We start from the raw sequence: 72,089 nt of genomic DNA on the forward strand, positions 1-72,089 counted from the left end.
TGCATGATGAGGCCGGAGCCCGCCGCCCCTGCAGACCTGCCTGAGCCCTGCAGCTCGGAGCAGGCTGTGGGGAAGACCTCCTCCTCCTCCTGACGCTAGACAGCTGTGGAGGTGCTCAGGTGGAGCGCACAGACCGCTGGAGATGTTAAAGGGAGAAGAGCAGAGCATATGAAGAGCTGCCCCTCAGGCCTTCTGGACCGGGGCAGCTCTGATCTGAACCTTCTGCTGTGAAATAAAGGAACCGCTCCTGTTTAACCTGCGCCCGTCCTGTCTGCTCTCTGGGTTTGCTCTCTGGGATTTCACTTAGACATGAGCTCATCTACACAGTTTTATGTTTTCACTGAGTGTACTTCAGGGTTGGATCTGTTCTGTAGGTGTTCTGATGAGAGCAGTGAAAACCTTGGAGAGTCCTATGACCACTGTGATGGAAGCTAAAGGCGCCATGCGACCACTTAAACAGCCACCAGTCACTACAAGATCAAATACACACAAATATCAAGGTTTTTATTCACATAAAAACACTACAGAATACACCTTTAAACATTCATTATGACAGTAAAGGTTTCAATTATACCTGTGCCAATGACATTTTGAAAAATGTCATTGGCACAATGTCATTCTAAAAGTGTCAGTTTGAACTGTGACAGCAGGGGGCGCTGTATGAGGGGCATAGGGCTGATTTATTCAGGACATTCATGTTCAGTAGTTTCAGAGTGAGCTCGTTTTGAAAGACAAAAATACCCCAATACTGATGTGATATATATCAACCGGGCCCTCGTCTTCTCACACAGATTTATCAAATAGTCACTTTTTGTTACAGAAATTTGAAATGTGAACAAAAGCTTTAATGTAGCGTTTTCTGTCATCATAATGGATTTGATCATTTACATAAAAACGAACTTCGATCAATCATACTTCCACAGTGTTATTCGTTGTTTTTTTTTTTTAAATATTGTCAAGTTTTCTAAAAGTCAATGTGGGCTAAACTTGAAAAAGCCAAAAGTAGATGGAGGACAGAGGCTTAACTCAGCTTCATTACGTCTTTTTATTTTCTACTTTGTTGTTTTGCTTCTGAGAGCAGCATTTAGTTTACAGCAGCAGCAGGTTGAAAACCAACAATGTCTCCATACTCTTGCTTGCATTGACCTTTAATTGTGAGGCAACAATGCCACACACCTGTCCAAGTGGTGCTAATCAAGTCAGGGGAATCACAGTTCACTTGCTAGAGCGCCCTCTGCTGCTCAACTAAACTATGACTAAACATGTCAAAGACAATTCTGTCACACCATTAACTTTTGACAGCACAAATATTAATAACAATGCATTGGTTTTATATAGCGCTTTTCTGGACACTCAAAGACGCTTTACATTGCACTATCCGTTCACTCCATACTCGGTGGTGGTAAGCTACTATTGTAGCCACAGCTGCCCTGGGGTAGACTGACCAGTCAGCGCCATCGGCCCCTCTGACCACCACCAACCACTCACTCACTACATTCGCTAGGCTTCCTGGTGTTACTAAACGGTCTCCCATCCAAGTACCGACCAGGCCCTTCCCTGCTTAGCTTCCAAGGTCTGACGGGATCGGGCAGAGCAAAGGTGGTGTGACCATAAGACACTCATTTATTTGGGGACTCAAGACTTTAAAGACTATTTCCTCAAAAGCATTTCACATTCACAGACTTTACATTTTCCAGTCAGACTCAGAGGTGAGCAGAGTAATGTTATTTTAAAATCATCAAGTAAAAAGGAGTCACCCAAATGAATACTCAAGTAAAAGTCCAAAAGTGCTTGGAGAAAATGCTACTTGAGTACTGTGAGTAACTGAGCATAAACAAACCGTGTAATGTGAAAATGCAAGAAAGTAAAAACACAAACACAAACTACAGATATTTTAGGTTGACACAAAGCTTTTGTAACTTCCAAATTCACTCGTGACTTTTTTTTGTACTCAAGAGTAAAGATACTTCCTTACAGCATTACTCAAGTAGAAATAAAAAAGTAGAGATTGATATAACTGCTCTGATAAGGACAGTTTCTTGAGTATGTGTGTATGTGAGTAAAGTACTACTCGCCTCTGGATTTATGTTTATGTTTCAGTCGTGACATAAATGATGAGAAACCAAACCATGAAATAATGTGAAAATGTTTATATTTTTAAATTAAATAAAATAAAAACATATAAGAAATCATGATGAAGAGTTCGTTAACAATACCATCCATTTAACACATCACAATGAAGAATGGTCACTTAGAGATGAACTCACAGAGGCACAAGTTACTATTAAGTAGAAGTAAAAAGTGTACTGTATGAAAAAAAGTAGTTACTTCAAAAAGTTTCTTAAGTACATTGTACTTGATTGATGTCAGATCTGCTCAAACACAGTTACTGCAGCTTGTCAGACTAAACACACATTCAGCCACATATCAGCAAATGCCCACAGAAGCAACATTAAAGGGACTATAATGTCATTAAAGGGACTATAACTATCCAGCCATGTCCTAATGTGTAGAATGAGCTCAGACCTGTTCACCACCACTGCCTCTAAAATCCTGCACCGTCACTCAGAAAGGTGTTACTTCAGGTCGAATTGCCGTCATGCACGAGTTTAAAGGGATATTTCAGGATTTTTGACATAGGGCCTCATTTCCTAGTTATCCAGAGTGCTGCTGGTACCTGGCTAACACCAGGCTGCTGTGTGCGCTCGAATTATTTCGAACTGCACAACAGCCTGGGGACCATGGCCAAATCTCCGGTGGATTTGGGAACCAATCACAGAGCGAGGAGGGACGGCAAGACGATGACGCGCTATTCGATATATGGAAGCTTGTAGTTTATTTACGGATAATTAAAAAAAAAGTTTATTTACGGATCCAACATGACAGCAGCAGACACGATGGTATTTTTTGATCAAGCTTTAGACCTTGTTCTAAATAATTTAGCTCAAAAGTTTACAGCGGGTACGTCATACGTCATCTCATACGATGATATGATTGGCTGGGGCTACGTGCAGACGCATGAGACTTTTTTTTTTTTTTTTTCGTATCGCCCAATAAACGACTATGGACGCTCGTAAACCACACCTCTCCTACGAGAAAATGAATTGGTGGTCCCCAGACTAAATATCACTTGTGATTTTAGTCTGGTGTTAGCCAGGCTAAGTGCTGCTGGTACCTGGAGATATTTTTTTTGTAATTCATGCAGTTCTTATATTTGAAGAGTTTCGTGGCGCTAGGTTAATGCAAGGCTAGTGCATTTCTATGGTATCAGCTAGCCTGCATTAAAAACAGTCTGACACACTCCACAGCGCACATGAGGTGAATCACTTATTGATTGACTGCGGAATTCTTCCGCAGTCAATTATTGGTTTTCATGTTCTTTATTATTATTGATTGACTGCGGAATTCTTCCGCAGTCAATTATTGGTTTTCATGTTCTTTATTGATTGACTGCGGAATTCTTCCGCAGTCAATTATTGGTTTTCATGTTCTTTATTATTATTCCTCTTCCATCTTTTTCCCGATTTTCTAGAGCTTTCAGCACCTTCATGCTTTGTGCAATTTATGCAAGTTATGCATCAAAATGTTCCGCATGTTGAGGAGAAGGGTGCTATTACTTTTGGGACTTCTGCAACTTACGTTTTTTCCGCAATCGGCCGAAATGTCTGAGATTTTTCCCATTGACTTATAATGGGGCTTCCGCAAATCCATGCTTTTCTGCATTTTTTTCTGCATTTTATGCAATTTCTGCACTTTGTGCATGTTCAGCTTATGCAACTTGTGGGTTTTGAGAAAAAATTGCCCTTCTGCAGTTTTCCAGTTTTTTTATACGGGAGTTTGAAATGTTTGCATTGGTGTGTATGGGGTGAATCCAGCCAATGGGGAGACTCCAGGCCTTTCAGCCATTTGTGCAGCTTCTGCCAATCAAGCCCTGAGGCCATTTCAAAAGTTTGACCAGTTTATGGAATTTAAAAAGTTTATGCAATATTAACAATTTATGCAAATTAACGACTTTAAGGGATTTAACCAGTTAATGCATTTTAAAGCGTTTATGCAACTTAAGAGTTTATGCCATTTAGGATTTATGCATTTTAAAGCGTTTATGCAATTTACATAATTTATGCGAATTATCCCATTCATGCATTTTACCACTTTATGCAGTTTATGCAACATGACATTTTATGCATTTTACCAGTTTATGCAAATTTGAATATGCAATTTGAAGAGTTTATGCAATTTTTGTATTCGCTTCCCGCATTTCCGCAGCCATTGCATTTCTAGTTATTATTCCTCTTCCATCTTTTTCCCGATTTTCTAGAGCTTTCAGCACCTTCATGCTTTGTGCAATTTATGCAAGTTATGCATCAAAATGTTCCGCATGTTGAGGAGAAGGGTGCTATTACTTTTGGGACTTCTGCAATTTACGTTTTTTCCGCAATCGGCCAAAATGTCGGAGATTTTTCCCATTGACTTATAATGGGGCTGCCGCAAATCCATGCTTTTCTGCACTTTTTTCTGCATTTTATGCAATTTCTGCACTTTGTGCATGTTCAGCTTATGCAACTTGTGGGTTTTGAGAAAAAATTGGCCTTCTGTAGTTTTCCAGTTTTTTTATACGAGAGTTTGAAATTTTTGCATTGATGTGTATGTGGACCTGTCGCATTAGTGTGTATGGGGGAATCCAGCCAATGGGAAGACTCCAGGCCTTTCAGCCATTTGTGCAGCTTTATGCAATTTACATAATTTATGCAAATTAACCCATTCATGCATTTTACCACTTTATGCAGTTTATACAGTTTATGCAACATGACATTTTATGATTTTACTAGTTTATGCAAATTAGATTATGCAAATTAAGCAATTTATGCAATTTGAACAGTTTATGCAATTTCTGCATTCGCTTCCTGCAATTCCGCAGTCAATCGCAATGGCGCAGCCATTGCATTTCTAGTTAATATAGATATTTAATATAGAAGCTGCAGTTACACGCATGACCTGAGGTGGCATTAGTGAGTACAAAAATGACTGACTTGCATCTAGTCCCAAAGGCAACTTTCATTCAGAGCAGTGCTGTGGCTTTAAGGACAAGTCCAGCTGATTTAAAACAGAAGAAAGGGCACTGGTAAAAGATCGTTGTGTCGCGGCCGCCATCTTCACAGTTCGGTTATGGGAGGAGCACTGGTGTTTGATGGGAAATCCTAGCGGATGTGGACTTCTCCAGTCCCATGTTAACAGATAGGAGAAAAGGGGCGGGCACATTTCATGGCAGCGCCCACGCGAACTTCCGGAATACGGTGAATATCTTAACATGGAGGATCAGTCTATACACTGCGTTCCAAATTATTATGCAAATTGTATTTTTGTGTCAAAAAGGTGAAACATTTTTTTTAATGAAACTCATGGATGGTGTTGTGTCCCGGGGCTCTATGAATCACTGACATTAATCTCAGAGACCTGGGATGATTAGTTTTCAGGTTAGGCCCAGTTAAGGGAAAAACTACTGAAAAAGCGGGTCTCTCTGCTGATGAAAAGCGTGAAATAGTTGAATGCCTTGGTCTAGGTATGAAAACCTTCGATATTTCATGAAAGATTAAGCGTAATCATCGTACTGATAAGAGATTTGTGGCTGATTCAGAGCACACTCGGGTTTGTGCAGATAATGGCACAATATGGACGGTTTCTGCCAGACAAATACATCAGATTAAGAGAACAGATGCTACAAAGCAGCATACAGGTATTTGAAGCAGCTGGTTCCTCTGGAGTCTTCCGAACATCAAGGTGTAAGACCTTCCAGAGGCTGCAGTTGTGCATAAAACTTCTATCCGGGCCTCCCCTAAACTGTTAATTGAAGCTGATGAACAGAAACGGCTGCAGTGGCTCAGAAATACATGAGGACTCATTTTCAAACAGTCTTGTTCACTGATGAGGCCGTGTAACCCTGGATGGTCAAATCAATGGAGTAGTGGATAGTTGGTGAATGGCCACAATGTCCCAACAAGGCTGTGACGTCAGTAAGGAGGTGGCGGAGTCATGTTTTGGGCCAGAATCATGGGGAGAGAGCTGGTCGGCCCCTTTAGGCCCTTTTAGGCTCCCTGAAGGTGTGAAAATGACCTTTGAAAAATATGTGCAGTTTCTGACTGACCACTGTCTTCTATGCTACAAAAAGAAGAGCCAACAAAATACTCTTCATGCATGACAACGCACCATGTCCTGCTGTAAATAATACCTCTGCATCGCTGGCTGCTATGGGCATAAAAGGAGAGAAACTCATGATGTGGACCCCCTCCTCCCCTGACCTCAGCCCTATTGAGAACCTTTGGAGCCTCAACAAAAAAAAACTTCTATGAGGGTGGGAGGTAGTTTTCATCCAAACAGCAGCTCTGGGAGGCTATTCTAACATCCTGCAAAGAAATCCAAGCAGAAACTGTCCAAAAACTCACAAGTTTAATGGATTTAAGAATTTTGAAGCTGCTATCACACAAGGGCTCCTATAGTAAAATATAACTTGACCTGTTCAGATTTTTTTGATAGAAATAGCTTTTGCTTTCAGTAAATATGACCAGCTAATGCTGCAAATTCAACAAATGACCATTTTCAGTTAATTACAAGCTTTAAAATGTATTGAAACGATGAGTTGCATAATAATTTGGAACAGTAGATTTTTAGGGTTTTACTATATTATTTTTTGAAAAAAATACTGTTATCACTGGGAGATTTTTTCAACCACATTTAAATGATCTTCTTCTAGTTAAAGACTTGAAAATTATGCTGACTCTCATTTGAAATCTTAGGAAAATGTCATTTGCATAATAATTTGGAACGCAGTGTACATACGCACAGTATATATATCACACAGTATGTATATTTGTGCTCATGTTTTGACTGTGTTTTTCTTGTCAAAGTTTAAAGCACTTTGGGCTTTTTGCATCGTTAACTATGAGGGGGTGTGTCTACACCTGTTCCTCCGCCTTGTTACTGTCGGGGCGTGTCCAGGGGGTGTGTCTACACCTGTTCCTCCGCCTTGTTACTGTCGGGGCATGTCCAGGAGGTGTGTCTACACCTGTTCCTCCGTCTCATTACTGTTGGGCGTGTCCAGGGGGTGTGTCTACACCTGTTCCTCCACCTTGTTGCCATCGGGCTGGGCCATAGGGGCGACCTGTGTTGGTTTACAGCAGCCGGCGCAGATGTAGTGGAGAAAGCACAGATAGGCGCTGGCCGAAACCACCACAGTGATGATTATGATGATGGTGGCTCCAAAGACGGGAGACAGGACACTCTCCAGGACAGACTGCAGCCCACCACCCTCCTGGCCCGAGGGGTCACTTAGCTTGGTCTGGTCCGAGGCCCCAGCTGTCGCACCTGCAACACACAACAGACGAGACACTGGTCACTTCAACATCCCCATTTTAAGACATGTACATATCACACTATTCATCAGTCTGTTGATAGGACAAAATGTTCAAACAGATGTCTAAAGTCTTAGGGCCAGATCTTGTGACTGGCGCAGTCCGTGCACAACTCTAAACGCAATGTGGTGCATGCGTGATCTTACATGTGGCACAGGTTTTGTGCTCAAGGCTGCAGCACTAGGGAGAGGGCGTTATTTAAGAAAAAGAGGCCGACTGCGGCGTGGTTCATTACAAGCAGCACTTAGAGCCTCTCTTCTATGACAACCTTCACATTATGTTCCTCTTTACATCACGCTGCCTTGTCTTCTTCTTTAGAATCGAAGTCAAATTGAAAACAAAAGCGAAATTGCCTTGAAAAGTCTGTTTGAGTGTAGGTTACGCACGTGCTTACTTTGATGCAGTAGATCAACACGCACACTCCTAACACCAAAACAACAACAGTTTTCCATAAATAAACCACACACGCCCTCAAGTGCCACAACACCACGTCCAATCTGCGCTTTAAGGAGACATTTCCATCGTGTGTCGGTCTTTACCTCCTGATGATGCTTCTTGTGTAGCCACAGCTCAGTCCAAAAGAAAGAAGCGCATTTTACAGGACGCATAGCAACTTTTTTTTTCTTTTCCAATTTAGCCGCTCCAAGAATCCTGTAATGTTCCAATACGCTACAGTTTTCTTGCAACTGCTGCATAACTCTGTAACTCCTCCACCGCCATATGACAGTTTCTGATCAATTAAATCCTGTACATTTCGTAACTTTGCGCATTCAAACGGTGTCCAACGCGAGGCTGCTGCCTCACTTTCCCGCCCGCTCATCTTGGATCTGCAGCGAGTGGCTGCAGCAGCGGAGGAACAGTTTTATTTCTTTAATCTTTATTAAACATTGCGCGCTGCATCATGCATGTTACGCGTGTCAAGAAACCGCAAAAGAATGTCCAGTCCCTGTTGGACAGGGGTTCCACCGTGGACAGGGTTGAAGACTGCAATATAACATCAAGTCGGTCCGTTAGCTAGCGACAGGGCATGGGACAGGGGGACACCAAGTGAATAGCAATGAACAGATACAACAAAAATTGTATCATAATTAAGGGGAGACACTACAGCAAACATTTTTAAATGCACAGGGGTTTTGGCTCATGTGTATTTGTATGTGTAACATGTGCATTTCTGAGAGTACTGCCTTGGCTTAATTATCTCCACACGGTCAGACAGCTCCGTCTTCTTCACAGCAGTCATCACGCCTCACATGGCTACTTTTAACTGGAAGGCCATCATTATGTGCTCTATTGTGGTTCTCAAACTGTGGCACTTGGGCTCTTCAGCAGATATGGGTTCACTGCGGTTGGTGAGTTTTAATGTAAAAGTTGGTTAAGTTTACATTTTTGCTTCAGCTAATTTAAAGGGACTCGCTCACTTCTACAATCCCAGCCCCTGTCCCCAATCAGGTCCTCATTAGTGACAGACATTAAAACTCAGTGACTGAACTCTGCAGGTTTTGAGATTTCAGATGAGGAATGGCATGTTCACATATGGGTCAAAGAGGGACCTGTGATTCATGTGACGCCGATCTTAGCCTATTGACACACGAGTGAAACGGCGTAGAGGGGATGCTCCACGGCTGTCATGCTAATTTTTTTTATAGATCCTTATATTATTTCAATGTTTATAGAGTTATATTGTCGTCCAATCAGATTTTTTTGCTCTTTGTTGCGGAGAGCTCTTTGGACCACAGATTCAATCAGAAGCCTGGGTTTACATGCCGTTAACACATCTCATTGGACGAAGCCGCTGTCAATCAATCCCACAGTGAGAGCAGCTGTGTTTGAAAAGACGCTACAACAACAACTGATAAAACTTATTGCTGTTGTTCATTTGAAACTGGACTTTGTTTGGAACAGCCCGATCCTGGTGTTGCCTAGAACTGGGATTTGTCTGGACGTCACAATAGGGCCTGTGGCGTTACCCATGTTTCCCCTGGCCCACCTGACATGAGCCCCATCAGAGCAGCGTAATGCCAGCTCAAAATAACATGTCTCCTGTGGTGATGATGCCTGTTGTCATGGTGACCGTGCGAGTCCCTGTGTTTAAACTGCCAGTCATTTCCCCTGAGGGCAGGCTCATATGTCTGTTTGGTAAGGATTTCTATTTTCCAGTGATGACCCTAATGTGACAGAAGGATCAGTAAAGGTCAGAACATCACAGGGCTCGAGAATCAAATATTTCCTCATCATTTTAGTCACAGTAATATTTGTGTGACTAAAATTGGACTAAAACTAAATTGAAAGTTGTTTATGAGACTAAAACTGTGACTAAAATGTCTAGATATTTTTGTTGAGTAAAATCTGACAAAATGAAAATGAAAAGACGAGACTAAAATCATCCAAACTTTCAGCAATAGTTTGAAAGAGCCTCGTATCATTTCAGTCCTCTGTTTGTTCATGAAGCAGAGGACCTGCATCAATATGATTACAATAAAATGATGAATGCAAAGTTGTAGTCGACAAAATTTACCTGCTATTTTAGTCGACTAAAACTAGACTAACAGTGAAAAGAATTGACTAAATCCTCACTTTGGTGTCCTGTAGGAAAGACTGGTGGATAATTCAAACGTAAGAGTCGATATTTGCAGGAGCCTTCAATGTTTGTGGCTCCAACCTCCAGATTGTAATAAATCCACACAAATGTAACAACACTTGTGAAGAATGAATACAAGGTGTAACAAATATCCTGTCATTAACTGTGCCCCGGGTCAAACAGATCAGAGGAACATAAAGACATGCAGATGCAGAGATTTAAATACACAAGTGGCATGATCCAGCGTGTGTCGCTAAGCAACCCCTCAGCGTGATAACAGTCTTCAGGCCTATTGTAACCCTACCCTACATTTACACAGTCCTCTTATCAGTCCTTTATCAAACCTTTTTTGAGGCCCATCACACCAGAGTCAGGGAGGCTTCTGGAATTTCCCGCTATATTGAACCATTTCTTTTTCCAGGGCTCTTGATGGAGGGACAGAAGCTGAAACATCTCGGGCTCCTCCAGGTTTTCATCGGTTTGGACTTAAACTTAAACCCGCCACAGAAGTGAAGCTTGAAATGAAAAGTAACATCTCATCATTCTCTGTTCACCGTTGGATTTTGGATTTGAAATAACACATTTCTTTCAGAAGTGCATGTTATTTGGATTTCATATGTGTTTGATATTCTTTATTCTCCTGGACACTACTCGGGTGTACAGGTTTGCATTTGTTTTCTTTCCAAAATGTTGTTTGTTAAAAGACTTCTTTTGGATTCATAATAATACTCAGCGAGTGTTGAGGTCCTGCTGTCTTTCGGCTTTACTGAGTATATTCATCTGTCTCCTGCACTGGCTCTCAGCGGGCCTGTCCTACAGTCACTTCAGAGCAGACTAACTCTCCAAATGTGCGTGTATGAAGGAAGTATGTGTTCCTCTGTCTCTCTGCTCAGTCCCTCTGCTGTGGGGCCTCAGCCTCTCTGCTGTGGGGCCTCAGTCCCTCTGCTGTGAGGCTTTAGTCTTAGTCCCTCTGCTGTGAGACCTCAGTCCCTCTGCTGTGAGGCCATAGTCTCTCAGTCCCTCTGCTGTGAGGCCTCAGTAAAAACGGTGGCCTATTCCTTTAAATGTCTCATATTTAGAGCAAATTAGTCCAAATCTCCTAAAAATCTGCATTAATTGTCTCCATTCAAGCACACTGATCTGAGATGACCTTCTCCCACTGTTGTCAGACTCTTGACTTTGTGTTTCTGTAGTTGTTATTACGCTCTGATACAGAGGAGATCCTGTGGTGAGACTAACGTCGTGTCTTCATGCGTGTGATGTGTGATGTGATGCTGTTTTCCTTCTCACTTCACACACGGCTGGTTGAATCTGGATAATTGACGTGACTATGAGGCGATGGAGCCTGTTGCTTCAGTCACTGCGTGCTGTGCACGGGCAGGTCCCGCAGCAAGAGCCTCTCCGCAAATCAATGAAAACTTTGAGCTGCCTTCATATTCACCTTATTCCGCCCCGCCCACTTTTGCCACTTTTTGCGTTGTCTCGGCACTTCCGTTGTCCAGACACTTCCGGTCGAGCGTGAAGTCCGTTCATTTTAACGGAGAACGAGGGAAAATATTCTCCGCTCAGATGTTTAGTCGATTGATTTGTGTAAAATGTCCAATGTTCATTTGCACCAACATGTCAACACTGCACCGTTTCTCTGCGCGGCCGAAAAACGGCTTTGTTTTCGTGTAGTGACTGATTTTCTGTGGACTTCTCCAGTCCCATGTTAACAGAGAGGAGAAAAGGGGCGGGCACAATTCATGGCGGCGCCCACGCGAGCCTCCAGAATAAGGTGAATACCGAGCTTGGTTTAGTCTTGTAGTCTACATTTTTTATGGAAAATGAAATGTGTAGCGCAGACACAGCGCCTCCTTCGTGTCGGCAGGAGAAGTGCAGTAGAGGCAGGTCTTTCAAAATTCAGTTTGAAGTCAAATAAACGGGTGTCGCTCCTGTGCCAGATTCTTTATCCAGACGAGCGAAAACCAACGCGCCAACACAAACGCATAAAAAATTTGACTTTTGGGGGATGAAGATCGGGGCATAGACAGAGCATTTCGCCCAAATTATGGGGATGGTTTAGCCCCCTTTGTCTGGTTAATACTAACTCTCTTAACTTTTCCCATTCATTCTCAATGGTAAGCCATTACAGTACCACCAGCGTCAAATTGGGGTTTCACTCCTCCCGCAACACTGTTTTTGCTTATGTTTATCAATCACAGAGCGTCAAAGTCATCTAATGTGGCATTTTCTTTGAGTTAACAAATGAATGAGGTAAAGTCACTGTAGGTGCTGTAGGTACAGGTGTCGCCATGACACTGATAAGCACTTGTTTTGCTGTAGTGGAAAGTAACAAAGTAAAACAAACTACAGTAAAAGTACAAAGTTTGGTAGCACTTACATCTGTGAGCAGACTTTTGGTGTCATGACCCTCAACAAGTCCAGACTCAGAGGTCACTGACTCACAATGACGTGTGAGCTGCAACCGGCACATTAATAATCTAATAATGTGTCTCTCTTGTGCTGTTAAAGATGTTTACATGTTGCACTTTTAGTCAGAGTTACTATTATCTAAAGCCAGCCACAGTGTTATCAATACACAAGACCAGGCTCCTCTCGTCTGATGACAAGTTTCAAACTAACTGCCGGAAAGTGCTGGCTCCCTGCATCAGAGACAAGATCCCTTTTTACACCTAGACACAATATGCCCAAAAAGCCTGGCCCTAAAACAAAAAGCCTTTCCTGATTGCATTGACGTCCCAGGTGCACCCAGTTGTCTGTCTCCCATATATTTGCATTTGGCGCCTGTATTCACTGTTTGTCCTGCTGTGTTGTCTTTCATGTCTTGTCTCTGCGTAATAAATCTCACACTTGACCAGACACTACTTCTGCAGCTTTTCCTTTGATTGAGTCAGAAAATCCACAAGACTCTATCTTGCTGCAATTTTGTGGCTGCAATTGTTGATTTTGTTCGTCTACACTGCCTACACACATGACCGCACGGACCACGCTTTTGCTTCTATCTGGACACTTGAAAGGCTTATAATCAGACGCTCGTATGTGTTCACTTCAGGCGGAGCCACTGCTGCGTGATTCTGTAGAAGAAGAAAAACTGCGCTGTTGCTGCTAAGCACTAAGATACGAATGAAAAGGGTTTCCTCTTTGTTTGTACTTTGGTGACAGTGGAATAGTGTAATCTTGCCTCTTTCCTATTTCAGATATTTTCAATATGTGTGGGTTTGAGTGTGTAGTACCTGTCTGTCCAGCGATCATGTTACGCTAAAATCCCCTTTTAAACATATTTGTAATCCAGTGCCTTGTTTAATACGCCGCACTTTTGTTTTCATATGTTTATTGAAGCATTTGATTCCTCTGATCTGAATGCCTGGGCTCAGGGAAGGCATTCCAAACCACAGCTGCTGATCGTCATGAATACTTTCTCTCTTCAGACAGTGAAGAGGTGGTTATGTTGCTCCAAAGACAATCAATAAATAATTCCTGAATGTGTTTTTCCTCCTCCTGCCTCCTGCGTGTTCACGCCGCTCTGAACAGCTGGCGTGTTGCCGCTTATTGATACCGCTCTGACACACTCGTCACCCGCACACACTCGTCACCCGCACACACCCGCACACACTCGTCACCCGCACACACTCGTCACCCGCACACACCCGCACACACTCGTCACCCGCACACACTCGTCACCCGCACACACCCGCACACACTCGTCACCCGCACACACTCGTCACCCGCACACACTCGTCACCCGCACACACTCGTCACCCGCACACACTCGTCACCCGCACACACTCATCACCCGCACACACTCGTCACCCGCACACACCCGCACACACTCATCACCCGCACACACTCGTCACCCGCACACACTCGTCACCCGCACACACTCGTCACCTGCACACACTCATCACCCGCACACACTCATCATGTACCTTTAATCTAGGCTTTATAGCACTCCAATCTTTGTTTGTTTGTCTCATTTGTAAAGCGTCTTTGAGTCCCTTGAAAAGCGCTATACAAGACTTATGTATTATTATTATTATTATTATTATTATTATTATTATTATAGTTAACACTTGTTTTAATGTAGCATGTTATTAGCACAGATAGAATAACATGTATACTGAAAAATAAAACAAAGTAACTATTATTTGCAGTTATATGTGTTTCACGCTTGAAATCACTGTGTTCATGAGCACATTTTCAGTTTGGCCCTTGGAGACAAAAAGTTTGGGCACCCCTGGTTTAGTCAAAAATGTAGACTGAAGTATTAAGAATAAGTTTGGACTAGTTTAATGTTATGTGCACGCTGTAGTATTTGCCAGCGTAGCGCATGTGCGGGATCACCCACAGTAAACAACATTCATTGTGAGTATAAAGAATCTTTAGGAGCGGGTGTGTTCCTCACTCTCTGTATACCACAGCCTGGGGAGAGTCCGAGACAAGTTTAGATGGGTCTTCTTGACACCGACCACATTTTAGTTTGAAAAAAAAAAAAAAAAAGATTGAAATAGTTTTAAAATCTGTCAAAGTGACATACAAACGAGTGAACTGTCACCTCCTGCTCACATCCACCTTCAACAAACCTCTGGGGAGTATACAAATTCTGTCACGGCTGACCTTTTAGCGGCACACAGGCACACCTCGGTCGCCATGGAAACTGTCCCCGCCACAGGGAGGGCTTGGAAATGAGAACGTGATGGTGCTTTCTAAATGTCTTCAGCAGTGGATCGGTCACACACGGCGCTGATGGAGGGCGGCGGGCTGGGAGTTCTACCTGGAAAAACTAATATCGACCAATTACAAAATCACTTTTTGCCCCAAACATTTTTCTTGAAAGGCCAAAACTCTTCCATGTGATAAGATCATTCGTTACAAGCCGCTGTCATACCTTTGAGTAATCTTTGCGTCTTCAAATGTTCAATGTTCCAAAAGCATGACAGACCAGGTCATGCTGTGAGATGGGCTGACGATACTGCTGTTCTGTCTTTAGACCAGGACTTTGTGAACTGGTGCAGACACTGGAGCATCATCTCAATAGACCCATTTCATGTGACGTATGCAAACTCAATTACATGCATGTGCGCACAAGCTCGGAGCAAAACAACTGGAAAAAAAACATATTGTAGTAGCACCGGCACGCGATTAACACTTTTGTTTCCGTATGAAAACAACAGAATGAAGAAGAACTTGTATTTCTATAGCGTCTTTCAAAGATATAGTCATAAAGCACTTTATGCGAGACCATTATATTCACTCGGTGGTGTTCAGTTTCTCCTGGGGGAGACTGACAGAAACGCTGTTGCGTCTGCACACATCTGCACACATCTGCACACATCTGCACACATCTGCACACATCTGCACACATCTGCACACATCTGCACACATCTGCACACATCTGCGTCAATGGTCCCTCTGAACATAGGCGTAATTTGTGAGGTGATAGGGGGGATCTTCATAGGATGGGAAAAGCTACATTTGAGAACAACCCTCGTTTACACTGATCCAAACTACCCGTGGACTCAAACCTATCCCTAACCTGAAAAACACTCAAATCAATGGAAAAAGCCCTTTCCAATCCTAGGAAAAAAAAATCTTTTCACGGCAAACTGCTGCTGTTTAATGACAGACGCACAAAGAGCGCCCGGGCAGACGCACAAGGAGTGCCCGGGCAGACGCACAAAGAGTGCCCGGGCAGACGCACAAAGAGCGCCCGGGCAGACGCACAAGGAGCGCCCGGGCAAGTGTTTTTTGGCTTCATTCACGCAGTTCTCTTGCCTGGCTAACGCCAGGCTGCTGTGTGCGCTCGAATCATTTGGAACTGCACAGCAGCCTGGGGACCATGGCTGAAATTTTCGCATGGATTTGGGAACCAATCACAGAACGAGGAGGGACGGCAAGATGGTGACGAGCTATTCGATAAACGTATATAATAATATTTACGGATCCAACATGACAGCAGCAGACGCGATGGTATTTTTCGATCAAGCTTTAGGCCGTTTTCTAAATAGTTTAGCTCAAAAGTTTACAGCGGGTACGTCATATGTCATCGGATACGATGATACTATTGGCTGTGGCTACGTGCAGTAGCGCCCAATAAACGACTCTGGACGATCGTAAACCACACCTCTCCTACGAGAAAATGAATTGGTGGACATTTTTATAACACACCGGCAGGAGGCTGATGGTTTGTGTGTCAAATGAGGGACAAATGGTCCAAAGTTGACATGAGGAATGAACCCCACGAGGAAAACACATGTTCTTTTGCACTTCTGCAGTGACACAGTCGGGTCTGACGCCTGATGCACAAAGAGACCAAAGTAAACTTTGTTTAAGGGACGAGACGAGCAGCTGATAAAGAGAAACTATCGCCAGGATCCTGCTTCAGACTGAGCAGGGAAACTCTGCTCAGACTCTGCGAGCAGCTGCCCACACGGTTCTTCTTTTGAACAGAAAGGAGGCCATGCAAATTCCACAGTAATTCCAATATTTAAGGAGTACATTTACATAGCTAACGTTCGCCTGATTACCTCCAGACTGACCCCACAGACCCTTCATCATCACCTCCAGACTGACCCCACAGACCCTTCATCATCACCTCCAGACTGACCCCACAGACCCCTCATCATCACCTCCAGACTGACCCCACAGACCCCTCATCATCACCTCCAGACTGACCCCACAGACCCCTCATCATCACCTCCAGACTGACCCCACAGACCCTTCATCATCACCTCCAGACTGACCCCACAGACCCTTCATCATCACCTCCAGACTGACCCCACAGACCCCTCATCATCACCTCCAGACTGACCCCACAGACCCCTCATCATCACCTCCAGACTGACCCCACAGACCCCTCATCACCTGCAGACTGACCCCACAGACCCTTCATCATCACCTCCAGACTGACCCCACAGACCCCTTATCACCTGCAGACTGACCCCACAGACCCTTCATCATGACCTCCAGACTGACCCCACAGACCCTTCATCATCACCTCCAGACTGACCCCACAGACCCCTCATCACCTGCAGACTGACCCCACAGACCCCTCATCACCTGCAGACTGACCCCACAGACCCCTCATCACCTCCAGACTGACCCCACAGACCCCTCATCACCTCCAGACTGACCCCACAGACCTCTCATCACCTGCAGACTGACCCCACAGACCCCTCATCACCTGCAGACTGACCCCACAGACCTCTCATCACCTGCAGACTGACCCCACAGACCTCTCATCACCTGCAGACTGACCCCACAGACCCTTCATCATCACCTCCAGACTGACCCCACAGACCCTTCATCACCTGCAGACTGACCCCACAGACCCCTCATCACCTGCAGACTGGCCCCACAGACCCTTCATCATCACCTCCAGACTGACCCCACTGACCCCTCATCACCTCCAGACCGACCCCACTGACCCCTCATCACCTCCAGACCGACCCCACTGACCCCTCATCACCTCCAGACTGACCCCCGACACTCACCACAGATGAGCCCCACTTGCAGCAGGGGCAGAGCCAGCAGAGTCAGCATGGTTCTCCTGAAACACAGCAGAAGCGTTCGTTACTATCACTGGAGGGAAACGCGTTCTACAATCAGCACCTGCTTTACTTCATTACAGTTTTTTTAGTCAGGGAGCACGGACAGGACACATCATCTCAAAGGAAAGACGCCGTCAGAAAGTTACGAGCCAAAATAAGCCCTTTCTATTCATGATGAAGTTAAGAAAAGCTAAAGTCATAATATGTGATAATAGCGTTTTATGCTGCTGTGTGTCTGTTTTATTATTGTACGAGAGAACAGAGACTGAGCTTCTTTAGTGGCAGAAAACAACCTTGCACACAACAGAAATACAACAAGCAGCTTGGGGACACGCTATTGTTGTTAATGACAATGAGTTTTATGTTTTTTTTTATTGTCTCCTGAGTCCTGCCAAAGCACTATTCACAAACAAAGCTTTGTTTGTACAGACAGAATTGGACCATGTTGAGCTGTAGTAAAGGGATAAAAAAAACATTCCAGGCTTAAAGGTCCTATATCATGCAAAATCGACTTTTTAGAGCTTTTAGCCATGTTGTTTTGCTATTTCCTTATCAAAAACACCCCCAGAGTTTTTTGCGGCTTCATTCATGCAGCTCTCAGTAATCCTCCTGAATCCTGCTCTCTGAGCAGCTGCTCCTCCCTCTGCTGGTGACTGAGTGTTCAGTTGTGTCCTAACAGCGGAACGGAAGTGCTCGCAACTTTTTTCAAGAAGAGGCCAATCGAAGTTGTTTTTTTCTCCGGGATTCAGTGACTATCACCAAAATATTGTTTTTCTGTGACTGTCACTGATGGATGTTTGGTGAACCTTCGCCAGAATCAAAGTGGATTAACTTTTATAACCAACGCAAGTCCCACTATGTAAACAGCGATGGACCAGAGCGGTGAGTCAATCCAAACGCGGGTTAGCTTGTGTGTTAGCATATTAGCATGTGTGTTAGCCATTTATGAAGCTGTGTTGCAGATGTCAACTCCGTATAACTGCATCATGAAGTAACTTCACTTATTGTTGTTTATTTATATTACGGTAAAGTTGTATGTGCGGAGAGAGGGGGCGGAGTTAACTGAATCAAAGCGTTTTGTCTTCCGGGTTTGAAAAATACCTCCAGAAAACACTTATATTTATCACAAAAATGAGTGCTCCATAATGATAGAGGTACAATATATCATATACATGCCTATACTTAACTTTGGAATGGCTAAAATAGCATGATATAGATCCTTTAAAGGGGGGGGGTTTTGTGCAAAATCGACTTTTTCAAGCTTTGCATCATGTTATTATGTCATTCCCTCATTAAAAACATGCCTGAAGTGTTGCATTCATGTATTTTTGAGTAATCTGTAATCTGTCTGATATTGCAGATTTTAGGTTCTCCTGTGTTGCCTTTTCACACTCCTTTTCATGTTCCTGTTTGCATGTGTTGAAAGTCCGCTCTGTTTTGCACGATAACCACCACTCGGCGGTAGGCGTGGCCACACTGACAGGTTTATTGCTTATATCAGTGTGGCCATGCCTGGGCAGAACCTCCCACATCCCACACAGACGCCTCTGAGGAAGACGGAAGTAAACATTTGATCTTCTTTAGAGAGTTGTGTTTATTTAAACCCCTCCTGGAACCGTCACCTTAACGTGGTGGAGGGGTTTGAGCACCTGAATGATCCTGGAGCTCTGTTGTCGGGGCTTCGTGCCCCTGGTAGGGTCTCCCATGGCAAACAGGTCCTATAGGTGACGGGTCAGACAAAGGCTCCTTCCGAAACCATCAAATTGCTAAGAGCTCTTACGCCAAACCGGATGTGCGTCAGCGTCCGCCATGGCAAGTTGCTTCCGAATTGGTCTGTCAGTTAGGAAGGAGTTAGGAAAAGGAGCCTTGATGCTAACTATCACAGCCACTTTAGCATAGGGACCTCTGGTGCTAACTAACCGGTGATTAGGAGCTATGTGCCATCCCACAAGCCACTGCGCCAAACCCCCCCCACCCCCGTTGCCCCCACCCTCGAGTGATTCATGCGCAACCACTGTTGATTGACAGGAGCACATTTAATAATAAAAATAATAATAATTAAAAATCAAGATTCTGCACAAGCCAAACTTTGTAAAAGTGACAAAATCCATGTTGTCGTCCCCACAACTCAGTCACATGTCAGTGTTAAAGAGGAAACTCAGGAAACGGATTAAATGCTTTTGTTTTCATTTAGTAGAAACTTAAGCCACATGGATCATTTGCTGCTGTAGCTTTATGAAACAGCTGTTGAAATAAAATAACCCACCACCTGCAGGAGGAGCCATAAGGGGCTGGTGCAATGTGATTTGGGCAGCTCCAACAGCTGCCCCCAGAAAGCGGATCAGCGACCCACTTTTGGGTCCCCGACCCACAAGTTGAGAACCCCTGCTCTAATGTGTCCCATGTTAAAGTGTGACATTTCCCAAATGCGGGGGAGGGTGGGGTAAGTTATGTAACATCTGATGTAAGATTATAGATTTGATCTTTACATGATTTGCCAGACCAATAAATGAATAAAAACAAAATTGCCAGTTAATAACGCCATTTTGAGTGAAAAAAGCTTGTTAAAGATCGTTACTATAAACACATGCATGTACAGGTAGGTCCTCTTTTTCTGATGTCGGTCATTTTGTTTGCTGTAAAAGCAGATTAATAGTTGAGGCAGATTCTTCTTAAATAAACACAACTATCCAACTATCCAACTATCTGTTTTCAAAGACGAAAACTGTGGTAAAATGAAACAATGCATCACAAACGACAAACAATTGAATGCACAACTCTATAGTTTTGCATTGTTTGTTCTGGGTTACACCACTGTTTTTTGGAAAGCCAACATCTTTCAAACCATATGTTCAAGACGCTCTTTGTGTGTAATCGTAACATTTTGTCAAAAGCAAAAAACGGTCTCATCTCCCCCACTCTGGCTCAGCTCTCCCCCCCCCCCTTCAGGAGACCAGTCTGTGGTATTAAGAGTGTGTTCCCGCCCGGTGCGCTCGGACCGTCAGTGCGCACTCACCTCACGTTGACGCGCTCCTCCCGCGGCGCATGTTGATCCTCATCAGGTCCGGTCACGTGCTCTCAGCCAATCAGCGCAGGGCCGATTACACCGCCACTTCTTGGGGAGATCCATGACTTTCATCGATACACGGAGTCCGATCTTTCCTTCTTCTACTCGAGGCTGATATTTGGAACTTGGAAGTAACTGTACTTAGGGCTTACTGAAGAAACACATGTGGTTACTCTTCTTGGTCCGTGTACTTTTGCGTTCATTGTATTTTCGATTTCAAAAGCAATATTTTTTTTAAAAGTTTTCTCACAACCAAAAGATGTTAAGATGTAATACATTTTATTTGTATTTGAGCTGATGCAGAAAACTCAAAAAGCATCATTATTGTATTTTCTTTTTTTGCATTCTTGATTATGAAATACTTGTCTGATACAGGTAAATGTAAAAAACATTGGGTTTTTTCTATATCGCAACAGTGCAGTATATGTAAAAAACAAACAAACCCATTTCTTGATTTAGCATTTCCCTTTACAAATTACAAAAATACTCAGACCCTCCCTCCACCATGAGCACATCTGTGAGACTGACAAAAACGAAACTTTCAACTTATTGGATAAATGAACATTATTGTTCTATTTTATGGTTCTATTTTAGCATAGGTACGGGGAAAAGTAATTGTTCAGGTATCAGTATTGTAAAGTACTGATATTTTACCATACCAAACTCTACTGCTCATGGTGATGGGTCATTAACATGCACTGTAACGACCAAACAAACACAAAAACTAAAGACCAGAAGAAGAGAGTTTTATAAATATTCAAAAAGAAAAAAAATCAGCTTTATTAATGAAACGTATTGAAATATGTTTATCCAACACGAAAAACAACATAAAATGGCCAAACATAAAACTGCCAGATCAGAAGAAGTCGGCAGCAGTGGGCCGCGCTCCCGTCTTCTTCTTCTTCTGTGTCCGGGCTGGAGCGGGCGCCTTCTTCTTCTTCTGTTTGGGGAAAGGAGTGGGTGGGGACTTGAGCACGCCGCACTTTGGCTTCTGCTCGGGGTCAAAGGGCACGCGGGACGTCCCCTCCGGGCTCAGAAGCAGACTGCGATCGGACTTGCGGAACTCTGAGCACAGGTGAGAGGGAGGGAGAGAGGGCACACTCGTCAGTCTGTGAGCACAAGCGAGGGCACACTCGTCAGTCTGTGAGCACAAGCGAGGGCACGCTCGTCAGTCTGTGAGGGCACGCTCGTCAGTCTGTGAGCACAAGCGAGGGCACGCTCGTCAGTCTGTGAGCACAAGCGAGGGCACGCTCGTCAGTCTGTGAGCACAAGCGAGGGCACGCTCGTCAGTCTGTGAGCACAAGCGAGGGCACGCTCGTCAGTCTGTGAGCACAAGCGAGGGCACGCTCGTCAGTCTGTGAGCACAAGCGAGGGCACACTCGTCAGTCTGTGGCAGAGAAAAGACCATTTTCAACCTCACTTTAGGCAATTTTAGGTCTTTTTACTTGTAGTAAAATTAGTTCAAACAATTAAGTTAAAGTAAAAAAGTACAAGGAGAAAATGCTACTCGAGTTCTGTGAGTAACCGTTTAAGGGTAAAAGTCTGATTTATTTTCAATGACGTCATCAATTGTGTTAAAAAATGTTTCTGTTCCCCAGTGAAGGAACATTAGCCAGAACAATAGTAGTAATAAACAGCGTTGTGTAACAGGGGCTGTGTTATATTGCTTTTAATTGCTTTATTTTCAGAAGTTTGAAACCAACCCTTGGTTGACATACTCCAATGTTGAGTGTAGCAGGTAAAGTACAACAGGGCCCCCCCGCAGGAAATTTTAAATTAATCAGATACGATTTAGGACAATCTCATGTATTTTAGGCAAAAATATACGGTTTAAATCAGCCTTATTATAGTGAGAAAAATCAGAATGATCTACATTATGATTGCTTTCCTAAAGAAAGAGACTATTTTCTGTGGGTTTTTAGCCGGTCTGACACTGTCTGAACGCACGTCTCAGAGTGAGCCATTCTCTCGCTGCTGTGAGGATCTCGGTCAGGCTCAACGAAATACAAGCACATGCTACATCGCCAAAATCACAACACAACAGGACTAACCCAGCACTTTTCTGTGGAAGTAAACACTGACAGTGTGCAGCACTCCTGGGCAGGAGTTATTTCACTTCTACGCTGTTTAACCTGAAGCTAGCTAGCTACCTGAAGCTCAACTGTTTATGAAAACAGCTTCAGTGGAGTCGCTTATACCTTGGTCCCATGAATTGAAACTTTTATGTTTGACTTTACTTATGCAGCCAAATATGCTTTAGTGCAGGGATCATTTAATGTAGGTCTGAAAATAAATCTTTTAAAATCCTTTTAAGAGAAATGGAAAGCTCATTTTATTAACGGTAGGGTACACAAAACTGTGAACATTTAAATAAATGTGCAAAAAAAACTATTCAATGTATCAGAGCAAATAGGGCAGACGTCATTATCAGCCTATTTGATTTAATTAAGCCCATTAAAACACAGTCTGCTTTATCGCCTTTTCTTCCCATTCATCAAAAGGTTTGCGTTGGCCAAAAAAGTTTGAAATTAAAACAATCCATCTCATTCATTACTGTCAGTCACTCATGGAGTCAGAGCCGACTTGTCACCAAACGTAGGCATCCCAGTGATTGAACTACCGGACTACGTGTGCGGTTATATGACAATAATGCACGCCTGTTAGCCTTGGAAATCTCACTGACCGTGGTATAAACTGTCACAGGGCTTACAGTGAAATACCCTGAGCCTGAACTTACTGTGGCGCAACCATGACTTTTATTGACACTCCTCCCCTTATTGATCTGGTACTTTAATGGTACTGTCATCTTTACTTTAACAGGAAAATAAAAATGTTAGAGAGAGGCTACTGTATGTGGGCAATGCAGCCTAGGCTTATATAGTTTTCTCACTTTTATTACACATTTACTCTACGTTTGGACCTAATTTATTTCCAATTTGCGCAAACACTTACTATGTGGGAAGTAAAATACAAGTACAGACCAAAATGTAAAGTAAATATTTTTCTAAATTATCTAGTAAATAAAGGATTAAGAGGCATACATGTTTTGTTAATCAGACTGTTGGTTCGATTTGGCTGTAGCTCGTGGGACTGAGCCCAAATGAAAAAGTAGTGCTGTAAAACAATGAACTCGAGCCAGTGTTTTCTGACACTTTCAGCTTGTGCCCAGTGGGTCGACACCGGCTCGCACTGACGTGCACATGGGAGCATGCACACGTCTGTGCGATCACGCTACTGTGTGAATAGACTCCACTGGAAACTCTTAAGTTTGGGTATTTGTGAATAAAGAACAGTGCGAGGTTCAATATGAAGGCGTTATGTTTCGCTTTGTGCGTGTCTTTCCTGTGCACACCCGTCTCACCACGTGCACGGCTGCAGAAGGTTGGCAGGTAGCGGAGCAGCAAAGGTCTGACACTGTGCGCTCATGCGGGGTCCCAGGGTGACAGATCCGATGCAGCGAATTCATTCATGCGACAGAGCCTTTTAGTGCTTCTTTTAGCGCGGGTGATGTGACCCCGTTAGCCCGACTGTTCTCCACAAATAAGTAAACTCTACACTCACTGTGGATCAGTCCAAGAACTTGCTGCTCTTTGCCTCTTTATCCAATGATTCTCACTCGTCTGGTCGGTCATAGCGTCCATTTGGCAAAACTTCCTTTGCATAATCCACAACAACAGGCCTGTCTTCACCTGCCCTGTGCCCATCACTGATATTTACATGTCCAATGTTGTAAATAAGCCATTAACACAGAGGAATCACGCAAGAGCAAGGCTGCGTGTGAGATGCATTCAAGGACCTCAAGAAGTACAAGAAAGGCGATTTTTTTTCCCCACAAATGCGCGGGAAATCTGGACAAATATATAAGAGTGGAGTTCACCAGCAGGTGGCAATAGTGGTGACAGGTAAGACCAGTGTGTTATTCAACCAAGCCGGATGACTTTAAGCCCTGCTGTCATGAAGGAGAGACACAGACTCCAGGAGACACTAAAGACTAAACTTTAGCCAGGATTCCTGACTTTTGTGTTGCACAGAGGATCAGATCAGAGGAAATATTGTGTGAAAAAGGCCAACACGTTATTCTTTAACAATTCTTCTTCTTAAATTGTTGTAAAACAAAAAGTGGGCCAAGCTGGGGAAGAGTAGATTCCGTCTATGGATGAGTTTAAGTCCACAGAATTCATTCATTCATTTCCATCTGACTATTTCCTCTAGTCTCTCTCTGAAGAGTGGACTTCTGTCCAGTGCAGCTTCAGCACATTAATCATTTCTTCATCATCTTCTCCGTTTATTTCGTGTTGGTGATTGTCAGACGCAATTTTTCATTTAGTTTTTGTCACTTTAACCCCTGCCTTTACAGCAGCACACTTTGCTCACCTGCCATCTGGTTGTTCTTCAGGCCAAACCTCACTTTCTTGGAGTCGGACTTGGGAGTGGCAACCTTCTGTAAACACAAAGCATTAGAAACTAATGAATGGAGGTCTAGAACAATCAATCTGAAGCTGCTAAAAAGGGCTGCAACACTGACCACATTCAAACAGTGATTATTGTGTGAATGGAACCTCAAAGGCTGCAATTATTCACACAATAGAATGTCCTCTGCACAAAAGTGCATGTGATTCATGGGTGTGATTAGCAGTTCATATTTCAGGCTTCAATTTGTGCATTGAGAGCAGCAATCAGATGGACTAAAGTAAAAGGTTTCAACTTCCTCAATAACTTGTCACTACTTTAAAAACAGATAGAAAGTCCTCAATGACAAAGAGCTCACACAGATAAATCAGATGCATTATTTGTAGAGGTGTAAACTACAAGGTTAATAGACAAAGACAAAACACTGTTCATCCACATGAATTCACTTGTATAAACTTGTGTAAACCAACCATAACTACTTAACGACCACAAGTCACCAACACCACCAATCCACATGATTCGGGCAGAGGCTTCACGCGCCGCCACAAACTGTTGTGAACTGTTACGATGAATGGCACAAATGATTACACACGGCCACGAATATTGTCCCACACTGCTATGCACTGCTACGGCATTTGGGAATAGTCGCGTCCTGTCAGGACTCTGCTAAGAATGTCAAGAATTGGCCGAATGTGGCACCTATAAGTATAAATAAATCTTAATAAAATGGCTCCCATTCTCGTCTGCCCTCTGCAACAGCGCATCGTGGGTTTCTATCCATTTTGAGCACAAGCGTGAGAGAAAACAGTGATTCTGACACTGCGAACGCTCTCACGCTGAATTACAAATCACCACTGATCATCACGAAAGGAAGGGCTCTGCTGAGACCTACACAAATGAGGTCGAATTGTGACATTTGTGAAATATTTTTGGCAAAAAAACATCCCTCACAAACATCACAAATGTCACGAGCCGAGCTCTGTTAAGAACCCTGCTTTAAGTAATGTTACGTATGTCATGAATGACAGTAAAGCGCTGTTGCTAATGCATCGTGCCAGTGTGTAAACCCAGCACAAGACTGTAGACCACATGTGTCAAGGTCAAGGCCCGCAAGATGATTTAATGTGCATGAATTTCTGAGTATGGCAAAAAAAAAAGGAAGTCTCTAGCCCATTACGTTATGGATTTTTAGCGTAATAACCAGTCTGCTCACTCCAGCCACTAGGGGGCAGCTTATATTTAAAACAAAGGAAAGAATTCCACACCTGTCCAGTTGAGGACCTGACATAATAAGAGATCGGGATATAAACAGCATATTATAGCTACGTGGTAAATGGTAAGTCTGCCACAGGGCGGCTGTGGCTACAACAGTAACTTACTGCCGAGTGTGGAGTGAATGAATAGTGACTTTATGTAGCACTTTGAGAAACATGTCACACAGGCTGATAAAGCACAATAAGTTTAAGCCGTTATTTATGAGGTCACAGTGCTTCACAATGTACCCCCTGAATTTTGGCCCTCGACCCAAACGAGTTCGACGCCCCTGATAGACTGCACTGTGTAACACCACAGGGAATATCAACCAGCTCCATGGTTTCATGAGTAGGCTGTGGACAGCACGGTGGCGCAGCAGTTAGCACTCGTGCCTGTCTGTGTGGAGTTTACATGTTCTCCCGTGTCCCTGTAGGTTTCCTCCGGGTGCTCCGGTTTCCCCTTACACTAAAAAAATGGTAATTAGCCCATTTCTACAATCCGGCGTGTTTACATGTGCGAGATCCATGAGTGTTCATTAACATGCGCTGTCCCGACCAAATATGGATGGGTCCTTGAGAGAGAGTACCGTTTTGCGGGACAGTAGCGTGTGCGGGCCCCGGGCCCTACAGAACAGAGGAGCAGGAGGGGAGCTGCTCTGGAAGCTCACGAAGTCTGACTGAGCCGACTGCTGCTTCTCAATCTTCGGAGGATCTGCAGGCTGCACACACAACATGAGCCGAGTCAACTTACAGCCGTCCTCTGCAATTTATCAAGTCTTTCCCCCAATGATAAAAGCTGATCAAGAATACACTAATACCACTTAAGAATCTTTAGAACAAGAATGATCTGCCACGGTCTCTGCACTTCATGAGTCGAACAAGAGTTCACTTTACAAATCCTCAACTGTTGGGACGTTCCACCTCTTCAACAAAGGCCTTTTCTGCCTCAATCTAATTGTCTCTAATTGGAGCCGCTTCCGTTTACCCTCAAAATGTTTCTATTTTAAGGAGACATATCATGCAAAATCCACATTTTGGAACATTAAACACTATTCTGATGCTGTTCCCTTGTCAAAAAACAGACTTGGAAGAGCATTTCATTTCATTCATGCACTTTTGAGTGGATAGTCATTGTTTCTTCTTCTAAGTTTTCAAATCAAGCATTGATTTCAATGATAGCTTTTATGTTGATTAAAACATTTTACCTTTGTCAGAATACTCCCACTGTCAGGGCACAGCGACTCGGCTTGGACCTCATCGGCCTCATACTCGAACTCCACTGTGATCTTTCGCTTCCTTTTCTTCTTCTCAGTCCCCGCTTCCTGCTCTGGTTCAGGCTGGGATAACTTCTTCTTCTTTTGTCCAGTTGCTTTCCTCTTTTTCTGTGTTTTCACTGTCGGCTCTGACGTTTCCTCCTGTTCTGAAGTCAGACCTTTCTTCTTGTTCTGCTCCAGCGGCCCAGTATCCTCATGCTGCGTATCATTGGATGCCTCCTGGTTCTCACTTCCTGGTTCAGCGTGAAGAGACTCTGGTGAGGACTTCTTTTTCTTTGGCTTTTTCTGCGGTGCAGTGTTCCCGACCTCTTCAGGCCCGGCTGCATTACTCTTCAGATCGGCTGGACCTTCAGACGGTTCTTGTGTCTGGGCGGGTGTTTCAGAGGTGGAACTGGTGAGTTTAGGTGTTGTTGGTGCCGACTGGCCTTCAGTCTGGTTGTTGTGCTGCTGCTTGTTCCCCTCAGTCTTCTTTGTCCGTTTCCTCTTCTTCTTGGTTCCTTTCGGGGTCGTTTCTGTGTGACCATTCTCCAGACTTGGCTCCGATGGTTCTGGCTGGACTTGGGGCTGGACGTCCGGCTGTAGCTGCGGCGCTGACTCGTTGTTTGCCGCCTCCACTGCCTCTGCAGTCTGACTTTGAGGTTTCTTCTTTTTCTTCTTCCTTTTCTTTTTCTTCACCTCACTGCTGGCGTCACTGTTTTGTTCTGAACTTGGTGATAAAGGCTCCTCCTTTTTGAGCTTCTTCCTCCCTGAAAGGAAGGCCAACAAAATGATCAAGACAGTGCTTAAAACCAACCGAGCTGTGAATAGAAAACGGTAACTATTAACGTCACAATTTCAAATTGTTGAGAAAATATTGCGATTTTACGATTATTCACGATTATCGACCTAATGAAAGGAAAGAACTGAGACTTTTAGGTTTTGTCTTTAAAATACTTTTTTAAAACTTGAACTAAATATTCACTGTTCGTTCATGTTTCAAGATTCTTTTGTTTCTTTTGTAAAATATACATTGAATAAAACAAAACAAAACAGTATTTGGACTGTTCACTGGTCTCACCTTTGGCTTTCTTCACCTCGGGCTCCTGCTCCTGCTCCTCCTCCTCTGTGTGCCTCCTCTTCATCCTCTTCCTGCTGCCGAAGTCATCGTCATCCTCGTCTGTGGACACCTCATCTGGGTACTCGTCCTGAGGGAAGCTCCCTGTGGTCACAACAAGCCCACACGTCACATAACCTGACCCCCACATGACCCTGCATCTCACTCAGACAGAAGGCAGACTTACCCTGGCTGAGGTCCCGCAGCCTGTGGACAGAGCAGAGGGCAGTGTGAGACTGGGTTCACCAGACTTTAACATCATTTGTAATACATAATACACAATATTTCCTTTCACTAAACAGTTTAACAAAATGAAAAGCTATTTAAAACTGCAAACCAATATGTTATGTAAACACTCGTGGGTTACAATTAACTAAATATAACTATAAGTACCTTAAAAAAAATTAAAAGGGCACATTGATGTATGGGATACTAGGTTTGGTTATTCTCCACCTCACCCAATCATTTATCCAGTGCCATTTAAGTCCCGTGGGATCTGTGCACCATCCGGGGAAATACATGAGCCCCCTGCTTGAGCCCTGCACGGGCCTGATTTCAGGGCCCGGCCCGACAGATTTTCAGAATTAGCAGTGACAAGAGGGAAGGAGCTCCAAGTTTATTTTTATTTTTATTTTTATTTTTATTTTTATTTTTATTTTTATTTTTATTTTTATTTTTATTTTTTATTCAAACTAAGAATGTTTTTTCTGAAAACTCCATAAAATGCGTCTCTGCTTCTTGCAGATTTGTGCCTTTGTTGCTGCATGAAGCTGAAATAAAACAAATGAGTACCGTGATGTTTGACAGATGTTTTAGAAGTTTAGATGCAGCTCAAGTGCAAGAAAAATAAAACAGTCTGTATATAAAATATTCAAATTGCTATCAGGTTCTTGATAAAATGGCAGCACTCACACTTTGATGATCTTGTAAAGCCTCTGTCTGTTGCGGCTGGGAGTGTTGTGTCGACTCGACAGCTCCAGCAGTTTGTCGGCCACAGCTTCGTAATCGAACTGAGGACACAAGGACACACAGGAGTGAACCAGGTCACCTTTACTACAGTCGTGTTCCCTTTAAGGCAAAACAATCCTGTAGAGCTTCAGACTCACTGTTCCCTATTGTGCATTAGAGTGTGCTCATGCGTGTCTGAGTGTCCCGAAAGAAAAACACACTGCACTCATATTTGACCACAATTCAGTTTGTAAAACTAGTGAACATCGACGGTCACTAGTGGACTGGACAAAATAGACCATAATGCACTGGGAGCAGACAGCGACAGGTCTTTGAACCTGAAGGTCAGACACTGCAGGTGAATAGAAAAAAAATACATTTGTGATATCAATTTGAAACGTCTGCTGTAGATTACTGACATAAATATGTCAGGATTCCTGCAATGTTTGCAGAAAATGAGAAAGGATCCGATGGAGTGAAAAGTGACGCGGCGATGCTAACATGGCTAACAGTACGCCAGTGAAACACCGCACACGCCTTCCAGAGCCGAGCGCCCTGAGCGCAGTGTGCATACATGTTCAGGCGAGCGCTGACACTCATGCCGACTCCTCTGTACCTTCATGTACAAGTCTACTGTGTAAAATAGTGGAGCTATTACTTCCTCACAGGCAAAATGGCATTCATGTTACCTCCATGTTAAATCAAACTGTTTTGACTACAATGTATCCAGCAGAGTCAGTGTGGTGCACTGGTTCTGTTGGTGATTTGGAGAGTGGACGCCTTTCTCCTCACCGCGGGTCACACGTCAGAATCATGTGAAGCAAAGGAGCTTTGGGCGACAGTGAGGATGTTCGGACACAGCCTTAGTCTCTTTTCTTGGACTTTTATTTGGCAATTATTTCATTGTTCATGTGCCTTCACTGTGATGCTTCTTCAGCTAATATTAAATCAGATTTTAGCAGAAGCTAAACAGAAATCAGAGGCAAAGATAATTTGACCATTTCTATTAGAAGCAATCGTAGGAAGAACTGATTTTCGGGCTTCACCTGCAAAACTGGTCCCACATCTTCATCCAATGGCTTCTCAGAGTCTGACAGGCCATCATCCTCTTCATCATCATCATCATCGCCTTCATCCTCCTCCTCAGAGTGAGCCTTTAAGCCTGAGGAGCAACAGGAGAGAGCATGGGCACAGCTGTGACTTCAGGTGATTTTATTTATTTAAGCTAAATTATAGTTTACTATATTATATACAGTGGTGAGAAAAAGTAAGTACACCGTTTGGAATTTCAGACATTTCTGCCTAAACAGGTCACTAAATGTGGTCTGATCTTTCTTAAAATCACGAGAATGATTAAACAGTTTGAACAAATACCACCCAAACATTTACATTTGATCATATTTGTTTTGGACATAACATGTAAACATTCACAGGTGAGCGTGGAATAAGTAAGTACACCCCCTGAATCTCACTGAACTGCAGCAGTTTTGTAAAGAGGAATGATCCAAGATTCATCCTGATCATTGTGAGCGTCTGATCTGTAACTACAGAAAAGCAGTTACTGCTGCAAAAGAAGGATCAGCAGATATTTAATACAGGGGTTCACTTACTTACAGTGGGGAAAAAAAGTATTTGGTCAGTTTCACATAGACATTGTATTGGATTTTGGCAAATACTTTTTTTCCCCACTGTATTTGTCATTTGAAAGCGAAGACCTGCAAAACACATCTAAGCTTCTTCGTTGTGGGTTTAGTTTTTTTTTTAAAATCACGTTTGCCATATTTTTGTCACTTTTTCATTGCTTTTTTTGTAGCGTTTTGGCTACATTTAGTTTTTTTTTTAGTGTAATAGAACTGATCAAGCCACAAAAATGTGACCAAAACATGCAAAAAAAAAAAAAAGAAAGAAAGAAAAGAAAAACGTGACAATTGTAACGAGACAAAAGCTTAATTTGTTTGTAGGTCTTAGCTTTCAAATGAGGAATAAGTAAGTGAAGCCCTGTATTAAATATAAACACTGGCCTCCAGGCTGTAAGCTCCAGTCGAGGAACTTTTAGATTTGGAACTGGAGAACATGTGTTCAATGAAGGCAGGGGTCAAGAGGTTAAATCTAAAAGACTAGACTTTTAGGGACCATTTCCACAGTTCATGAAAACACCTACATGGGTCCCGGAGTGTGGCTAGCTAACTGTCCCCATTGGGAATGAAACCTGACTGGTGCAGTAGGTCAGTATGCTGAGTGCTGCTTCTGACCGTTGACGCGTTTGGAGTCTTTGGTCTTGACGTTCCGCGTCCCTTTGCTCTCCCTCTCTGGTTCCTCTGTGCCCGAGTCGTCTGAGGCCTGCCCGGAGTCCGAGTCCTGCTGGAGCTCGTCCATCAGCTCCTGGATGGCGAAGGGCGCCTGGTCGATGATGGTGCTGAAGATGCCGCTGCAGATGGCTCTAAACAAGGAGCGGCTGAAACGGAAGGAGCTCGGTGAGAAGGTTCTGAGAGGAGTCTGACTGAGGTAAACCGCAGGGACCTACTCTTTGGTCTTTGCAGCCGCTTTACAAAAGGGTTCGATGAAGACGAGGTTCTGATCCGCGCTCAGCTGAAAGAGAAAACACAACCTTAAAGGGACTATAAGGAGTTTAAAAAATATATTCCTCCCCCTACATGTTCCAGCCATGTCCTAATGTGTAGAATGAGCTCAGACCTGTTCACCACAACTGCCTCTAAAATCCTGCACTGTCACTCAGAAAGGTGTTAATTTGGGTCCAAAGTGCCGTCATGCACGAGCTCAATATAGAAGCTGCAGTAACGCTTAAGTCCTGAGGTGGCAGTAGTGAGCATAAAATGACCAACTTGCATTTGGGCCCTGTCCCAATACCCACACTGCGCCCTACGCTCCTCTACAAAGTGTGCACTTGTTTGAAGTGCACGCAAGGGTTCGAGTGCGCAGGTCACAAGTTAAGTGACCTAAGTTTTGTTTAAGTTAAAATTTGAAATCGAATTTTATATGAATGATTGCACAAAAAAAGTAATGAAATTGTTAGCATAATGTCCGTAAATACTGGTGCGCAAATCATCACAATGCTTCATCAGATAATTTTATGCTTCTTTCCAAGTAACACAACAAACCTTGAGTGTATTTACAGATATACAGCATAAGAAAAGTGAAAATATTTCATTAAAAGTGTATATTTTAAACACAAGATCCGCGGATGCAGACATTATTCTGTGTCTTTGGTCTGTACCGCAAAGAATTATGGGCAATATGCTTCGCCAAAGTCCGCTTGGATGCAGGCTTGGACTAAGTGTGGATCACAAAAGGGGGCGGGGCAAAAAGACCCCTCTGGAGGATTGGGACACCCTACGCACTCTAAGTGTGAGTATCGGGACAGGGCCTTAGTCTCCTTAAAGCTGCCTTAAAGAGACTAGATGCAAATTATAGTCCTTTTAAGTGATGTTTTTTTTTTTTTTTTTTTTTAAGTAGGTGGAGTAGTTAATCCTTCTCCCGGAGTTAGGGGATCCTCGGAGTGTAAATGAATGCTTCAAGAGGCATGTGAGACAAGACTGTTGGCTGGTGTGAAGTGGTGTAGGGCATCCTACTTTACTGAAGTAAGACTAAGGTTAAGTTGTACGTTATTGATCCATGTAGGGAGATTTGTTCTCTGCATTTGACCCATCAGCCAGGCTAATGGTCAGAAACATCTGGCTGGAGGATTAACCTATTGTACATGTTTTTAGTGGTAGGAGAAACCGGAGTGCCCGGACAAAACCGACGCAGACACGGGGAGAATATGCAAACTCCGCAGAAAGACCCCTTCAAGGTGGGAATTGAACCCGAGACCTTCTTGTTGTGAAGCTATGCCTCAAAGCAAGAAGGATCCTGGGTGTTTGTCCTCCCCATGTCTGCATACTTTCCTCCGGGTACTCCCCTGTCCCCTACCACTAAAAAAAACATGTACAATAGTTTCTGGGGCCACAATTGAGAACGAAAATTTTGGGTCCATCCTCCTTAAACTGGATGAAATCTAATGATTCCTTCAATAGAGTCTATGTGTAGAGCTGAAATGTCTTAAAATGTGGGATTCTGCGAGCTGAGCAGTAGGGTGAGCACCTCCTGAGCCCCGACCACAGCCAACTCCTTCAGGTACAGGTCTAACACGTGCAGCTGCAGGCCAACAGGGGGCGCTCCAGTCTGCAGCAGCGCAGAGGACAGCAGCTCCAGGAACAGCCGGACACAGCTGAGTGAGAGGACAGACAGTCCATCATTCATCTGTAGGATGTGACATGATGAGAAGGTGAGAGTGTTACCTGGGCTCCCACTCGCTCCTCTGAAGCACCTCGAACATCTGCCTGAACATGAAGCGCACCAGCTGAAACACAGAGCACACACAAGTCCAGTGACGGGAGTAACACTCAGATCAGCACCTTTGTCCCTGCTCACAGCGGGCTCATGGTGGCGGCAGCACTTTCAGAGAGCACATACACGCGCTGAACAAACACAGGCGCCGTCTGAGGTGGTCGTTTGGTCATTTAGCAAACGATTAGATCTTTCCTTGTAGTTTCAAGTTTTTGAACTTTTCACACCGGTTTACAAAATAATAAGAGCCACAGCGCTTCACCTCAAGGGACTACAGATGGAGACTCTAGAAGGAGAGCAGGAGACACAGACTTAGATTTAGTATCCATTCAAAACAGTCTGACCCAAGCACAGTGCACCTGAGGCAGATCACTTAGAACACCTGACTCCCCGTATAAACGTCTGTGTGGACTCTTTCAGCATCAGCTACACAGCGGTGGAGTGATCTGCTCGGTCACCGGATGAGTCTCTCTGCTGCCCGTGTCAGCTGCCCCCCTGCTCCTCCGTCCCAGATTCATGACTTTTTTGTTGCTTTTAAACCGCAGGCAGATTCAGAGGATCAGATCAGAGGAAACACTTTTTATTATGCATTATGCATCCTAAATTAAACTCTAAAACCAAAAATATGAGGCCGACTGATGTGAAATAAAAACTGGGCTGAAGCTTGGGAAGAGTAAACTTCATTTATAGATTAGTTTATATCCATAAAGTTCATGATAAATGCTGTTGGATTGAGGCGCATAAACCCGCGTGCATGAGGAGCGGACTGACATGCTGTTGACTGTACAGGATTATTTCTCCAGTTTCTCTCTGAAGAGTGGACTTCTGTCCAGCTTCAGAAAACAACAATCCTCATACACTGTTCTAGGGCTGGGCGATATATCGATATATTTTTTAATGAGCCATCGAAATAGACCATATCGCATTTATCGATATAGTTTAAATTTGCTGTAATACTTATTTTATAGGCTATTTCTATAGAAGATATTTTTTTATTTAAATGTGCACCTTACAGAGCGTTGATATACAGCATTTATGTAGGGCTGCTCGATTATAGAAAATAAAAAATAAAAAATAATAATCACGATTATTTTAGTAATAATTGAAATCACGATTTTTCAAACGATTATTTGTTGCCTTAAAAAAAATCTTTTATTTTATTTATTTATTTTTTTATTATTTTAAAAAACAACTATGGACTACATTTTCTTTGGACAATAAAAGCATTTTTTTTTATATGCTCACTTCTAAACTAATTCTATAGGGATATCTGCCCCCTGCTGGCCAGCCCTCACACCTGTCCAACAGAACGGCCTGATGACATCATCACACAGCGCTAATGTTTTTATGTCAAACCAAAGCCTGAGCCTGTAGCTCGTGAAATGCGAAGGGAACAGAAACAATCATCTCAGCAGCATGAAATAATAAGAGTTTGTTTGAGCTCCGTTGAGATCTGCTCCTGAAGAAGAGTTTTAGACTTTTCTACTAAACAAAACCAGTGCCTGAGCAAAGGATGTCGAGGCTTCTAAAAGAGCTGTTCTCCTTTCAGCACAAGGTTAGCACTTAACAGAGGCGTTATCTCAAGAGTAACATTCCGTGTATCATGTTTGAACATTCCGTTCCTACATGATAAAAGCATTAAATATTAGGCTTATTGCTGTGATGTTACTAAAGTAAAATATGTTGGTAAAAATATTCTGTTCTCTGTAGTAGGCCTAAAGCTGCTCCTGTTGTAGTGATATCCTTCAGTCTCCTTCACAATAAAGCTCTCCCACCTGCAGGAACAATGACAACTTTTATTGTGTAGGGACAACAGGAAGCGTTTCGCTGCGATCTTTTAGTGTGATTTGTTTCTTAAATCAGATGTGGCCTTCCTTTTGTAGTGTGTACGGTGTTGAAATGGTAAAGTGTAATATCATTAATGTGTGCCATGAAAGAAGTCAGTCACACCAGTGCAGAAACTATATCCATCTAACGGCCTTTGCCGTTTGATCGTTGCAATCGTTCTAACTGTGACCCGTGTTGCCGTGGTACCTGGAAGTACTTGTCCATGCGCAGGCGGTCGATGCCGGTCCACTCTCTCTTCACTGTGGTCAGGAAGGTCTGCAGATACAGCAGCTCTGGAGAGCACACAACAGGAGCATGAGCACGAGGTGTTTCAGCAAGTCAAACACAATACTTTTAATGCCATTTTAATCCAAACGGTGACCCGCACGAGCCGGATCAGAGGTGCCCCCGGGTACTTAGCAGAGCACTGGACATTTTCATCCCCAAAGGGCAGAGGTCAGCGACAATCCGTCAGTTTAGAAACATCTCACTGACGAACGTGAAGGGTAATATGTGATGCTGACTGACCTAGTTCGTGCTCGAAAACAACGACATCGACACAAACTGTCATGGCTTTGCTGTTGTGTGGAACATGCATGCATCATCTGATAGATACAGACATATATATAAAAGGGGGAAAACAACTTATTCTAAACTTTCTCTAATCATTCAAAAACTACTTAAACAAATGCTGAATTATGAATTATCTAGTTTTCCACTCAATAAAGATACAAAGACATGGAGAGGAGCAAAGAGGTTCAACAGCCCGTAAATACAGAAATAACAGGGAATTCTAGCATGATGCTTCATGTTAGCATCTTGCTAATGCTAGTTACGACTTTTTCTAATGCTAGTCCGCTTTTACTGAACAATCTGCTGTGAATAAACATCCATATGGACCCAATTTAGACTTGACTTTATTTTTATGTGATTAATAAGTTCATATTTTGCCAGAAAAGGGCTAAAAAGAGTGAAAAATTAAAAATAGGCCACACTGGTCTAAGTCGCAGGTGTCCACAGCATCAGCGCAATGGAAATACTGGACTTTTCTCTCCATGTGTCGCCATGTTTTTCAAGAGACCGGCGTCCTACAGGTACTTTTACAAGTTAGAAGTTTATAAAATCGATTGTATTATTGTTTAAACCGCCATGTGTTCAATCAAACTTGGAGCCGCCCTACTCGGTCGGTCTGCGCACACTGACCCGGGAGCTTCCCCGTGTCCGAAGCCGCTCCGAGTGTGGCAGAGCTGGGTCTGTGGTGAACCCTCAAGGCTGACTTCAGGTGAATTAAACCTGTGCTCTGCTTTGTCCCGACATAATATTTCAGCGGTGACAGAATAAACCTCACTTATTATTCCTGCTGACCCCCGCCCCGGTGCCCCAGTTATTGTGCTACCATTTACTTTTTTGGCAGCAGTTTAATGACTTTCAGTACATTTGAATGACCCGAGGAAACACAAAGCACTTTAAGTACCTCTTCATATATTGAGAAATGGAAGCGTCCAATAGAGATAATAGTAAAGGGAACAACAACAAAAAGAAGCTGAGAATTGGATTCCTCCGGACAGCAGCACAGCAGTGGTTCTCAAACAGAGGTGAGTGGGCTGCTCCTGTTGGACTCATAAGTAATGTTTAGAAGTAATGGAGGGGTTGGGAAAGGCCCTGTGAGCCCCGGGTGTGCAGCTGTACTCACGGGCGCTGAAGCTGTGGAAGTGGTGGACCAGACCAGATATCTGCGTGGACAGCTCCTCCTGAGAACACCACACAGGCACCAGAGTCAGAGGAACCAGAGTAAAAACAGTTTATAAAGTGCGAGAGTGTGCAGCAGAAAAGAGTACAGCCAAGGCACAAAAACATCCACACACATTTAAACGAAAAATGTTTTATTAATGGAAGTAGTAATTATTAGGGCAGGGATAAAATATTGTTTTGCAATATATCGCAATACTTTCTGCATTTGAAGGTAAATATATATTATAGTAATTATTCTGAAGCGTACCTGGAGCAGCGGCTTGTCCTGCATCCACAGACAGTAGAACAGACCTTTCCACAGCTTCAGCAGCTCCTCCTCTGAGAACCCTGAGACACACACACACACACACACACACACACGGTCAGGCACACTGAAGAGTCGGATGCCCTCCCAGACCCCGCTCCGGCAGCGTCAGTAGCGCTGACAGTAGAGCGGCTCGTCTTGTGACCGGAGGCTCCACGGTTTGGGTGGGATATCACATATTGTATATATATATATTTTTTAATATGGTTATGGACATGATAGAAACTGCATGTGCACTCCAGCTGCTTTGGACTGAGGTCAGGACCAGGCACACATGGAGACCAATGTTCCGCTCAGCTCCGTCAGAGCAGCATAAACACTGACTGTAGGACACAGGGGCGGCTGCTTCAAAAGTGAAATGAAAAGAAGGCTGGAAATTGCTTGATAAGATCATTATTTGCTTTGAATAAATCTTCCCAACAGGCGTCAATTATCTTGTCCAAATTATTGCTTTTGTGATGTTTCTTTTTTTATTTTAGGATATACATTTTGTGCCATATCTCCCTGCCCTAGTCTGCAGTTTGAGTCCCGCGGGTGCACACTGTTGTTGTTGTGTCCTTGGGCAAGACACTTCACCCACCACCTCCAGTGTCTGAGTGAGGGGCTCCTTGATGTAAAAAGCGCTCTGAGCCGAATAGGAAGAGAAACGGTGTAGAAATGTAAACACTTACCGTTTCCTGAATAAGATGTATGCAAAAAAAAAAACATGAATGACGTATGAAGTAAACCCAGGAGCAGAGCGCACGTGGCTCCACCGGGAATGTGGAAAATGTGGCTATTTGAGCCAAACTAGAGACAGGGGGGGGGCAGTGTTGTAGAGGAGGGGACACGGTAGGACGGGGGAGAGGGCAGAAAGACAGGGGGCAGTGTTGGGCAGCATCAGGGCAGGAGATGAAACAAAAACACGTTCAACAGGAGCCAGGACTCTACATTCTGAAATCAAGGCATCACGTGAAAATAATAGTGTACGGGGACAGCAGGCAGTGGGACAGAGAGAGGACAGAGGACACAGAGAGGAGAGTGGACAGGGGACAGAGAGTGGACAGAGAGTAGACAGGGGTCAGAGAGTGGACAGGGGACAGAGAGGGGACAGTGGGTCCTCGCGGGCTCTCACCTGTCTGGGACCGGGACCTCGCTCCGATGTAGCTGCGCAGCTTCTTGAGCGCTTTCCTCCGCAGAGGTTTCTCGTTGGAGGCGAGTCTCTGGGCGAACTGCACCTCCGGCTCCTCCACAGACGCCATCATCGTGTCTCCGCTCACCAGGTTCAGCCGTTCAGACGTGCAGCGCCGGGGCTTCCACACGTGCGCCGCCGTTTCCTCTGTTTTCCACCGTCGCGCTCTGATGACGTCACGAGGAGCAATAGCCGATGCGTTACCGCCCTCTAGCGGACATATGAGAAGATAAACAAAGAAACATTTTAGCTGGACTTTAAGCCTTGTGTTGTCCAGGTGCGCATCTCTGTCATAGTTTTATCAAATGCTCTGAGTTTTCGGATATGCGTTAATATGACTTTTACCAGGAAACATGTTTGATTACACAGACAACACATCACAGTGAACATGTTCCTGGACCTTTAGAACAAATAAAAACACAATTCAAACACAGACACAACGTCCAACACAGACGTTCCTCCACAGCTCAGTTTGAAAAACAAACGTCAGTCCCGACCCACAGTCCACATCTGCACCAGCTGCTCTATGAAACATTTATTTATATTACATTTTTTATGTTCTGTTATTTTTGTGAATATTCATAATGCTTTCATTATGTTTTTTGCTGAATTTGACCATATTTCCACATTCTGAGGCTGTATTTGACACAGTAAGTCCGAGAGTCCACACAGGTTTACATGAACATAACACTCAACTGCAGAGACAAAAGCTGTGAGCACTCAAAACTTTGATCACAGATCATAAAATCAGATGCATATCAGTGTCTGAGTAGAATATCAGTTGTTTGTATAACTTTTACTGCTTTGTTTTTCCAAACACATTCTGCTCTACTGTACTTTACTTTCACTGTCAAACTGCACTGAACATTTAATATTTTGATAAAAGTTCATGAATTAAGATGTAAACTCTGCTTTGAGCAGATTTTTTGATGAGAATAAAGAGACTTTCCTGAAAAAAGAGAGTGAGAATCACAGTTTGGCTATATTTCGAAACTGGGTTATAGCACTGGTTTTTGGGTCCTAAAACTATGAAAAAATGAGTGAATTCAAAATGTGGCACATGTGCATGTAGAGGAGGCCCTGTGGAGTGTATACTTAAAAAAGTTATGGATTTGGAGTTGAAATGAAGTTGGTATGAAAGGCAAAAGTCAAAAATATAGCTGGAATCACAGACATGGAGGACACTGCCATTGAAATGAATGGAGAGCTGCTGCTGTTTTCAGGCTTTAGGCCCTATAACTATTGTAAAAATATGTGAATACAAAATCTGATGAATGTGCATGTGAAGGAGGTCCTCTGGGATGGAAACATAATAATGGTTTCATATTTGAAGCACAAATGAAGTCGGTACAAAAGGTCAAAGACAGAAAAACCTGAGGATCGGCTCATGTCCATTGAAATGAATGGGGGTTTGCCGGGGTCAGAGACCACGAGTGTAACTATTTGCTCTCATTCAAAAATAAAACATTTTTCAAAAACAGAACCTGCTCTACCTTTGAGCGTCTCCCAGTGCCCAACTCACCAAATACTTAGAGTTATATAACAAAAACTGGTAAATTTACTATCAGTGCATTTTTATGAAGTCAAACTAAAGATAGAACCCACATTTATTTCAAAATGTTATTTTATGAGTGAAATATTAGAGAAACAAAATGGGGTCAAAAATGACCCCAGGTGACCACGAGTGTAACTATTTGTTCTCATTCAAATGTATGAGAAAATTCAAAACTTGCATTAATACAAAATTTTGACTATTTCCACTTGGAAATTGACCAGGTAGTCCGAGTTATCCTCAGAATTAGATTTTATATTTTATGACTGTTTTTTTTTTTTTTACACAAACAAGGCCTACAAACGAAAAAAAAAAAAAAAAAAAAAAACACAAAAATGTGGTATCAAGCCCTTAGTCTGAAGTTACACTAAAGATAGAACCCAAACTTATTGAAAAATGATATTTTATGGCTGAGATATTAGAGAAACTAAATGGTTGCTGAGAGCGGACATCTCTGCTTTGGCCGGAGCCCACGATAAAGATGGAATTTGTTTTTCCCTGCTCACGAGAGCCCGAGGCTACACCACCTCCACACCAGGCAGACAGACCAAAGAACAAGGGGTCAGAGGTCGAACGCAGGTAGGCTGCCCCCAGCTGACGAGTGGAGTAATACTACGACGGCCCCTACTGTTACAGTCCTTCATTTTACATATGGTGCGATATGTTTATATAGTGTCAAAACCAGACTTAGAGAGACTTATCCATGTGTTTGTCTCCAGCAGGTTAGACGACTGTAACGGCTGCTCACTGTCAGAGCTGCAGAACATCCAGAACCAGGAAACACGACCATATTAGTCCAGTGCTCCGGTCTCTGCACTGGCTTCCTGTCACTCAGAGAATAGAATTTAAAACAGCTCTGCTTGTTACAAGTCTTTTCATGGTTTAGCACCAAAGTCCATCTCTGACATGTTAGAGCCGCATGAACCATCTCGGGCCCTGAGAACTTCAGGGAGGGGCCTCCTGGTGGTTCCCAGAGTCAATAATAAACACGGTGAGGCTGCCTTTCAGTTTCATGCAGCTAAAATCTGTAACTGTCTTCACGAGGATGTGAGACAGGCCTCAACTCTGACAATGTTCAAATCCAGGCTGAAGACAGTTCTTTTTGCCCGAGTATATGACTGAAAGTATTTTATCTACACTCTTGCCTTTTACTGTAATTGATTAATTTTATGTTGATGTTTTTATTGATTCTATTTGCTTTCTTGTGTTTATGCAACTGTGAAGCCCTTTGAATTGCCTTGTGTATGAATTGTGCTCTACAAATAAACTTGCCTTGCCTCGTACGGCCTATATCAACAATTAAAACATTGTGAAAAAGTGCCACCCCTAAACGTGCAGTGAATGACTACATTTTTGATACTGATCCTTAGAATACCAATTGGAACAAGACAAAAAGCAATCTGGCAAAATTTGACCAAAGTACTTAATACTTATTCAGTGATACTATACTCTTGTGGGGCCGCTTTGTACATTGATGTTTTTATCATTGAAGCCGCACCAGATGAGAACCGCTGCTTTAAACCTTATCCACTGGATCTATGGGAGGTGGGTGGTCGATGGAACATGTTGTGTTTCCTGTGTTATTGTGTCAGTATTGTGTAATTGTGTTGTTGTTGCTTGTTTGTATTCTGTTGTCTGTATAAAGTGTTTGCGCCTGCACTGATAATATGTTCTATGGACCCCCTCGGTGATGACCGGCTGTTCTCAATGAAACCATGATTTGATTTGAACTCGTCTACCTCAGATACAGAGGGATCGTTGTTGTTGTGAACACAGTGTGGGAGCTGTTGGAGTCAGGGCCAACACTTGCATCAGTCAGAGGTGAGAGCAGCTCCGGGGGCAATTATCACTCTGTCTGGTTTACGAAGCTCTGCAGGGACGAGGCCCAGGCTGATCAACCAGCGCAAACATCACAGGCCTTTAGAGGCTGTAGGAAAATGGCGCTTTTTCATGTTCTAATGAAGCTCCTAATGAAAGACAGAGTGGAAATATTGTTCCATGGTGTTTGGGGGACAGCGGTGGAAGAAATGTTGGTACTTTTGCAAAAGTACAGATACAGGAGCCACATATTGACAGAAGCGGGCAGAGTAGACAAACGTCAACATTAACAACTTAAAGGAACAGGCCACCGTTTTTCCATAATGAGATGTGTTCTTGCCTGAGCTTAGACGAGCTGATGTGTACCTGTCTGGTCGTTACGCGTGCGCTCAGTCACGCAAAAAGATCTTGTTAGCGTTTAGCCTCTCCCAAACTGGTGTAAAGTTAGAAAACGACCAAGCTCTTCCACGTTTTCCCTATTTAAACACGCTCACGCAAGCTTTTACACGATCCAAGTATAGTTACACAAAAGCAAACAATGTGGATTTTGTAAGCGGATACAAAGGGGAACTATATTGTCAGGCATAATACAGTCGAAGTGCTCCTAAGGTACAGTGCCTCTCGTAGGTATTCATACACCTTGAGCTTTTGCACATTTTGTCATGTTTACAACCCTAAACATAAAGATTTTATTTTATTTACTGAACGTTCACACACAAGTAACAGACAACTGTGAAGTGAAAGCAAAATGATACATGATTCTGTTATTTTTCAAAAAATAGAAAAGTGAAAAGTGGAGCGTGCATGAGTATTCATACAGCATTTTCTGAGTGCATTAAATTGCCTTTATAACATTCCTAATGACTCCAGAATGTTCACTCCTTGGCCTAACCATTAAATAGAGGCCACCTGTGTGTAATCTACTCTCAGTATAATTTCAGCTGTTCTTTTAGGCCCTCAGAGCTGTGGTCGGAGTGTATTGGTCACTAAACAACATCATAAAGGTCAAGGAGCACCAGAGAGGTCAGGGATAAAGCTGTGGAGAAGTTTAAAGCAGCGTTAAGTTATACAAAGATTTCCCAAGATTTAAACATCTCCCAGAGCACTGTTCAATCCATCATTCAGAAATGGAAAGAGTATAGCACCACTGCAGACTTACCAAGACACGGCTGTTCACGTAAACTAACAAACTGAACAAGGAGAGCACTGGTCAGAAATACAACCAAGTGCCCCATGATAACTCTGGAGGAGCTGTGAAGTCCTGCCGCTGAGCTGGGGGAATCTGGACATGGGACAACTATAAGTCGTATCTACACAAATCTGGCCTTCATGGACGAGTGGAAGAAGAAAGCCAAAATTGAAAGGAGGCCATAAGAAATCCCGTTTGAAGTTTGCTAGAAGTCATATGGAGGACACAGCTCCATGTGGAAGGAGGAGCTTTGGTCAGATGAGACAAAAATTGAACTTTTTGGCCCAAATGCAAAACGTTATGTATGGAGCAACACTGCTCATCGTCCTGAGTGCACCATCCCCAGTGTCAAATATACGGGGGGGAGCATCATGCTGTGGGGCTGCTTTTCCTCAGCGGGGACTGGGGAGATTGTAAGAATAGTTGTGATGATGGATGGAGCCAAATACAGGGACATTTTGGAGGAAAACCTGCTGGAGTCAGCAAGAGAACTGAGGCTGGGGCGGAGATTCACAAAAAGCACAAAGCTAAATCTTCAATGGAATGGTTCAATAAAAACACATTAATGAGTTAGAATGGCCCAGTCAAAGTCCTGACCTAAATCCTATTGAAAATCTGTGGAATAATCTGAAAACTGCTGTTCACAAACGCTCTCCTTCTAATATGACAGAGCTGGAGTTGTTTTGTAAAGAGGAATGGGCTAAAATGTCGGTCTCTACATGTGCAAATCTTGTAGAGTCAGACCCCAAAAGACTTGTGCTGTTATTAGAGCAAAAGGGGGTTCCACAAAGTATTCATTCATGCTGTATGAATACTTATGCAAGCCCCACTTTTCACTTTTCTATTTAAAAAAAATAACAGAATCATGTATCATTTCGCTTTCACTTCACAGTTGTCTGTTACTTGTGCGTGAACGTTCAGTAAAAAAATCAAAATAAAATCTTTATGTTTAGGGTTGTAAACATGACAAAATGTGCAAAAGTTCAAGGTGTATGAATACTTTCGAGAGGCACTGTATGTCTTAGACCCGTCTGAGCAATTTATTTAATTATTTATTTATTTGACCGGGACATTGCACAAATGTGTTGCACAGACCAGAGACATCTACATGCTCATTTTCATCTGTCGTCCCTGGGAAGAGGCAAAGTGACAGCAGGTTTATACAGTCCATTCACAATATAAAATACATATAAGGCACCGGCAAAAGGATCACCTCAACAAACATTCAGATCCAATATTTACAGTATTTACAATAGCAATTACAATTATATACAGTTTTTTTCTCATATTTTTAACACTATCCTCGTGCTAATGCTCACAAATCTGACCGTCTTTCAACCACTTCTTCAGATTAAGTTGGAACTGTTAAAGTGCTGCTCTCTCCAACAGTCAATGGCAACGAGTTCCACATCCTGCAGCTTTTACAGAGAAACAATTCTGTCCAAACGTGGAGGATCTAAAGTTCACAGAACAGTCTCGCGTTGTTCTACGTCCTGCCTCTTTACAAGATTTCACAAACATTCTCAGGGGCTGCGTGGCCAAATCATGAAGAATTTAAAACACTAAACTGACATTTGAAACGTTAAAAATGTGTATTTCTTCACAATGTTCCAGTTGTGGTATGAAACAGGTTTTTTATCAAACATTTTCAGCGGCTGCTTGTACAGGCTTTGGAGCGGCTGTAACGCAGTGATAGTTGACACTGTCCTGTCCAACACTAAATACTAAACACTTGACTCTAGAACTAATAATACCAGGAGTATTTTTGTTGGGCTATGAACTGTAAGTTGCTGTAGCCTAATGGGTTGGGTATGATGGTTGCTCGTTGCTAAAACTAGCTCAAGCTGGTGTATATCCCTAACCGTGCGAGTTTGTATAGTTGAGCGGTCGCACATAATATGCAGCCATTTTTGATACCAACTGTGGACACACAGCATAGCACTTGAAGCCATTTTTACCAACTGTACGGACTGTACGCAAGCACTTTTTGGCATTTTAGCTCTAGTTCTTTAAACAAAGGATATATTTTTATTATAAAACTTCAATAAAATTGTAGTTCTATTTTTCCACTTTCTGCCTTGCCTCATTTTTGTTTAAGCCAGACTTACCTGTTGCACATACTCATCAGAGCTGGAATTGAACTTTCTGCTTTTACTACAAGTCAGGTCAAACACAGCCCTTACTCCTAAACTATCAGTTCGATCATATTGGTTAGAATATTGGATATTATATTGGAAATATAAATGTTTAGATGCCTAAAATAATGTTGATAAGCCAGAGTAATGTGTACTTTAAGCTCCACTTGTCATTTTTTTCCTCCTTTGCGATCAAGACCGCACTTTGTCCTGGTGGTCTCTAAGAGGCTGTGTTTGCACAATGACTTGGCTCGGGCGCCTTGTTTGGACACAAAAAGGAGAAACACGTTCACACATTGTACCGCAGAGATGTTAATCAGAACTGGATCCTTTGCCTTGGATTATACACTGCTCACAAAAACTTAGGGCACACTCAAAAAACACATCCTAGATGTCAGTCACTACGATTTTTCGGATGAAAATCTTTATTCATAGTGTAAGGCAATGTGTTGAGAACAAAATAACATAAACCCAAATTCTCAGCCCCTGGAGGTCTGGATCCAAAATTATAGTCAAAATCAAAGTGACAAATCAGGTCACTGGTTGATCCAAATTCTGTAGAAATTCCTCCAAACGAGTCTGTATCATCCTCAGTCGTGTGTGTGGCCTCCACGTGCCTGAATGCACTCCCTACAACGCCTGGGCATGCTCCTGATGAGACCACGGATGTCCTCCTGAGGGATCTCCTCCCAGACCTGGATTAGAGCATCAGTCAGCTCCTGGACAGTCTGTGGTGCCACGTGGCGTTGATGGATGGACCGAGACATGATGTCCCAGATGTATCTATTGGATTTAAGTCTGGGGAACGGGCAGGCCAGTCCAGAACATCAATACCTTCATCATGCAGGACCTGCTGACACACTCTTGCCACATGTGGCCTGGCATTATCAGGCATCAGAAGGAACCCAGGGCCCACAGCACCAGCATATGGTCTTACAATAGGTCTGAGGATCTCATCCCGGTCCCCAATGTCAGTCAGGGAACCTCTGGCTAGTACATGGAGGGCTGTGCGGCCCTCCAATGAAATGCCTCCCCAGACCATCACTGACCCACCACCAAACCGGTCATGCTGGATGATGTTGCAGCAGCAGAACGTTCTCCAGGGCGTCTCCAGACTCTGTCACGTCTGTCACATGTGCTCAGGGTGAACCTGCTCTCATCCGTGAAGAGCACAGGGCACCATTGGCCAATCTGCCAATCGCTGTGTTCTCGGGCAAATGCCAATCGGGCTGCACGGTGTTGGGCAGTAAGCACCGGCCCAACGCCCTCATACCCCCCTCATACCCCCCTTATACCACCCTCATGGAGTCGGTTTGTGACCGTTTGAGGACCAACATGCACATTTGTGGCCCTCTGGAGGTCATTTTGTAGGGCTCGGGCAGTGCTTCTCCTGTTTCTCCGTGCACAAATGAGCAGATAGCGGTCCTGCTGCTCGGTTGTTGACCTCGGTCGCCCCCCCCAGGTCTCCTGGTGTACTGGCCTGTCTCCTGGTATCTCCTCCATGCTCTGGACACTGCGCTGGGAGACACAGCAAACCTTCTTGCCACAGCACGAATGGACGTGCCATTTTGGATGAGCATCAGTCCCTGAGCAGCTTCTGTGGGTTGTAGATGCTCCTCATGATGCCTCTAGTGGTGAGAACACTGGACAAATGCAAAAGTGTTCCAAAAAATACGGTCCAAAGGATGAAGACAGGGAAATGGTCTGTGGTCACCACCTGCAAAACCATTCCTCTTTTGGACTGATCTTGCTAATTGCCTCTCATTTCCACCTGTTGTCTGTTTAATTTCCACAACACCAAGGGAAATTGATTCACAATAAGCGTGGCTTCCTAACTGGACAGTCTGATATCCCAGAAATTTGACTGACTTGGAGTTACATTGTGTTTTTTGAGTGTGCCCTAAGTTTTTGTGAGCAGTGTATATTCTTTAGTGTGTCATGTCTATTCCTGGGATTCACTCAAGAATTTCATTCAAACAAATAGATGGGTTAAATGCAGAGGACAAATTTCCCTACGGGCACAATAAAGTATACAAACAAACAAACAAACAAACAGTGTGAACAGTCCGGTCCTCATCATTTAACACTTCGACAACAACTTTAAAGGACTTGATATTTTGCCTGGTAGTGGAATTAAATGTTTTTGTCCTTCAGTAAATTGTAAAAGTTGGACATGAGAAAGAACAGACTGATGCAAAGGGATTGCAAAGTAACCATGGGGCAGATTTGACTGCACAGGAAAAATAATCATTTTAAGGAAGAAATGACATATATCTACTTGAATTGAGAGACTTTATTTATTTATTTGATCGTACATTTTGCTCACAAGGAGTGGGCCGAAGCAAGAAGCTTTTGTTCGCCAACCCCCAACTCAATATGATAAGACATTTCATTTCACACAGTGCAATCAATGTAAACAAAACAACAAGGAACAATAGCATAAAAAGATGAAGAACTTGTTACCTTTCAGAACAGCTTATTAACGCAAACCAAACACACAACCACTGTTTGAACTGTTCACATATTAACAGAACGAAACACTATTACAAGAACGGTCTTGTTTCCTGCAAGATCCCTACAAAGCAAGTAAAAAAGCCACCATTAATATATTTCTTTCACATGTTTACCAATGCCAAATATCACCCGTACATAAGGGCACATTTATATACATATATATTATACTCCATGTTCTTGTTGCTCCAATTGTCACTACCATGCTCAACACAATATTAATCTATTTTATTATTATATTTTATTATGTACAGTGTATGATGTAACCCCTACATCGAGTGGTGCGTTAAAAAGCCGGGTGTAGAGCGGGCCAGTTGAGAGGGAAGTTGCTCCCCATCAACAAACCTGCACCCAGCTGCCCTAACAGCTGATTTTGCAGATGATGTTCCAATGCTGTAAAGTGCATTAAAAGATGACTATAGATTAAACCTATAGTATGAGTAAATCAGATAAAACCTCTTATTGCCAATGGAACAAGTCATTTTTTTCTCTATTCAGATTAGCATCATCTCAACGGAAAAAAAATGCAAAAAAAAATGCTCGTACTATCGGCGTTCGCGCTTGGGAGGGATGTGCCATGTATTATTATTTTATTTTATTTCATTCAAAATGGTATTCTGGATGTTTTTTGTGTTTTGTTTGTAATATTTTGTTTATCTTTTTTTTTTTGTATCAGAGTCAATAATTTTGTTTAGGCTTACTTTATTTCATTTTATTTTGAGTGTTGAGTTTTTTTTTATTGTGTCATCAATATCATAGAATATGTTGCTTTTTTTTCTCTTTTGTCATTGTCTATTGTTTTGTCCTTGTATGTATGTTTTCATTGTAATAAATGAATGGTGGGGTGTTGGAAGGAAGAGGTGAGTAAGGGGAGGCGGGGTAGGGGAGAGGTGAGGAGGAGGAGGGGTGGGGGAGGCAGAGAAGAGGAGCAGAGGTGGGAGTGAGGAGGAAGAGGGGGTGAGGGAAAGGAGAGGGAGGAGTGTGAGGGAGGGGAGGTGAGGAGGAGGGGGGGTGAGGAGGAGATGTGGGAGGGGTAAGGAAAGGGAGAGGTGAGGAGGAGAGGGAGGGGTAAGGAAAGGGAGAGGTGAGGAGGAGAAGGGGTGTGAGGGAGAGGTGAGGAGGAGAGGAGAGGGGGGGTGTGAGGAGGAGATGTGGGAGGAGTAAGGAAAGGGAGAGGTGAGGAGGAGAGGAGGGGGGGAGGTGAGGAGGAGAGGGAGGAGTAAGGAAAGGGAGAGGTGAGGAGGAGAGGGAGGGGTAAGGAAAGGGAGAGGTGAGGAGGAGAGGGAGGAGTAAGGAAAGGGAGAGGTGAGGAGGAGAGGGAGGGGTAAGGAAAGGGAGAGGTGAGGAGGAGAGGGAGGGGTAAGGAAAGGGAGAGGTGAGGAGGAGAGGGAGGGGGAGATGGTGGGAGTGAGGAGAAAGAAGGGGTGAGGCAAGGGAGAGGGAGGGGAGAGGTGCGGAGGAGAGGGAGGGGTGTGAGGGAGGGGAGGTGAGGAGGAGAGGGAGGGGTGTGAGGGAGGGGAGGTGAGGAGGAGAGGGAGGGGTAAGGAAAGGGAGAGGTGAGGAGGAGAGGAAGGGGGGAGATGGTGGGAGTGAGGAGAAAGAAGGGGTGAGGCAAGGGAGAGGGAGGGGAGGTGAGGAGGAGAGGGAGGGGTGTGAGGGAGGGGCTGTCACTCAGGCGGGGGCTTATCTCTCGCCTCGCTCCGGGCCGCCGCCTGTCAGAGCCATTGACAGTATATTTAGAAGTCCACTGTCAATGGTCAGGACGCAGGCTGTCGGCAGGCGCTCATGGACCCCGCCGGCCCCCGCCCGCTGCCGCTGTGCTTCCCGGAGCTGAACCAGTCGTGCCCGCGGCCCCTGCTCTCCCCCAGCCAGGCCCTGCTGCGGCTGGCCGTCCTCTGCACCGTGCCCCCCCTCACCGTGGTGCTCAACCTGCTGGTGGTCCTGGCAGTGGCTCACTTCAGGCAGGGCGCCCTCTCCTCATACGTTCAGCGCGGTTCAGAGCTCTTACAGCCCTGACTTACAGCCTATAGGCCAAAATAAGACCTACAAAACTGATCGTGATCTTGTTGCATTTTTACCTTTTCTTTTCTCGTATACATGGCCTCTTCTTCTCACTTCAGTCTTGTTTTTGTCTCATTATTTGTCATATACTCATGGCCTTTTCTCTTCTCACTTCTGTCTTGTTTTTGTCTCATTACTTGTCGTATACTCATGGCCTTTTCTTCTCACTTCTGTCTTGTTTTTGTCTCATTACTTGTCGTATACTCATGGCCTTTTCTTCTCACTTCAGTCTTGTTTTTGTCTCATTACTTGTCGTATACTCATGGCCTTTTCTCTTCTCACTTCAGTCTTGTTTTTGTCTCATTACTTGTCGTTTACTCATGGCCTTTTCTTCTCATCTCCGTCTTGTTTTTGTCTCATTATTTGTCATATACTCACGGCCTTTTCTTCTCACTTCTGTCTTGTTTTTGTCTCATAACTTGTCGTATACTCATGGCCTTTTCTCTTCTCACATCTGTCTTGTTTTTGTCTCATTACTTGTCGTTTACTCATGGCCTTTTTTCTTCTCACATCTGTCTTGTTTTTGTCTCATTACTTGTTGTATACTCATGGCCTTTTCTTCTCACTTCTGTCTTGTTTTTGTCTCATTACTTGTCATATACTCATGGCCTTTTCTTCTCACTTCTGTCTTGTTTTTGTCTCATTACTTGTCGTATACTCATGGCCTTTTCTCTTCTCACTTCAGTCTTGTTTTTGTCTCATTACTTGTCATATACTCATGGCCTCTTCTTCTCACTTCTGTCTTGTTTTTGTCTCATTACTTGTCATATACTCATGGCCTTTTCTCTTCTCACTTCAGTCTTGTTTTTGTCTCATTACTTGTCGTATACTCACGGCCTTTTCTTCTCACTTCTGTCTTGTTTTTGTCTCATTACTTGTCGTTTACTCACGGCCTTTTCTTCTCACTTCTGTCTTGTTTTTGTCTCATTATTTGTCGTATACTCATGGCCTTTTCTCTTCTCACTTCTGTCTTGTTTTTGTCTCATTATTTGTCGTTTACTCACGGCCTTTTCTTCTCACTTCTGTCTTGTTTTTGTCTCATTACTTGTCATATACTCATGGCCTTTTTTCTTCTCACTTCTGTCTTGTTTTTGTCTCATTATTTGTCGTATACTCATGACCTTTTCTTCTCATCTCGGTCTTGTTTTTGTCTCATTACTTGTCATATACTCATGGCCTTTTCTTCTCACTTCGGTCTTGTTTTTGTCTCATTACTTGTCTTATACTCACGGCCTTTTCTTCTCACTTCTGTCTTGTTTTTGTCTCATTACTTGTCGTATACTCACGGCCTTTTCTTCTCACTTCTGTCTTGTTTTTGTCTCATTACTCGTCATATACTCACGGCCTTTTCTTCTCACTTCAGTCTTGTTTTTGTCTCATTACTTGTCATATACTCATGGCCTTTTCTTCTCACTTCAGTCTTGTTTTTGTCTCATTACTTGTCGTATACTCACGGCCTTTTCTTCTCACTTCTGTCTTGTTTTTGTCTCATTACTTGTCGTATACTCACAGCCTTTTCTTCTCACTTCTGTCTTGTTTTTGTCTCATTACTCGTCATATACTCACGGCCTTTTCTTCTCACTTCTGTCTTGTTTTTGTCTCATTACTCGTCATATACTCACGGCCTTTTCTTCTCACTTCAGTCTTGTTTTTGTCTCATTACTTGTCATATACTCATGGCTTTTCTCTTCTCATCTCTGTCTTGTTTTTGTCTCATTACTTGTCATATACTCATGGCCTTTTCTTCTCACTTCTGTCTTGTTTTTGTCTCATTACTTGTCATATACTCATGGCTTTTCTCTTCTCACTTCTGTCTTGTTTTTGTCTCATTACTCGTCATATACTCACGGCCTTTTCTTCTCACTTCTGTCTTGTTTTTGTCTCATTACTTGTCATATACTCATGGCCTTTTCTCTTCTCACTTCTGTCTTGTTTTTGTCTCATAACTTGTCATATACTCATGGCCTTTTCTTCTCACTTCTGTCTTGTTTTTGTCTCATTACTTGTCATATACTCATGGCCTTTTCTTCTCACTTCTGTCTTGTTTTTGTCTCATAACTTGTCATATACTCATGGCCTTTTCTCTTCTCACTTCTGTCTTGTTTTTGTCTCATAACTTGTCATATACTCATGGCCTTTTCTTCTCACTTCTGTCTTGTTTTTGTCTCATTACTTGTCATATACTCATGGCCTTTTCTTCTCACTTCTGTCTTGTTTTTGTCTCATTACTTGTCGTATACTCACGGCCTTTTCTTCTCACTTCTGTCTTGTTTTTGTCTCATTACTTGTCGTATACTCATGGCCTTTTCTCTTCTCACTTCTGTCTTGTTTTTGTCTCATAACTTGTCATATACTCATGGCCTTTTCTTCTCACTTCTGTCTTGTTTTTGTCTCATTACTTGTCATATACTCATGGCCTTTTCTTCTCACTTCTGTCTTGTTTTTGTCTCATTATTTGTCGTATACTCATGGCCTTTTCTTCTCACTTCTGTCTTGTTTTTGTCTCATTACTTGTCATATACTCATGGCCTTTTCTTCTCACTTCTGTCTTGTTTTTGTCTCATTACTTGTCGTATACTCATGGCCTTTTCTCTTCTCACTTCTGTCTTGTTTTTGTCTCATAACTTGTCATATACTCATGGCCTTTTCTTCTCACTTCTGTCTTGTTTTTGTCTCATTATTTGTCGTATACTCATGGCCTTTTCTTCTCACTTCTGTCTTGTTTTTGTCTCATTACTTGTCATATACTCATGGCCTTTTCTTCTCACTTCTGTCTTGTTTTTGTCTCATTACTTGTCATATACTCATGGCCTTTTCTTCTCACTTCTGTCTTGTTTTTGTCTCATTACTTGTCGTATGCTCACGGCCTTTTCTTCTCACTTCAGTCTTGTTTTTGTCTCATTACTTGTCGTATACTCATGGCCTTTTCTCTTCTCATCTCTGTCTTGTTGTGGGTAATGCCAAACTGGAGGAAATGTGCTCGTACATGTCTAGGGGAAATATCATGAAGACAAAAAAAAAAAAAAAAGGTCTCACAACAGGCCAGGCTGCTCCGGCTCCTGCTGTATACCTAACCCTTACCAACAGATCTTTCCAGTCCTTTGGCTACAGTGTGTATGACAACATGATGTTTGTTCTGGTCGGGATATGGTAAAAAAAAGAAACATTTGTGACGTGTGCGTCTGATTCTGAAGCCTGTTTCTCAATGGGAACTAGCAGTATACAATGACAGTATTGCTCCATAAAAGTTGTGAAATGTGATAAAAAATCAAGATATATAGATAGATTGATTTGTCTATCTATCTAAGGAAGAATGGGGACGTTAGAAATGAGGCTTTAGGGAGCTCTGGGGAAAGGGATTAGAGCTCAGACACAAAAGGTTTACGTCACGTCGTGTCTCGCTCTTCAGGCCGGTTCACATTCATCTGGGCTGCATCGGAAAAGTGTAAATAGTCTTTGGAAGCTCCTTCTCCTCATTGACCAGGACGTGTGTCTTCGTGGCCCTCAGACCAATTTTTGGCGGCCCTCGGGCTTCTTGCTGAATCGGTTCACATTATCAGAGATGGTCCTTTTTATTTAATATGTAATAATTCTACACAATTCTAACCTAACAACTAGCATTTTATTGTGAGACAGAGCTGGCATTAAGGTTTTAAGCATAAATAAAGGCATGAGGCACAATTTAAACCTCTGCTAGTCGAAGGTTTTGCAGAACTAACCACCGACATGTGGCCCTTTACCCCGTGTACACACCAATATGTGGCCCCCCATGCAAAAAGTTTGGACACCCCTGAGTTAGGAGGAAAGAGAAGGAACCTCCGAATGTTCCTCATCAGCCAATAAGGAGCTCAGAACAATCCCACAAGCCACTGCTGCCGACGTTTCTTTTAATGAAAACATGAGCTTTGTCCTAAATATATGAAAGAATATATATATGAAAGTATAAATATCTGTAAATATATATGAAAGTATAAAGCGGGTCATGCAGCGATAGAGCCACAGCAGCATCTGGAAGTTTTATAGCAAATCTATGAACTTATGGCAACGTTATGCACTTTTGTTTCCATTTTACAAGAAGGAAGCCTAAGCCACCGGTAGGGCTGGGTAATGAATAAAAAATGTGGGGAAAATGGGCCCAAAATGCAGAAAAAACGAGGGGGGGATAGAGAATTTTTCAGTAGTAAAAAGCTGGCAAAAATGAGGGGGGAAAACAAAATAATAAATAAATCATTTATTTGAGCTGAATCAACCAAGTCACTTCTTTTAACGCGGTCACTGGTTCAACAGCATCCAAACTGTAAAAGAAATTTCAGAACCTGTTTTTGATATTTTTGTTTTTTTCCATACCAGACCGGCATTGTTTAAAGGCGCATTATGCAACTTTCTATGTGGAAAGATAAAGTTGATATTTGAGCGTATTTGACCTTGTAGTGACCCAGCGGCTGTATGAGTGGTCAGCCTGGCACCTTCACTTTCCATCACAGTGGTCTGTAGGACGCTCCAGCATCATTTTGTAAACACTGCAGACCCAGTGCTGCGGTACAAAGAAGACAACACTTAGCTCTGGTTCAGTCCAGCACAGACTCTGATTTAGGGAGTGTAGTCTGTAATAAAGTCAGTTCTATGTGGAATATTGGATTGGACTTTGCTCTGCACTGGCTCACTCACACTATATTCACACAGGCGATGGCTGTGATCGGACACAATGACAGTCTGCGTCTAGAGGAGCTGGGAATCAAACTACTGACCTCTCAGTTATTGGACAACTCGCTCTGCCGTCTGTCGCCACAAACAAGTACTGAAGGCTGAATAGATGGAAAAAAAAAACAGTCTTAAGAACTCTTCAGCACAACTGCTACTCCTGCTTCTCTTTCCTTACTGCGTTTGCTTTTCTTGTTTGATAGAATAAGAGTGATGAGTGATTTCATAGAGTCCAGATGGCCTATTGGTGTCCTGCCACAGCCTCACTCTGGTGGTCACTGCACTGGCCACTGTCCTCTGCCCCCGCCGCCCCAGTGTTCCGTGTTAAAAACATGATAATGTCAGTGCGGTGATGAAACTGCCTGCTTCCTCTGGGAGTTCTGTGTGTTTAGGACAGTTTTCTTTGCTTCTGAAACGATGAATCCGCTGTAGGAGTTATTCATTTGCCCCCCTGCTCTTCAGGAACACCCGACACGCCCATGTATGTTCAATATATACAAGGCATTTCCATGTATTTCCACAGTGAATCTGATGTTAATGCAAGAGTAATGAGGAGGAGAGCAATTGTGAAGAAATGTGGCGAGCTCACACTTTTCACGCGCTGCACGTCATCATTCAGAGCAGAGGAGGTGAAGAGAATACTCTTTGACCCTTGTTCCTAAAAGGAGGGGAAGGGAGAGATCAGTAAGAAAAAGTCTGTAAAATGTCCCTATGTGTGAAGCTTCTCCTCTGTGTGTCATTGTAACACTGGCTGTCGAAAGTTGAATTTGTCGAATGCGCCTTTTAGAGAAATGAGTCTATGGCGTCTCCTCCTCTGACACACTACACTGTGTTCCAAATTATTAAGCAAATTGTATTTCAGTGCCATAAAGGTAAAAAAAAAATGAATCACTGACTTCAGTCTCAGAGACCTGGGATGATTAGTTTTCAGGTTAAGCCCAGTTAAGGGAAAAACTACTTAAAAAGGGCGTTCCACGTTATAAGCAGATCATTATTTTCAAGAAATATGGGAAAGAAAAAGGATCTCTCTGCTGATGAAAAGCATGAAATTGTCGAATGCCTTGGTATAAGTATGAAAACCTTCAATATTTCATAATAGATTAAGCGCAGTCATGCTGATTCAGAGCACACACGGGTTTGTGCAGATAAAGGCACTATATGGACGGTTTCTGCCAGACAAACACATCAGATTAAGGCCCTGTCCATACGAAGTCAAGCTGAGGAACAAACGCAAAGATATTTTATCAATCCAGTGTATCGTCCATACAAATATGTTTTGGGGGTCTGTAAACGAACATTTTCCAAACTAGGTCCCAGAGTGGAAAGATCTCAAAACGCCATTTATGTGGTGCCGTTGTTACGACGTCTCCGCAACTTAGAATGAATTTTCCTCACGGATCTATGATGGTTTTACTCCGCTCCTCTTTGCTCCACTGCAGTCCACGAGCCACAGGTGACAAGTAGAAACATGGCCGAGTCAGTCTGGGTGTTTGGACTGACAGTAAAAGTCACTGACAGGTTTTTCTGCTTTAGCCCCGTTACGTCTGAAGAATAACCTCTCCTCCTCGTCTCTTCTGTAGATCCTAAATCCTTGAATCAGTTTAATTTTCACTGTTTACATTCCACAGACGTTTACTGCACATGCGCCCTCTACATCTTATTACCTGTGTTAGCGTCACAGCGCCTCACACAGGCCTGGTAGATGAATTGCGCCGTTTTCACAGACCTGAGTCGACCCATGTGGACGCACACATTTACTGAGCTGCTTCATGCTTACAAAGAAAGTTGCTGAAAGCAAAAGCGTTTTGTGTTCATGTGGATATAGCCCAAGAGAACAGCTGCTACAAAGCAGCAGACAGGTATTTGAACATCAAGGTTCAGGACCCTCCAGAGGCTGCAGTTGTGCATAAACCTTCTATCCGGCCTCCCCTAAACTGTCCATTGAAGCTGATGAACAGAAACGGCTGCAGTGGCTCAGAAATACATGAGGACTCATTTTCAAACAGTCTTGTTCACAAAATATAGCGTGACCTGTTAAGATGTTTTTGATTGAAATAGCTTTTGATTTCAGTAAATGTGACCTCCTAGAGGTACAAATTCAACAAATGACCATTTTCAGTTAATTACAAGCTTTAAAATGTATTGAAACGATGAGTTGCATAATAATTTGGAACAGTAGATTTGAGTTTTTCACTATATATATATATATATATATATATATATTTTAAATCTGTTATCAGGTTTCTTCAACCACATTCAAATGATCCTCTACCAGTTAAAGACTTGAAAATGATGCTGACTCTCATTTGAGTTGACAGTTTAGAAAATCAGCGAAAAATGTCATTGCATACTAATTTGGAACGCGGTGTAGATGACTGATGTCTGTGTGTTTTTAGGCAGCTGCACACACCCACCAACCTGCTGCTCCTGTCTCTGGCTGTGTCGGACCTGCTGGTGGGGCTGGTGCTCATGCCCGGTGAGGTGCTTCGGGAGTCCACTTGCTGGCTGCTGGGGGAGCATCTGTGCGCCGTCTACATGTATGTGGCCTATGTGTCTGTGTCCGCCTCCGTCATCGACATGGTGCTCATCTCTGTAGACCGCTACGTGGCCATATGTGACCCGCTGCACTACTCTCGCCGCGTCACCTTGAGGCGCGTGTCCTTAGCGGTGGCGTGTGTTTGGCTGTTCTCGCTGGTCTACACTGCACTCATTCTCAAGGACAACCTGCTGTACCCGCAGCGCATGCGCACATGTGTGGGTGAATGCATGTTTGTGTTTGATTTTCTGTCCGCAGCTGTGGACGTGTTTGTAATGTTTATTCTGCCCGTGGGGTCCATCCTCATCATTAACTTGGTGGTTCTGGTGGTTGCCATGTCCCAGGCACGGGCCATGCGCTCGCAGGTGCGGGCACATGGGCCACAGGGCGCAGTGAGGCGTCCACAGCGGAAGGCGGCACGCAGCCTGGGGGCGCTGGTGGGCATCTTCCTGGTGTGCTTCACACCATACCAGTGCATCAGCCTGGTGGGGGGAAATGTGCTTCAAAGCCCTTTTGCCACCTTCCTGGTCTTCCTTGTGTACGTGAATTCATGCCTGAACCCACTGGTGTACGCCTTCTTCTACCCATGGTTCCGCAGAGCTATACGCCTCATCGTAACCCTGCGCATTTTAAAAGCTGACTCCTGCCAGGCCAACATGAACTAAACACATGCGCTTATTCTGGGTACAGCACCCAGCACCTCCACTGCACCTCCACTGCACCTCCACTGCACCTCCACTGCACCTCCACTGCACCTCCACTGCACCAGACAAGCTACAAACACCACTTCCGCTGCCCCAGACCATCTACAACCACCACCTCCACTGCCCCAGACCATCTACAACCACCACCTCCACTGCCCCAGACCATCTACAACCACCACCTCCACTGCCCCAGACCATCTACAACCACCACCTCCACTGCCCCAGACCATCTACAACCACCACCTCCACTGCCCCAGACCATCTACAACCACCACCTCCACTGCACCTCCACTGCACCTCCACTGCCCCAGACCAGCTACAAACACCACTGCAACTGCCCCAGACCATCTACAACCATCACCTCCACTGCCCAGACCATCTACAAACACCACCTCCACTGACCCAGACCATCGACAACCACCACCTCCACTGCACCAAACCATCTACAACCACCACCTCCACTGCCCCAGACCATCTACAAACACCACCTCCACTGACCCAGACCATCGACAACCACCACCTCCACTGCACCAAACCATCTACAACCACCACCTCCACTGCCCCAGACCATCGACAACCACCACTGCCCAGACCATCTACAACCACCACCTCCACTGCCCCAGACCATCTACAACCACCACCGCCCAGACCATTGACAACCACCACCGCCCAGACCATCTACAACCACCACCTCCACTGCCCCAGACCATCTACAACCACCACCGCCCAGACCATCTACAACCACCACTTCCACTGCCCAGATGCGGTTGCGGCTCTCCTGGATGATCGAAAGTAGCCGGCGCAATGGGGGTGGAGGAAAAAAGTCTGAAGACCATCTGACCGCTCCACATGCAGAGAACGAGACTGGCCTTAGATCACGTCTTGCTCAGATATTGTGTTCATTTCAAGTTTATCCTAAATAAAAGTAATTTGCCTCCTGCTCTGTTTCCTTTACTCCAGAGAAGTCCTTCTTGTTTGTTTGTTCAAGCCTGTGAGATAAAAATCTTTCCTTTTAAGTCATGAGTCAAGAGTTCGTTCTGAGAAGCATCAAACATGAGCTCTATTTCAGGGGGCGATACATAATAGTTTCAGTCATCGTTTATTTGTTCAGATCTAAAGTGTTGCCCAGAGGAGAGAGGAGGGGTCAGAGCGTGCCCCACAGGCCCATGACATCAGAGCCTCTGGAGCCAGTCGGACAGAAATCTAACCGGCATGCACGTGCGTCTGCAGTTGGCTGTCAAAACTGCATCCGTCTGGCTCATCTCGAACAAGCCTATTAAAATGATTGACAGCATCCATTGTCCAACTACATATACCTAGACCAAGGCATTCCCACATTGCTTGAAAATGATGATCTGCTTAATAAAGTGGAACACTCTTTTTCAGTAGTTTTTCTCTTAACTGGGCTTAACCTGACAACTAATCATCCCAGGTCTCTGAGATTAATGTCAGTGATTCATAGAGCCCCACGACACGATACCATCCATGAGTTTCATTATTTTTTTAACCTTTTTGACACAAAAATACAATTTGCATAATAATTTGGAACGCAGTGTATAATATACACAAAAAATATTATTTTCATGTCACCTTTGAATGAAATACAAGAAAACAGTAATTTAAGCCTCCTCTTGGGGGGAAATAAACAGGATTAAATGATGGAAAGAGAGTCAATGGCCAGAGGATAAGGCTACAGTGTGCTATTGTAATATAGTGTAGCTCTCGGTCCAAAGTAGTAGCAGCAGAGCAGCTGGAGCTGCTTCAGGGTCATCATAGGCGTCTTGGTCACAGCTGTGGTCAGTGCTGTCCTTGTTCGGTCAGTAAGTTTAGGAGGACGGCCGGGTCTTGGTAGGTTTGCAGTGATGCCACACTCTGTCCATTCCTGGACAAAAAATCTGCATTTTCCCAGTTACAATTGTTACTGCCATGGAATTTCCAGCTGCTCGACCTCAATTTTAAACTATACCTTTTTACCATTTGTTACTATGTTTTTTTTTGTTACTGTTTCAGGGCCTTAAGTTTGATATGTGAATGGGAGAACTTGGTCAAATAATGATTTTAGAAATAGTTTGGTTGCTTTAAGATCCAGAAGGTCACTTGATGCATCCCCTTTAACGCTGTGAGGGTGAAGTCCACATTCATATTACATGAAGTCAGTACAGAATGTTTAGAATGAAAAGAACTCCTCTGCATACCCTCGGGGGAGCTCAACAGTTCACCCCGTCCTTTTCATTTTTGTCTATTTATTTTATTGACCTTTATTTAACCAGGAAAGTCTTTTTCAGGGGAGTCCTGGCTCCAGAGGTTAAATGTTGGTTGTGTCCAATACTAACCTATGTACACACGGTATTTAAACTAAAGCATTCAAATTCTTTACAGGGACGACCTTATTCAGGCATGTTTCACGGTCACTGTCACAGAAATGCTGGAAAACTAACCTGAAAGTTTGTGAAATTGATACAAATGTTTTATAATAAGATGCACACAGGTTCTGCCCCATAAATACTTGAGTTTACAATATACAAAATGACCAGCAGGTGGCGATAGAAGACTTTAAATTAAACATGAGACAAGCCGAGGTGACTTTTTATTATAAATTAAATAGATTATACACGTATGAAAAAAGTATAATATGAAATAATACTATGAATGTCTAAACACTGTTTTTGATTTAGTTCTATTTGGAGGACAATCCAGTTAATCTTCTGTTTATGTTTTGAATAGTGTTGATGATTTCTACTATTTAAATCACAACCATGTGGGAGTCCAGGAGCTCCACCTGAACCTTGAGCGACTACTACTACTACTACTACTACTACTACTACTACTACTACTACTACTACTACTAGTATTACTACTACTACTACCACTACTACTACTACTACTACTACTACTACTACTGCTACTACTACTACTACTACCACTACTACTACTACTACTACTACTACTACTACTACTACTACTAAGACGTTCCGTCTCTTCATCCGAAAGGCTCTGTCAGCAACACTGAGGTTTCCAGCTCGGGAGTGACTAAGACCATGCACTGAGAGGGGTTAGAACCTTCATTAATTTTATTATAGATCCTAATATTATCTAAAATTTCTCAAAATAATATTTTCTCGATGTTTTGCAACGTTATATTGTTGTCCAATCCAATTTTTTGCCCTTTGTTGCTGAGAGCGGACATCTCTGCTTTGGCCGGAGGATTCCCTTCTGCAGGCTGTGCAGCCAATCAGAAGCCTGGGTGAACGTGTCGACATCATTGCTTTCAGGACTACTAACTAAGGACTACTGATTGAGTCTCCCAATAAACTCCCAGCCAACGTTAAAGTAGCAGACACAGTCTTTACATGTAAGACTAGGCTCTAAGACGTACCTCTTCACATTAGCTCATGATCATGTCAGTGAGGTAAAGCTCTGACCCACAGCCTGAAGTAAAACTGCCTGAGGAGGAACACTGCTGTGGGAAGTACGGGACACTGATGGTATCCTCTAGCTCTTCTTACTGCAGACTTTGTCTGATCATGATACAATATTTCTTTTTATCTGAAGTCTGTTCATTACTATGCACATGGTGTCTCCTGTCCCACCCCCTTGGGGGAGTGCCTGTTTAGATCAAACAGAGGAACCCCGCCTACATGGATCAGTCAACTCTGCTCCAACATGGACTTGATGTTCTGTGATCTTGGCCCGTCTGCTCAGGGACCCCCATCAGCCCTGGGTCTATAACCTTATCTTACCCCTCAAGTGGCTGCAAATTTTAGTGATTTTTAGAGAAATGTCCTCCTCTTGTTTTACCTGCTCCCCCTGATTTTATTGTTGAAACGTCAAACAAAAAACATTAACATAAAACACATTCCTCCATGGAGAAACTTAAAAAACTTAAACGAAAATGCAGGGTGGCGGAGAGGAGATGGAGGAAGGAGAAAATAACTGTAAATGATCAAATATTCTCTATGCAATAAGAAACGCACGCAATAACTACTTTTCAAACCTAATCAGTATCCATAAAAATAGCCCCAAAATTTTATTTTCCACCATCAACCATTTATTCAACCCGGAATTTAACAAAACCCATTTTAAAGTGTCTGACTCCCTTTGCGACGCGTTTGCAGACCACTTCGTGGGGAAGGTGGACACTATCAGATGTAATATTTTATCCTCCCAAAATAACGGTTTTAAATGCATGTGGGTGTCTGCCTTCAGAGGAAACACTGGACAGTTTTGTCCTGGTTAATGCTGAGATGCTTGATAAAGTTTTCTCCTCAGTGAGGCTTTTAGACCCGGTCCCAACGCCGTTTTTTAAAACATTTTATGGATCTTTTAGAGATGAGCTTTTAAAGGAACAGGCCACCGTTTTTACATACTGAGATATGTTCTTACCTTAGGACCTGTCTGGTCTTCCCCGTGCCTTCAGTCACGTAAACACAGCGCAGACGGCGTTAGCATTTAGCCTCTCCTCCTCTCCTCTAAGGAAACTCATTTGCACACCGGGGGCCAACTGGGTGGAATTCGAAGGCAGTCATTGGCTGTTGGTACATGGAACGCCACACAGTCACATCTGTTAGCACTCATACGTGCACATTAGGCAAATTCATTTTTTGACAATATGGTTATTTTTTTTTTCACATTTACAAACTCCAAACTGTGTAAAAACTGAAAGGCTGTTGGATTGAAGTGTCCCAGGTTATGGAACTGTTGAGAGGTAATGGGAGGTAGGAGCACGCTCTGCATCAGGTGTGCAGATTATTATGCAAACAATTTCCTTCACCCTCTTTAAAAGTAAAACAAATATTGGGATGGGACACAGAACCATCAAACATTTTGTTGCCAATAGCCAACAGGTTTGTAAGAGGTGAGAAAAATATGCAAAGTAACAAAGACTAAAGAAAAATCAGGAATCAGCCATCAGGAATCCATTATCTACCAGTGCTGTCATTTTCAGCTGCTGTAACTGACCTGAAGTGTCCAGAAGTACAAGGTGTTCAGTGTCACCTTGTTCTTCTGGACACATTACAAACTCTCTGACAGCGGCGGAATCTCCTCCTCTGTCCTGTGTCTTTGCTGAGGTTGGCTGCTCTCTGTTTGACAATATCTTTGATGTCCGGAGCCTTTGAATGCATTACTTGTTCCACACTAGACGGAAAATACCGCTGTTTACAAAGAATGGGCTCTCGATGATGTTTTTAGTTTTCGTATTTAAAAGCTTTTAAAAACTTGAACTTGTAAACATTTACTGTTTCTAAAAATAATAGGCTTTAAGACTCCTTTGCATTAAAATAAATCCATTGAATAATACAAAACAATATCAACTTTACTACTTTATAATTACCATAATTATTGTATTATATATTATCATTAGGCCACATAGGTTTTACGTAACATCCTGAGCCAGTTGTGGCGTCTATTTCTGAACATTTGGACAAACTTTTTTGGGAATTATGCAGTTCCTCACTTTGACTTGGACATTTACAGTTAAAGAGGGGGTATTATGCTTTTTTCAATCACATAGCACCAGTCTATAGCACACTACAATGATGACCAAACCTTCTGTTGGTCTGTAAATGCAGTAAATTAGAATAACTGCCTTTTATAAAATTGCTCTCTCAAAATGGCTGTAGCGAATGTCTTGAAATAGGCCTCTGTCTCTTTAAGAACCTCTGACCCTTTCAGACACGCCCCCTCCACACGCTGTCTGTGGCATCAGTGGGGAGGGGGCTCTGCTGAGGAGCAGTGGTTGGTTACTCGGCTGGTGACGAAAGCTCGGAGGCGTCTCCAGGAGGTGGGGGCGTTCCTAGGAGGACTCAGGCAAACCTATCCCTAAAATGGCCGCCATCAGAGTTTTTACAGATCACTCAAAAATACGTGAATGTGCCAAGGCAACACTTCAGGCATGTTTTTAATGAGGGAATGACAGAATAACATGATGTAAAGCTTGAAAAAGTCGATTTTGCATAATACCCCCCCTTTAAGGATTATATGTACCGCCTTTTCCTGCAACTTTCTGATGACAGGATTTACATAACGAATAACTTCCAAAGCAATGCTGAGGAGGTGTTCACAAAATGCTCTCAGCCTTAGTACCTTCTGAGGAAACTCCGCAGTATCGGGGTCAGTCCACAAATTCTAGAATCTGTGTACAAATCAATAGTGTTCTAACGTTCCGCCTCACTGCATGGTACAATCACATGACCTGCAGAACAAAAAACAAACTAAGCAGGATGGTGTCGATGGGCTCCGAGACTGTGGGGAGACCTCAGAGACCTTTGAGTGAGCTGTGCAAGGCAAGGACACTGACAAAGGCTCGAGCGGTTGCCTCTGACTCTGCTCACCCTCTCAACCCTCACTTTGAGCTTCTGAACTCTAGGAGGCGATGCAGAGTCCCACTGGCTAAAAAGGCTGTGTTTAAGAAACCCTTTGTCCCCTGTGCTGTGGGAATTCTGAATGAAGCAGCGACCTGAATACAATTGCCGCAGAAATGAACTGTTCTTATGTATGTGTTTTTTTATATATGTGTATTTTTTTCCTATTGGGCATGTTTGTATTGTCCATAGTCTTGTATTTCTGTGTGTCGGTGAGCAAAAGATGAATTTCTGCCTCGGTAGACAATACAATTCTATTCTATTCTATTTGCGTTAATGCAATAATTTAGACAGCCCTAGTTTTTAGTGATTTAACTGCCGACTTTGACACTGTTGATTGCAAACTTGTAATATCCCGTCTTAAAGGAACAAGCCACAGTTTTCCCTGAGCTTAGACGAGTTGATGTGTGCCTGTCTGGTCTTTGTGCGTGCCCTCAGTCATGCAAAATAATTCCTATAGTTCCGAACGGGGGTGAAGCTAGAAGCTACCACGCTCTTCCACGGGCACGCACAAAGACCAGCCAGGTACGGATCAACTCGTCTAAGCTCAGGTAAGAACATATCTCAGATCGTTTATCACCAATACTTTTTCTGATGTGTCAGAACTGAACCAAGTGTAACAAAGACAAACCTCAAGGAACTCAATATTGTGGCTGCTTGTTGTCACCATCACTGCTCCTCAACTATACAAAGGATCAGGGCAGGCGAGACATGGACGTTATTTATTTATCTATTTGGCTATTCACCTACGCATGTATCTTTCTTTTGCTTGATTACTGTGCTGAACTCTGCTCCTATGAAGAACTTTGTGGATCTCAGATGCTCAAATAAAAAAGATGAATTGAGTGTGGAAAAATGGTGGCCTGTTCCTTTAAGCCATGGCCCAGTGTTTGAAGGGTTCAAATCATTTTGAATAGACAAGAGCTTCTCGGTGAACCTTGGCTCCGTTACCTCAAAGAAAGCCCCGTTACCTTCAGGGTGCCCCAAGGCTCAATTTTAGGGCTAATTCTTTTTCATCATAAATACTGCCATTGGGCTCCACATTGAAGAACTACAACATTCGACTTCAATGCTTTGCAGCGGATGTGCAGATCTACCTTCAAACTGTCTCTGCTGCCTCATTGACAGGACAAGAAGTCAAAGACAAGTACTATTACAGTTTATTATACATTTAAATAAGGAAAAACAGAAATCAAGGTATTTGGCAAGTCTGACCTTTCTGTTGGTTCACTTGTGTCTCATGGTGTTCCAGCTACTCAAAGGAGCTTTTATTCTACAGTTCATTTCAATATGAAAAGCAGATTAATGCAGTAATAAAAACAACTAATCTCAACAACTACCTTAACCAGTGCACACAGGTTGTGCACTGACTAGTCTGGATTATTGTAATTTTAACATTATTGAACCATTATTTGGGTTTATTGATCTGTCAGCAAACATTGGAGCGTTAGGGCATTGGAGCATTAGGATTAGGAGTCCTGAATGAAAGCTTTTATAGTGATAGTACATAAATACTGCCTCACAAATGGCCTTTCACTCTCCCTCACAAAATGTGTCCCATTTGCGTCCAGAACTTACACATTTGAATTTCAGTAGGAAAATATATTAATTTAGATCAGCAAAAGTACATGTTGCAGCATTTGTGATGTAACATTGTATAATGATGTTTTCAGGCATTCGTTGAACATTTATGAATAGTCAGGTCAGAAATGCCATTCAGTGTTCTTTGAGGGAGTGTCTTTATGCCACTAAGCCACGATGAACGATTGTTATCAGACAACGAAACCTCACAAACAGAATGGCTTTGCAGATCAATGTATCATCCACGTCACTCACTCTTTGTTGGCATATTTAAGAGGCAGGCCATTTGTAAAGTGGATAGTTTCACACAGGTGCACTTGTCACGGAGCATCCAGAAGAACCTTGAATTTTCATTTGCATATTGATGTAAGTACTCATCATTTACTGTATATAGAGGCATGTTTATTATTTAGTAGTATTTTGTATTTCATGAGTATTGATGTAAATATTTGCAGATTTTTACTATTACTATAACAATTTAGGTGACTATGTCTGTCCTAATTTAGATTCTGAAAACATGGGTCCGGGAAGTGCCTTGTCAGTGCTGTTCATTCTAACAGGTATGTACACAACATGAACATGATCAAATAACCAATTTATCATATCAAAATTAGTCTCAAGTGCCACACAGACGATGATGATGGTAAGTGGTCTCAGTTTTCCAACCAATATTAGGTAGTCTGTGTTTTACATCAGCAACATGCCAGCTGTCGACATACTTGACCAAAACGTTAAAATATTAAGAATTTTATTTTTTATTATTTTGCTGAATTTGATTGATTTCCTATTTTTTTCTTGGGGTAAATGGCTAGAGATGGCCAAAACCGAAGTGACCACCACACAAGTTTAACTGTTATTGTTAATCACATGTTTGGGGACCGACGCACAATGGATGAGGCCATGGAGGGCTGTTTTATAATCAGAGATGTGAGGCTTGCAGCCCAAGTTCTCTCTGAGTTCAGGCTCAGTCTGTTCCACCACACTGGCTCAGGCTTATTCCAGCCGTGCTCAGCCCAGTGTGACAGAATAAGCCACGCTATTGCTAGAAGATATGATGGAGCATCAGTGCAAGGCTACGGAAAGGAGATGACAACCTCTGCCAAAAATCCCTTAAAGACACGAGAGGCACATTCATGAAGGAGCAGCCAGTGGACTAAGCTCTTCCCACATCTGTGTTTGGGATGCAAGGAGAGAAATGGGCAAACTTCATGACACCACCTCTCGAAACTCGCAGACAGGTGTTTTACCATCACAAAACACCAAGCCCCACTCTGGCCCAGACAATAAAGTGCTCCAAATGATAGGCCATTTATAAATCTCATTTTGTGCTTACATGAAGAACAAAGTAACAATAGACTTAAAGGAATAGGCCACCGCTTATACATACTGAGATATGTTCTTAGCTTAGACGAGTTCTTTTGTACCTGTCTGGTCTTCACACGAGCCTTCTATCACGTAAACACAGCACAGACGGCGTTAGCATTTAGCCTCTCCTCCTCTCCTCTATAGCTCCAAACCAGGTGAAGACAGAAGCTACCGAGCTCTTTCACGTTTTCTCTATTTAAATATGGTTATGCGTTAGGTGGAACTATATTGAAAGGCGTAATAATACGAGGAGTAGTTTGAAATTTGCGCAGTTATATCTTCGCTTTACTGTGCGGAGGCCGAAATACTCCTGGTAATACCTTACAATATAGTTCCCCTTTTATCTGCTTAGAAAATCCACATTAATTTAATTTTGTGTAATTATACTTTGTAGTGTAACACTTCGCATAACCATATTTAAATAGTGAAAACGTGGAAGAGCTTGGTAGCTTCTATCTTGCCCTGTTTTGGAGTTATAGTCTATAGAGGAGAGGAGGAGAGGCTAAATGCTAACGCCGTCTGCGCTGTGTTTACGTGATTTAAGGCACGGGTGAAGACCAGACAGGTACAAAAGAACTCGTCTAAGCTAAGGTAAGAACATGTCTCAGGATGTAAAAACGGTGGCCTATTCCTTTAATGTGATGTAGAAACAAAATGTAAACACTTATTCACTAAATGCAGTATAGAATGATTTATGAGCCTTTCAATAAATTGCAATTTGACTCCATATTTTACTTCAACTAAAAACATATTTTTTTCTGAGGGACTTGGGAAAAGACCTAGCAATAAACACAAAACTTCTCCCCTGAGTGTGTAATTAAAGTTCATTCTTTACAAAGAGTTCAAGCTACAGCGGTCGAGCATATTGAGCCTATCTTAGGGAGTAATTCAGTCTATTGAAACAGCCCAGCAGAGCAGGCCTGAGGAGTGATGGTTGGGTCTTCATGCTGATTGGCGCTCCTGTACTGCAGGGTCCACGTTTAAACTGTGGAACTGGGGGGTTTCTAAGCCGTTAACCGTGGGTGCCATGCCGTTTTCAATGTAAAAGAGGCTATTTCTTTTTTCTTTTTAATAAACTATTGCTTATATCTTCAAAAAAGACACTATTTCTAATGAAGTTTTCAAACCCCAGTCTGTTTTAGCAGCTTTTTTCGAGACAGAGACAGAACCTGGCTCTGTTAACTAAAGAAACAAAAAATCCAGAAATTCCATTCCATGTCTGCTTGTATGCCTTGGTCCAACAGAAGGTTTTGTGCAACTGAGATTTTTCATAGTTTTATCCTGTAATTGTATTTGCCTGTTCCCGAATGAATGTGCATTAAAAAAATCATTAGTTCTTATCATCTTATTTATTTAATTATGCCCAGTAAGAAGTGAAATGTCTCACAGCAATCAGAGAGCTTGTCTTTAAAAGGTCATGGTGACTACTACTACTACTACTACTACTACTACTACTGCTACTACTACCACTACTATTACTACTACTACTACTACTACTACTACTACTACTACTACTACTACTAATAATAATAATAATAATAAAGTAATAATCATAATAATGCTAAATGATTTGACAGCTCCCATACTAGTGTCACTCCAGACGACGACTACAACTGCCCCAACTACAACTACAGCGGCTGCAACTACAACAACTACAGCGGCTGCAAGTACAACAACTACAACTGCTCCACCTACAACAACTACTACTGCAGCCCCAACTACTACAACTACAACTGCGGCCCAAACTACAGCTACTACTGCTGCTTCAACTACTACAACTACTACTGCTGCTCCAACTACAACAACTAAAGCGGCTGCAACTACAACAACTACAACTGCTCCACCTACAACAACTACTACTGCAGCCCCAACTACTACAACTACAACTGCGGCCCCAACTAAAACAACTACAGCTGCTCCAACTACAACAACTACTACTGCGGCCGCAACTACAACAACTACAACAACTACAGCTGCAACAACTACAGCTGCTTCAACTACAACAACTACTACTGCAGCCCCAACTACAACAACTACAGCTGCCCCAACTACAACAACTACAACTGCTCCAACTACAACAACTACAGCTGCTCCAACTACAACAACTACTACTGCAGCCCCAACTACAACAACTACAGCTGCCGCAACTACAACAACTACAGCTGCTCCAACTACAACAACTACAGCTGCCCCAACTACAACAACTACAACTGCTCCAACTACAACAACTACAGCTGCTCCAACTACAACAACTACAGCTGCCCCAACTACAACAACTACAACTGCTCCAACTACAACAACTACAGCTGCTCCAACTACAACTACTACAGCTGCCCCAACTACAACAACTGCAACTGCTCCAACTACAACAACTACAGCTGCACCTACTACAACTACTACAGCTGCTCAGACTACAACCACTACAGCTGCTCCAACTACAACAACTACAACTGCTCTAACTACAACAACTACAGCTGCTCCAACTACAACTACTACAGCTGCTACAACGACAACAATTACAGCTGCTTCAACTACAACTACAACTGCTCCAACTACAACGACTACAGCTGCTCCAACTACAACAACTACAGCTGCTCCAACTACAACTACTACAGCTGCTCCAACTACAACTACTACAGCTGCTACAACTACAACTACTACAGCTGCTACAACTACAACTGCGGCCGCAACTACAACAACTACAGCTGCTCCAACTACAACAACTACAACTGCTCCAACTACAACAACTACAACTGCTCCAACTACAACAACTACAACTGCTCCAACTACAACGACTACAACTGCTCCAACTACAACGACTACAGCTGCTCCAACTACAACAACTACAGCTGCTCCAACTACAACAACAACAACTGCTCCAACTACAACAACTACAACTGCTCCAACTACAACAACTACAACTGCTCCAACTACAACAACTACAACTGCTCCAACTACAACAACTACAACTGCTCCAACTACAACAACTACAACTGCTCCAACTACAACGACTACAGCTGCTCCAACTACAACAACTACAGCTGCTCCAACTACAACGACTACAGCTGCCCCAACTACAACTACTACAGCTGCTACAACTACAACTACTACAGCTGCTACAACTACAACTGCGACCCCAACTACAACATCTACAGCTGCTCCAACTACAACAACTACAGCTGCTCCAACTACAACAACTACAGCTGCTTCAACTACAACTACAACTACAACTACAACTACAGCTGCCCCAACTACAACAACTACAACTGCTCCAACTACTACAACCACTACTGCGGCTCCAACTACAACAACTACAGCTGCTCCAACTACAACAACTACAGCTGCTCCATCTACAACAACTACAGCTGCACCAACTACAACTACTACAGCTGCTCCAACTACAACCACAACAGCTGCTCCAACTACAACAACTACAACTGCTCTAACTACAACAACTACAGCTGCTCCAACTACAACAACTACAACTGCTCCAATTACAACGACTACAGCTGCTCCAACTACAACAACTACAGCTGCTCCAACTACAACAACTACAACTGCTCCAACTACAACAACTACAACTGCTCCAACTACAACAACTACAACTTCGGCCCCAACTACAACAACTACAGCTGCTCCAATTACAACGACTACAGCTGCTCCAACTACAACAACTACAGCTGCTTCAACTACAACTACAACTGCTCCAACTACAACGACTACAGCTGCTCCAACTACAACAACTACAGCTGCTCCAACTACAACTACTACGGCTGCTCCAACTACAACTACTACAGATGCGACAACTACAACTACTACAGCTGCTACAACTACAACTGCGGCCACAACTACAACAACTACAGCTGCTCCAACTACAACCACTACAACTGCTCCAACTACAACAACTACAACTGCTCCAACTACAACAACTACAACTGCTCCAACTACAACAACTACAACTGCTCCAACTACAACGACTACAGCTGCTCCAACTACAACAACTACAGCTGCTCCAACTACAACTACTACAGCTGCTCCAACTACAACTACTACAGCTGCTCCAACTACAACAACTACAACTGCTCCAACTACAACAACTACAGCTGCTCCAACTACAACAACTACAACTGCTCCAACTACAACAACTACAACTGCGGCCGCAACAACAACAACTACAGCTTCTCCAACTACAACAACTACAGCTGCTCCAACTACAACAATTACAACTGCTCCAACTACAACAACTACAACTGCTCCAACTACAACTACAACTGCTACAACTACAACAACTACAACTGCTCAAACTACAACAACTACTACTGCAGCCCCAACTACGACAACTACAACTGCGGCCCCAACTACAACGACTACAGCTGCTCGCACTACAACTACTACAGCTGCTCCAACTACAACTACTACAGCTGCTACAACGACAACAACTACAGCTGCTCCAACTACGACTACAACTGCTTCAACTACAACTACAACTGCTCCAACTACAACGACTACAGCTGCTCCAACTACAACAACTACAGCTGCTCCAACTACAACTACTACAGCTACTCCAATTACAACAACTACTACAGCTGCTCCA

The 72,089-nt window shown here is 43.2% G+C and overlaps 2 protein-coding genes and 1 long non-coding RNA gene across 3 annotated transcripts in view; 1 reads left to right on the top strand and 2 right to left on the bottom strand.

Moving 5' to 3' along the window:
• LOC306967868 overlaps positions 1-255 on the top strand; it is a 2,669-nt gene extending 2,414 nt beyond the window's left edge. The window contains exon 3 of the long non-coding RNA XR_013793220.1: positions 1-255. This exon is cut by the window's left edge and continues 11 nt beyond it. This is a non-coding gene — a long non-coding RNA (uncharacterized lncRNA).
• Positions 256-6,945: 6,690 nt separating this feature from the next.
• LOC306967641 (uncharacterized protein) lies at positions 6,946-20,568 on the bottom strand. The gene is made up of 3 exons (XM_079562725.1): positions 20,551-20,568; positions 17,478-17,533; positions 6,946-7,359 (listed from the first exon to the last, which is right to left on the bottom strand). The coding sequence occupies exons 2-3, from the start codon at positions 17,524-17,526 to the stop codon at positions 7,106-7,108; spliced, it is 303 nt and encodes a 100-aa protein (XP_079418851.1). The 5' UTR covers positions 17,527-17,533; positions 20,551-20,568; the 3' UTR covers positions 6,946-7,105.
• Positions 20,569-21,358: 790 nt separating this feature from the next.
• On the bottom strand, positions 21,359-39,157 carry rrp1 (ribosomal RNA processing 1). Its single transcript, XM_079563753.1, has 16 exons — positions 38,924-39,157; positions 37,753-37,832; positions 37,447-37,504; positions 35,961-36,046; positions 33,878-33,939; positions 33,681-33,807; positions 32,104-32,168; positions 31,832-32,034; positions 30,626-30,741; positions 29,544-29,641; positions 28,819-28,838; positions 28,596-28,736; positions 27,440-28,284; positions 26,852-26,983; positions 24,976-25,042; positions 21,359-21,666 (listed from the first exon to the last, which is right to left on the bottom strand). Exons 1-16 carry the CDS (start codon positions 39,051-39,053, stop codon positions 21,458-21,460), a joined length of 2,439 nt encoding a protein of 812 aa, XP_079419879.1. The 5' UTR covers positions 39,054-39,157; the 3' UTR covers positions 21,359-21,457.
• Between the last annotated feature and the right edge of the window lie 32,932 nt (positions 39,158-72,089).

Source organism: Gobius niger, assembly GCF_951799975.1.
Source record: "Gobius niger genome assembly, chromosome: 9".
Classification (NCBI taxonomy): Eukaryota; Metazoa; Chordata; class Actinopteri; order Gobiiformes; family Gobiidae; genus Gobius; species Gobius niger.

Bases quoted from the DNA above. Each gene is read 5' to 3' on its own strand.
- LOC306967641 (XM_079562725.1), bottom strand. From the start codon at position 17,526: ATGCTGACTCTGCTGGCTCTGCCCCTGCTGCAAGTGGGGCTCATCTGT. The intron at 7,360-17,477 runs GTGAGTGTCGGG...TGTGTGTTGCAG, and splicing joins GCAAGTGGGGCTCATCTGTG to GTGCGACAGCTGGGGCCTCG.
- rrp1 (XM_079563753.1), bottom strand. From the start codon at position 39,053: ATGATGGCGTCTGTGGAGGAGCCGGAGGTGCAGTTCGCCCAGAGACTC. The intron at 33,940-35,960 runs GTACCACGGCAA...TCTGTGTTTCAG, and splicing joins GCATGGACAAGTACTTCCAG to CTGGTGCGCTTCATGTTCAG. The intron at 28,839-29,543 runs GTGAGTGCTGCC...CTCTGTCCACAG, and splicing joins CTTTACAAGATCATCAAAGT to GCTGCGGGACCTCAGCCAGG.